General features: G+C 41.6%; 3 protein-coding genes across 12 annotated transcripts in view; 1 reads left to right on the forward strand and 2 right to left on the reverse strand.

The window, feature by feature from the left end:
* Positions 1-809: 809 nt before the first annotated feature.
* Positions 810-31862, reverse strand: LOC142469920 (solute carrier family 66 member 2-like). 4 transcript variants are annotated; one of them, XM_075576692.1, is made up of 7 exons: positions 31452-31862; positions 31070-31184; positions 29614-29695; positions 23370-23613; positions 22203-22336; positions 9677-9893; positions 810-3313 (listed from the first exon to the last, which is right to left on the reverse strand). In XM_075576692.1, the coding sequence occupies exons 3-7, from the start codon at positions 29639-29641 to the stop codon at positions 3139-3141; spliced, it is 798 nt and encodes a 265-aa protein (XP_075432807.1). In that variant the 5' UTR covers positions 29642-29695; positions 31070-31184; positions 31452-31862; the 3' UTR covers positions 810-3138. The 4 variants fall into 4 exon arrangements, with proteins under 4 accessions (XP_075432807.1, XP_075432808.1, XP_075432809.1 ...); XM_075576693.1 differs by lacking the exon at positions 31452-31862 and having other exon boundaries at positions 31070-31214; XM_075576694.1 differs by lacking the exons at positions 29614-29695; positions 31070-31184; positions 31452-31862 and adding an exon at positions 27028-27180.
* A 3131-nt stretch (positions 31863-34993) lies between these two features.
* Positions 34994-39996, forward strand: HSBP1 (heat shock factor binding protein 1). Of its 2 annotated transcripts, none has more exons than XM_075576698.1 (4): positions 34994-35178; positions 37220-37286; positions 37943-38037; positions 39745-39996. In XM_075576698.1, exons 1-4 carry the CDS (start codon positions 35134-35136, stop codon positions 39754-39756), a joined length of 219 nt encoding a protein of 72 aa, XP_075432813.1. In that variant the 5' UTR covers positions 34994-35133; the 3' UTR covers positions 39757-39996. The 2 variants fall into 2 exon arrangements, with proteins under 2 accessions (XP_075432813.1, XP_075432812.1); XM_075576697.1 differs by having other exon boundaries at positions 35003-35178; positions 39742-39996.
* Positions 39997-50163: 10167 nt separating this feature from the next.
* Positions 50164-72089, reverse strand: part of LOC142469922 (DNA topoisomerase I, mitochondrial-like) — a 118676-nt gene continuing 96750 nt past the window's right edge. For 5 of the 6 annotated variants that reach the window (XM_075576701.1, XM_075576700.1, XM_075576699.1 and 2 more), the window contains exons 10-19: positions 71244-71431; positions 65286-65430; positions 62892-63035; positions 60315-60500; positions 57013-57081; positions 55117-55231; positions 53740-53867; positions 52459-52553; positions 51336-51485; positions 50164-50523 (exon numbers count right to left, since the gene is read on the reverse strand). In XM_075576701.1, coding sequence (XP_075432816.1) covers positions 50421-50523; positions 51336-51485; positions 52459-52553; positions 53740-53867; positions 55117-55231; positions 57013-57081; positions 60315-60500; positions 62892-63035; positions 65286-65430; positions 71244-71431 — 1323 coding nt within the window. In that variant the 3' untranslated portion in view covers positions 50164-50420. The remainder of the gene's footprint in view (positions 50524-51335; positions 51486-52458; positions 52554-53739; positions 53868-55116; positions 55232-57012; positions 57082-60314; positions 60501-62891; positions 63036-65285; positions 65431-71243; positions 71432-72089) is intronic. The other variant, XM_075576704.1, reaches the window with a different exon arrangement.

The following is a 72089-nucleotide window of genomic DNA, read 5'->3' on the forward strand; positions in this document are numbered from 1 at the left end:
CTGGAACACCCCTTCTGGTGCTGGAACCCACCTTCTGGTGCTGGAACCCACCTTCTGGTGCTGGAACACACCTTCTGGTGCTGGAACCCACCTTCTGGTGCTGGAACACACCTTCTGGTGCTGGAACCCACCTTCTGGTGCTGAAACACCCCTTCTGGACCACACAGTTTATTTACAAGCACCAGTCCAGCATACTTGTCACTTTACAGTTACTTATAAGATTATGAGGTGGGTACTGTATATTTCTAAGGGGGGACTATACATCAAGCCACTTTTAAGCAAAATTGACACAAAGGGGCTTATTTAATAAACTCCCACTCAAATCAAAGGGAGATTTTGACCAAATGAACTGTGATCGCCCGCTATAAACCTTAAAGTCAGGCGTTTTTATCTTGTGGCTCTCAACATCAACATACTGTATAAAGGTAATTTGCTACAATTTTGCTCCGAGGAGTGTCGAAAGGAGAAGTTAGTGTAAAGTTATATGATATATGTATCATAAAGGGATGGATCAGATTTTGCGGCATCGTTATATTCCCTTTTAGCGGCAGGTTTTCGGCCCAGAACCACAAACGGGTGCTAAACTTTAGACCAGATCCAGAGACTCCTGATGAAACATTTCATGCGAAACGCGTTGAGTTATTGGCAGTCAGGGAGAAGAGAGAGATTAGACAGAGCCAGAGCTGTGCTGAGTGATCGCGAGATCGGAGCAAACAAAGATTTTGTGGATCTGGCTTTAAGGTGTATAAAGCAGGTGAAGGAACAAAACATTACCTAGCAGAAGGAATGATAGAAAGAGGCAAAAAACGAATGGTTTCATGATCTTTATTCATACGGAGAACACAATTTCACGGACCAAGAATCGTGTCCCTGACAAATCAGGGAATGTATTTGGTCATGTATCAAACTCATATACAAGTCACACTTTTAAAGTTTAAATGATACAATAAATGGTGCAAAAGTAGCCACACAGATTGCTTTCATGTCTACAAAAAAAGGGAATCATAACAAGATTGTAACATTGTGCTAAAAAGAAACCGGCAATGTTAATCTTACATGTCGCGACATACTTGCATAATGTTTCATGTATTTTACATTTTACAATGCATGTTCTTTATATATTAACTGTTATTTTATCGTTTCTTTCTGTAATATACACTTTTCGGAACCAGTGTTAGTTAACCTGAGCAAATGAGAGAGCTTCAGAGGCAGCTCTCATAACCTGAGCCTTGTCTGTGCCCTCGTGTAGCAGTCACAGGGTAAAAATTCTCTGCCTGAATTTATAAAACACCTTTAAACGGTCAGAACATCTTAATACAGAACAGCATTAGAAATCGTGGCACGAAATGTCACACAGGCCAAAGTTTGGCTATCACTGATCTGATCATATTTTAGAAAATAAAACTTGAGTGTATACACCGGTCATCCACTTTTTCGAGTTAGACTATTCCTATGTAATAAAGACATACATACATTCCTGAGCAAATTAGCAGAATATTGGTTGAAGAATGTCTTAATATTTTGGGAGCAGACTAACTCAATATATCATATGAATATCATTTCTATAGATTGAAATCACAATAATACCACAGTAATGAATCACGATATGTGTAATACTATTTTAACTGATCATTACTCATTTTGCCGTTTTCTACTCTGACATTTGTCTGTGAAAATGTTTTCTTTGGTTATTGGCACCAGATTCTCCTATCCCACAAGCTGCCATCTGGGACAGAAAGGGGGTGGGAGAGACTGAGTCAGACTGCAAGGCTAAAAACACTCCCAGGGAAGAAACACGAAAAGGAATTAGACGACTAATTATAATAATTGTACATTTGCCCTTTCAAAGTAAAGGAATAATGTTACTTGTTATCAGTAAAACCCACACCTGGCCCTTGTGCTGTCCTTGTTGCCTGACAGCTCCCAAGACTCAGATTGATCATATAACCCTGCAACCAACATGTCTACAGCACTGGAAGTGTTGGTAGTGAGAAGGTTAAAAAAGTATTACAGGTTAATACAATTAAAGTAAAACAATCCACTTACGGTATTTTATACATCTCCATTTGTTTGGCTTACATGCAACAAATATGCATCTCCATCATTAAAATTGGCATTGCTTTTAAAGCCGCATAAATATTTTCTTTGTAACTTTAAATAAAATAAGTATTGAGGATGCCACACTGAAATTAAGTACATTTTGCTGAAACCTGCAATATTCCCTTTCTGCATTATATGGCAGGTTCCATAACATTGTGTTGAAGATGTAAACTGAAGATGTGAAAATCATTTGCTGGTAAATTTATGCAGTTTGCAAATTAGCAATCAAATCACCGATTCATCACCTACAATAACAGGCCATCGCCTAAATATCTCCAGCTGTTGTGGGCAAAAGGTCTGGTGATTTCATTCTACATTTATATGTTTGATCTACTAAATTATCTTGAATTAAATTGCAGAGCAGTCTGGCGCAACTTTCAGATATTTCCACTGAATACACAAAGATCTCAGGTAAATCCATCTGTTATATACAGTATACGCTGTATCTCATTTTACTTGATACCTTTTGTTATTGGGTAAATGTCATCCCGAAATTGAAATATGTATGTATGTCTTTATTTATATAGCGCCATTAATGTACATAGCGCTTCACAGCAGTAATACACGCGACAGTCATATAAATAACAAATAATAGATCATGGGAATAAGTGCTTCAGACATAAAAGTAAAATTTCGGAAGCTTACAATCTAATTGGTAGGTAGGAAGAACGTGCAGAGACAGTAGGAGGGCGTTCTGGTAAGTGCGTCTGCAGGGGGCCAAGCTTTATGTATCATGTGTATAGTATTAGCCACGGTGCTACTCATATGCTTCTTTAAGCAAGTGGGTCTTAAAGGGGGATGTGTTACACAGAGATTGCAAGTTCTTTTGAATGGTGGTATAGAAATACAAAATATATATTCCTTTTGTTTTTATGAGCCCTAGCTGCTTACAGAAAGTCTCCATATTCATAATATTCATATTTTGGTAACATTTGTTTAAGAATTGACACTGTAAATAAATGTATAGTTTTCTTAAATAGTCTATTTGTAGTATTGACCATTAACAGTCGTGTCACGCTCCCATGTTGGTCATATTCATTAGCCGTATTTGGAATGCGGTTTCTGATTGTATTTCACAACCTGAAGAAGGATAGCTACGTCTATGCAGATTTGTAACACGCCACACAGCCAGAACTGGGCAGGAGTTTCTTTAATAATGAAATATCCAGTCTTGAAACAGTCTCCCGCTGTCCACAGCAAGACCATCTTCACACTAATCAAAAGAAAGAGAAGATTGTATAACAATTCAGTACAATATTCATATTCTGCATGCAGTCAACACAGGTAAATGTGCATGGCTTCTGGAAATTACTGATCTGCAATAAGACATCTTTGTAGTCAACTTCAGTCTCTAACAGCAGATCCATCTTTATCTGTCCATTTCTTTCCTCCATTTCGTAACCCACAACATCACCATCAAATGTTTTATGGAATTCTATCTATCCTTAGATAATTTAAAAAACACATTTCATCCAAATACTGTAGAGAATAGGCCTTCTTGTCTTGTGGGGTCAATGCTATAGGAAATTAAAGGCACCCTATGGCTTGAAATAAGGATTGAAAAGTATATTATGGATTAACTACAGTAGATAAAGCACTGAGTATACAGTATGTTCATTTTCTTGCCTAGAAATAAACTAGAATTTCTGTTTAATGAAATCAGAACAAACGTTTCACCACCTTTGATTTAATATGTATAACCCTTTCTCATGTATAATGCAAAAACACGAACATAAATAAGGACTTCTGGGAAAAAAAATACATATTGATCCTCTTGTTTTCCTAAAGCTTATAATGCTTAGAACATACGCTTCTTCACAGCACAAGTTAAAGCAAAGGGATTTCGAATGGATTCAGATTTATTCTTTATACTTTTACCTTAAATAAATCATTAAGGTTTACTATGTACTTTCCCCATGTACACTCAATAGGCTGTTAATCTATTTGGCCATATTGCTCTATTTATTTACTCTTAACCCACAAAGTTCAAGCGATACATGGCTATTGTTATGTTATAATATAGGTCGTTAGGCATTACTGGAAGAATCAATGCAATCCTGGGTATGGAACAAGCCTCACCATACACCCTGCGGTGCAGTCAAACAGTGGTGGCAGGTGAGTACTTTTATAGGCAGATGATACTATCAGGAACCCAATCATGTAGAAAATAAGCATACAAATCCAGGTAAGTTGCTTAAGATGAAACAAGCTTCCTAGGGAAATTAGTATAAGGCTACGTCCATGGAGGGGGGAGCTGTGCTGAGCCGCGCTGACGCTCCGCGAGGAGCCCCGTCATCCTCAATGAGGATGTCTTTAAAGGGGGCTCCCGTGAGCGTCCGCAGGCGTGCTGAGGCGCTGGGATTTTCAGCCGACAGCAGAGCCTGTTTCTCAGCGCGCTGTCGGCTGAAAGCACCCAATCAGCACGAAGCAGCGTCATGACGTTGACGTCGGCGCTTCGCGGGCTATTGGCCCGGCGATGTCACTGCCCCCGCCCCCCGATCGCGCACGCTGGCTCGCCTGCCAGTCCATGGAATCGCTCCTGACCGAGCAGGCGAGCCTCGGCGTCAGCGTTGCTCAGCACGGCTCCCCCCTCCACGGACGTAGCCTAAGAATAGGAAACTGCTGCTCCACTGGAGCCTCGAACACGACTTCCCCATGAAAATGATCAGAAAGCCCATAACATAGCGGCCACATCGTAGGGTCCCAGGAATGCCACATCCCATGACGTGGGAGCTACATCACGGGGCCTCCAAAAGGGTTCAAAGATTTGTGTTGTGACTTCATCTCTGACCTGTGTAAAAAAAATCATATTGTTTTATTCTCACAGACTGCCGGGTGTACTTTGGTTTCTCTGGTGTTGCTGAGACGTCTAGGTATCCAGAGAGATGTGATATCCACGCAAGTTTGTTTAGTGCTCTCACACACACTCATTGGTCAATTGTCAATAAGGCTGGTGAATTGTAAAGAAAGAGCAAGGTTTGTGTGCAATCAAAAATGAAGTGCTGCTCAGTGCAGGTGGTGCTCAACTGGTCATTTATATCTTGGTTGACATCGTTGTAGGTTACGATAGCTTGTACGGGACCAACATATATATTCTTCGTTGATGAAATGATAGAATTAGGAGCTTTCAAGACCTCACAGGTCACTTCCTCAATTGTATTGTTGGCTTCATGCTGCAAATAAGGTTCAACTTTACCACCAGCCAGAAGAAAAATTATCCTCCAAGACTTGAGTCCTCCCTGATCAAAACATTGGACATGAGTCGGGTATGGATCTTAGGCTGCGGGCAGGCAGGGAGCGAGCGCGCTGGCACTCATGCGCGGTGACGTCACGCTCCCTGCTTGGCCGGGAGATTTGTGGCCGGCTAGGTGCGCGCGCGCGGGGGCGGGGCAATTCGGGGGGCACGGCCATGACGTCACGGAGCTGGTTCGCCCTCGTTGGGGTGAACCGCTCACGTGACGCGCGTGCGGACGACAAATTCTAATTTGCTTGCTCTGCAAGCAAACAGATCATTTATAGAATTGCTGATCTCAGGGCAAGAAGCTCAAATTCACGACCCATTTTAAGCTCGCTACAAGACTGCAATTTTTATTTCCAACGGAGTACGTATTTTATTTCAGTCATTCTGAAAAAGTTCAGGTCTGATCTTACTACCTGTATGTGTCATAAACAAGTTTTCTATCTGTAACTGTGAAGGATTATTACATAATACATAATAAAGAAATATTCATACAGCTAGAAAATGTCAGGTAGAATCCAAGTCAGGCTCCTCTAACAGCAAATTACCAGACATCTGCATTTCATGTAATACATTAAATATGTTAGTGGATTCATAATGATTTCTATTATTACAGTATAATGTGAGTAGCCCTCATAAATTACTGATTTTATCATTGAATAATAAATGCTCTTTTGCATGAACATCTAGCCTGCAGGACAAATCAAACCACCATATACAGTATTCAGCAAGCTCCATCTATATTTAAAAAAAAGAGGTGGTAGGGAAGCGTGGGCGAAAGCAGGTGTGTATATGGCTCGGTCCAGGATTAACAGAGAGGTCCCAGCAGCAAGGAGGATGAGTAGAGAGAGGAGGTGAGAAGATTTGTGGGGGTTCTTTTTTTATTGAGGGGTGTATAAGTTGTTGGGAAAGAGGTGTGTAAATAGTGGGGCAGTGTCTGGGCACAAGCATAGGTGGATGTAAGGAGAGAGGAAGAGATGTGGTTAGAATGAGAATGGGGAAGTTGGAGAGATGCTATGAACAGGCTCTGTCACACCCCTTTTTGAGCCCTGCCCTCTCTCTAGCAGTGCACCAATTGTATCTAGTGCCTGCCTGGTCACATGATCTTCCCCACAGAACTTTGGATCTTTGGTCTTCTTCTGCCGCACTGACAGCCATTTAGTGAAACCCTGAGTCGAATCTTCACAGATCAATCACAGGAGAACATCTCGATCTGCAACTTAGCTAATTACTTATTATTGTGTAGATTGTATTGATGCACATAATAAAGGGAAAAAAATCAAATAAAAAAAGGCAGCTTGGACCGCTGCTTTAAGCTGTTAGTTCTATGAAGCATAAAACAACTTAATCTTAAAGCTTTATCTCAAGCAGCACACCTTGTATTATCGACGAGCTGTCATTGGAAACGTTTGCGTCATGCATTGTCCTCAGACTTTCATATTAGTGGCACCTCATATTATGTGTGTGATGCTGGTGCTAGACCATGCTTTATTTGGGGAAGAACCAGAATGAACACAGTGAGATGTACTTTATGTCTATTCTTTGTCGTGTTGATCTATGAGTCGGCGTAATGATAACATACCGACCAGCTTCCTAGGAACTGTTAAAGGTTCTTGTCCGCTGTTTCATTGCAGATTGATCTCAATATGATATATATACAGTAGCTGTTTACAGAAGACTGGCAGATCCATTTTTAATGCATACTGTACACACTTTAATCGTGTTGAGAAAGAGGGGAAGCCTTAGGATCAGCCACCAGGCATGACCTTGGACAAATTACTTTGGCCTTGATTTAAAAACAAATGGGCCTTAACTAGTGTATACAAGAGTATAGTTATATAGTGCTGCGTTTTCATTTTAGGTAGGAAGGAGCGTTAAAAAAACGTCTAAACAAAGCTCTTCTTGAGAGATGATAAATCAATTTGATTCATCATCTCTCTATCATAAGCTCCAACTGTACCGGTTTAGCAGGTACAATACCTGTTTTTTTTACATCCTGTACCTATTAAATTCAGCTGTACCTATAATACCTATAATTATAACTACTGCCTGTGGCTGAAGTTTCAGCTAATTAAACAGGCTGGGAGATTGATGGCTGAATGATTGCATCTGCTAATTAATATCAGTTGGGTAGGGGGGAATTTAACACTATTTCTATTGTGTGTGCATATAAGTAAATGTACTGTATATACAAATAAAACCAAAGTAAATTGCATGAGTCATTGTGTATCCTTCAGAGGGGCATAGTTACATAGTAGATGAGGCTGAAAGAAGACATGTTAATCGCGTTCAACTCATGTTAAATTTACTCCCCTATATTTGTATTTATAATACATTGATTCAGAGGAAGGCAACCCCCCAAAAAAACAAGTGACATATCATCCAATGATGTCTCATAAGTGTGGACATAAATTCCTCCCTGACTCCAGTAATAGCAATCAGATTTCTCCCTGGATCAACATCCTTCCCATATATACTTATTTGGTATATCCCTACATACCTTTCCTTTCTGAAAATATGTCTAACCTTTCCTTAATGGCATCTATTGTATCTGCCATCACAGTCTCCATGGGTAATGAATTCTACATTGAGGAACCCTTTCCCTTTGTTGCTGGTGAAATCTCGTTTCCGTCAATCTGAAGAGATTGTGTTATTTCTGTGGTCCTTGGGATGAATAGATCTTTTGAAAGCTCCTTATACAGTATTGACCCTGAATATATTTGTTTATACTGTAGTTATCATATCCCTTCTTAGACGCCTTTTTTCTAATGTAAACAAATCTAAATTAGCTAGCCTCTCCTCCATACAGTAAATCAGACCTTGCACATTCTTTATTAATTTGGTGCCTCTTTTCTCTACTTTTTTCTAGTTCCATGAAGTATTTTTATGGAGTGGTGCTCAAAACTGTACTCCATATTCAAGGTGTGGTCTTACTAATGATTTATACAGTGGCACAATTATGCTTACTTCCCTTCCATCAATACCACGTTTTGTGCAAGATAAAGATCTTATTTTCCTTTGTAGCTACTGCCTGACATTGAGCACTATTGCTAAGTCTACTGTCTAAATCCTTCCCCATCACCTATTTTTGCCCCATTTCATTTGTAAGTCGCCTGTTTATTCTTGTTTCCCAAATGCATAACCTTACATTTATCTGCATTAAACCTCATCTGCCATTTACCTTCCCAAGTTTCCAGTCTATCCAAGTCCTTCTGGAGAGAAATTATATCCTGCTCTGATTTAACTACCTTACACAATTTAGTGTCATCAGTAAAAATTGAGACTTTGCTCTCTATGGCAACCTCAAGGTCATTAATAAACAAGTCAAAAAGCAGGGGTCCCAGTACCGATTACTGAGGTACCCCACTCACAACTTTAGCCCAACCTGAAAAGGTTCCAACTCTCTGTTTTCTATCCTTTAACCAGTTTTCAATCCAGATGCAAATATTTTTACACAGACCAATTTCCTTTATTTTGTACACAAGCCCCTTGTGGGGCACCTCCACAAAGGGTCATGTACCAATATTTTAGGATTTTATAATATTTGTGATACCCAGGTACTCTCTGTTCTATGGGACTTCCTATAAAGTGAGAAACTCCACACTTAGGAAGTACAATCACTATTTGTGAGGCTGCCACAAAGCCTCATCATAAGCATCTTACAGAGGAACTGCCAGGACAGGATAGAAATCAATGTGAATTTAACCAACGTCTTGCCTAGACATGGTACATTTATTTGGATCTTGTATCTGATTAGGTATGCGGAATGTATTCTTAATTCATATTTATATTCTTACAATGACATCTATTAGACTAGTCTGTATGCCTTTACTTTGCTCATAAATGTGTCACCTGAAATATGCCTGGAGCAGGAGAGTAAAAATTAAGTATCTCACTTCTTGTATGTGTTTTCTCTATAAAATCATTTACCTTGCAGACCTCTCTGGTTTTGATGGGGGGTTAACTCCTTCACTGCCATAAAGAGGTCTGCATAGCATTGCAAAACAATTTCTTGTAGGCTCCTTTGGCACAGAAGGGGTTAAAAACAGCGCCCCCTGCAAAAAAGAAAAGCTGCTGTACCAACCCCAAATCAAATCCCTGTTAAAAATCTGCATGACCTGTTGTTGTTGTTTTTTTCAATTCTCTGTTGATATGATCATAGTAGTAATTACTGCACAGGGCATTGAAAGTGTCTTCAAAAAAGTTACATACAAAAAGGTGTATTTTCAAATCAGAGGGCTCTGCTGCTTTTCTGTGAATAGTAAAAGTTCATATTTGATATGTATCTAATTGCTATCTGTTTTGTACATAAGCACAACTGTAATATATCTCCCATACCTCATACCCCGTGTAGAGCTGTTCTGGAAATTCTGCAATAGCTGAGGTACGCCGAGCATGGCCTCAGCCGAGAGAGCCAGTAATCCAATCCCCTCCACAAAAGCGTACGACTCCAGGAAGACGTAGGTCGTGAGAGTGCATAAAATGGCCAGGGAGAGGCAGAAATGGAGGTAATCCTCAAACCGACTCCACTTCCAGAAGTACTGGAGCTCAAAATCTGTTAAAAGACATGGATACAAAACGGAATATTAAGGCAGCCGTTCATACTAATGGCTGTTTTTATTTAATTTTTGAACTCTTTCTGCCTTTCCTGAGGCTATTTTTATTTAGCATTTCAGCGTTGAGATAATAATCACATGATGCGAGCAGGCCCCCGATACCGGAACCGAAAGTAGGCGGAGCTCACATACCCATTAACTTACTCCGGATGTGAGAGGCTTGAAGAAGAAGAGCCTTTGGGCTCACAACGTTCCCTTACCCCCTCCTTCCCCCCCACCCCAATGATGGGATTCAAAACATTTAGCAGCCGGTTCTCTTTCACCTTACCGTGCTTTCATAGTGAAAAATCATCATAAGCTTTCCCCCTCATCATCATCAGATCTCTCCCAGTTCCCCTCATCATCATATCTCTCCCAGCCCCCCTCATCATCAGATCTCCCCCAGTTCCCCTCATCATCCTCATATCTCTTCCAATCCCCCTCAGCATCCTCAGTTCTCCCCCAGATCTCCCCCTCACATATCCCCCAGTGCCCATCACATCTCCCCCAGATCTCCCCCTCACATCTCCCCTTACCTGTCAGGACGACGGGCTAATGGCATCGTCGCCTGCAAATCTTTTCAATATGGCTGCCCGGCGTCACATGGCGCCGCTTTGTGACCACGTAACGTCATGACGTCACGTAACGTTCCATTGCCATAGCAACGGGTCATCATGTGATGTAGTTACGTCACGTTCACGTTGGCATGGCAACGCAGTGCCATTTGACGGCGTGCGGCCATATTGAGAAGGTATGCTGGGAAATTATGCCGGGAGATGCTGAAAGATGCCCCCTGCCACCCGGACAGGTGAAAGAATTAAGCACCGGTTCGGCGAACTTGTGAAATTTTAGTAACAGGGTTGTTACTTACTTGAACATATGTTACTCCTCCTATATACAGTACACATTCCTTACTCCAGCACACACCTTCTTTGAAAAGGACGCTTTTCCGTTAGCTCCTAAAGATGCATGACGTGTCTTTTCCTTGCCGTTTTGATGGTTACATTTTGGAAGGATAAAATCGAGCCCTTATTCTGAAATCCCCTCAGTATTTCCATTTCCCAGAGATTTATTTGTAAAGCGCCAACATATTCCGCAGTGCGGTACAATGGGGGCACAGAGTTATGTATATTACATTAACAGAATCGCATAACAATTAAGGACAAACAAGCGCAAAAAGCTACAGAGACGTAATGAGGGCCCTGATCCCAAGAGCTTACACTCTAGAGGGAATAAGGGCAATGTGGCTGCTCGCTGTGGGACGGAGTAGAACTTAGGATGGCGGCCATTCCTACGATGCCAAGATTAATATCTCAAGCGGGGATGTTTATGATAATATACAGGAAATTACATCAATATGTAATGTACTGTGCTATGTTCAATAGTGCCCAGTAAAAGATATTGAGTTATGTATTCCTCCTAATTCCCTGCAATATATTGATATGTGCAATTTAAGTCAAACATTTCTGACGGTGGTATGTATGTATGTATGTATGTATGTATGTATGTATGTAGGTATGTATGTATGTAGGTAGGTATGTAGGTAGGTATGTATGTATGTAGGTATGTATGTATGTGGGTATGTATGTAGGTATGTCTTTGAGGACAGTGCTGTACAGTCTGAGAGTTTACAATCTAGAGGACGCATTGATGCGATATTTGGAAGTAAAAGGGTTAAGCTCAAAGCAGAACAGCTTTTTGCCAATTAAAACTGATTCGTGAGAAGCGTTAGTAAAAAAAAAATGAAGAAAAGCATAAACAGTTTTATCAGAAAAACATTTCATGCAATTATATAACTCCAGCATATTTCACCGCACAGATGGAGATAGAATTTAAGGCTGTTTTTCACAGTTATCAAGTCAACAGGAAATCGGGGACTCGGGAAACTCAGGGACTTGGGGAACTCAGGGACTTGGGGAACTCAGGAACTCGGAGAACTCAGGGACTTGGGGAACTCAGGAACTCGGGGAACTGAGAAACTCGGGGAACTCAGGGATTCAGGGAACTCAGGGACTATGGGAACTCCGAGACTCGGGGAACTCAGGGACTCTGGGAACTTGGGGATTAGGGGAACTCAGGGACCTCAGGACTCGGGGACTCGGGGAACTCAGGGATTCAAGGAACTCAGGGACTCGGGGGAACTCAGGGGGGACTCTGGGGACTCGGGGAACTCAGGGACTCGGGACGTGGGAAATTCAGAGACTTGGGGAACTCTGGGACTCGGGACACGGGGATTTCAGGGACGCAGGGAACTAGGTCTTGGAGGGGTTTCGATTTTTTTGAAGCATCATTCTCATCCTTACTATCCCTGTTAAAACAATGGCGTGATATGTCTGCTGTGGGGGACATATACTCTTCCTGGTGTACTGTGACGGGAGAAGGAGCGGTCTACTGGTGATATCACTGCCTTTGAAGTGGGTCAATCTAATAGAAATCCAAGTCTCAACTCCTTGTGACCTCGGGCATAGCATTGTGTGCCATATTTACTTAGTAGTCTGATGTCATAAGCCGCCTTATGGAACTTGAAAACTCCATACAGCTCATTCATGTCAATAAGATGTCTTATAGTACCGGAAGGTGTCTTCTGTAGTAAGAATGCTTAGTACACATGGCCCTTATGTCCCTATACAGTAGCTCAATCGGCAATAAATAAGATTGTAAGATGTATGGCTCAGGAATAACAGTATGCCGAACACATGGTCCACATTGTATTCTAATGACTAAAGTGTAACAGGTTTGCAGTGTGTGGTGGCCGCTCATGCACTGAATGGTTTCATGCTTCTATGTTGATTCAATCATTTTACCTTACAGTACATTAAAAGAAAGAGTAATCTGGACATATTCGTTTATAATTCAAGCTTTCTAACAAACAGGGAATCAGGAGTTACATGGAACCACGCTGGGATAGGAGTGGCTCAGTGAGTAAAGACACTGACTGGCACCGAGATATATATATATATATATATATATATATATATATATATATATATACATTCATTTTTGGTGCCTGACCGTGAGATACTATTCAGCTACGTTCAAAAGGTCACTAGTAGCTGAAACTGGGCTCCAATATGGTTAGCTCACTTCAGGAGCATTACTTTCACAACAAAACTACCCTTTCGTGATATCAACCATTCTTCCGGCTGTGAGAAAGGCATGCTTTTGTGGGTGTCCAATTATGCACACGCCATAGGCTTGATGTTAATACTTTAATACTGTTTGTCATGAGAGAGAGGATTTGGCCTGGGATTAAAGGGGTTACACCCCATTTGGCCATCCTCTACTCTCACCTGGGAAGCAAGGGGTTAACTGGACTGGGGTCCAGTAATGTGTTTTTGCCTTGCTTCAGCCATCCAACTGTTTATTCCCCTGTATAAATGTATTGTTTCTGTGCCTGTGTCTGCACCACACACACACTGGGGCTTAAGGGGTTAATGAGCTGCAGTTTAGGAAAATACAAATGTGTGGTGTCTTTTCAGAAATATCTGGGCTTCAAAAGGCTTGATTGAAGTTGGGTGTGAAAAGTACAGAGGGGGTTTGCTGTATGTTAACACATATTGCTGGTAGAGACAGGTAAGGGCAATGTCTGGGGCATTGGGTGTAAAATATAGCACCTGTGACAAATGTTCGCTACACACGAGGCCCAGCTTCAAAGGATTGCTTGACAAGGGGTTATGGAGGCCATCGGTGCGGTACCCAAGGAGATATCAGAATGAGTGACCGTATTAAATATAAGAATATTATGAGATGTCCTCGGCTGAACGTGCTAAAAGCTACATATGTGTATTCGTGGGACTGATTCGCACATAAGGATTACAGACACATGATGTCTAGCAGGTCCTAAGAGACAGATATTAATATCTCTCTTAATTTTAGTATTACACGGTAATATTTAGTCTCATTGGGAGCGTCATGCGTGCCGGAATGTATTAATATGTCTCACGTGCCAGTAAGTACTACTGAACCGAAGTTATGAAGTTATTTAGATAGGGAAAGCAGTTTTTAACCGTCCTTGGGTGGAAGGAGTTTTACTCTGAGGAAAACTGTCAACCTCACCACTGATTTATGAGAGGGGCTGGGTTTAGGTTGTGTTCAATGAGAAATAATGGTATAAGAACCAGGCTCAGCCTATGGCTATTGTCTTTTCGTGTCTTGATGATTATGAAGATTGCTGTATGAACTGCTAGTCCAGATTTCTGACTATTTCATAATTTCCATCTTAAGTAAGTGCATATTTTGTCTGTTATTTGTATAATCTCGTGTGTTCACCTTTTTCAAGGAATAAATTATATTTTATCATATCTAAGCCTCGTTCATTTCAACCCAGGTATATTCTTGGTGTGTATTATTAATAGCCTGTCACAAAGTTACCGTCACACTGTTCATAAGTAATTCATTTCCTGCTCCTAAAATCTTGTGTGGACAATGTTCCCCGAAAACAGAGTTCGGTTTAGGGTGTTGAACTGTTTGAGACCAGGAGTCACCAAGCTTAAAGGTTTTCACTTGGCTTAAGGTGAGGTATTTTCCATCTTCTTGCAGAGAAAATGAATTGGATAAGAGCACAGATCAAACCTAACCTTGTAAAAGTGTTACTGGCAGACATGGTCAATCATGAGTGAATTGAAAGGATTTCCGGTCACGGGCTGCTGGCCAATAAAAATCTCCATTTGTCACTAAATAACTGGCATGATACTCCCAGGGAGGATTTGCATGAAAGCGCTGTGATTGTCAAACATCTTCAATAGGTTTTGGTGGAGTACGTGCCATGTAATCAGATGAATAAAATGATTAGATGAAGAGGTGACACAGTGATTACTAAACTACTTCAAATGTTACTGTGTGTGACGGTGTAATCTTCACGTACTGAGTACAACGCGCCAGAAATGTCAATAGCATCCTCAAACTAATCTGATCTGCAATATGTTGCAATACATAACAAACTCATCTTATACATTTATAGACCAGGAGCTCCGTCATTTTTATTTATATTGGAAAATATGATATATGAGAAAAAATGACATTATTGTAACATCTTTCAGTCCTTTACATTTTACATCATTGTTTTATATGTTACTGGCTATTATCATGTTTCAGCCTCACTGTACTGGGCTGATGAATATGTTGGTGTCTTATTATTAAATAATAATAATAAAATATTTTTATGATTTCTAAACTCTAATGGATTATCACCTTCACTGGATAACCTCAGTATTTTTAGAGGCTCAGCTAACAGTATGAAAACTTTGGCTCGCCTGGAGGCTTCCAGTGTCATCTGTTCAGCTAAATATCTGCTCAGCCTTGATATCTGTAGTGAAAATGTTTTTAGTATGTAATATACTGGTTGTTCTCATTGAATCAAACTTCCAATAATTTCAATTCTTCACCCTGTTGTTTTTAATAGATCATTTTTACTTGCTGCATCGTTACTGTCTGTAGGTTAATGTTGACTGCTAGATTTGCAAAGCTAAAATACTAAATGGTGCATTATGCCACAATGATTACGCTTGGTTGTATAAAACGCACCTGTGAGACCTCAGTAGGCTTTTATTGGAACAATATTTTATTGTGGTTTTCAACAGAAATGTGCGAAACATTTGCCCAAGGTAGCGAACCAGGCATATTTTGCCAATTTTCAGCCACAAAAAAATGCGGAGACCTAGTCAAAGTTCGCAAGCGATTCACCAAACATCAAGTCAATAAGAATTGCAATTTCGCTTAATATGCTAATTTGCTAAACAATTATCCCCACTTGTGAAACGGCCCGTGCTGTAGGAAATGCCCTGAGAAACAGCTGTGCTAACATTATACACACTTGTTTTCATTCTCTCGAGGTTAGCAAATGTAGGCCGATTACAATTGGAATAGTGTGAAAAACATTTATAAATAGCGGAGTGTTATTTTGCTAGAATGGTTTCTTGTGCATGTACAGGAAATTGAAAACAGAAAAGACATTTACTGTGATTCCTCCCCCAGTACTAACACCAGCAATACATTCTGATTGCTCTAAATGGTAGAGAAAGTCTCCTTGGTGTGACATTAGTGAGCGAAACCAGCAGCAGATGCTTACATTTGGGTTGTTTTCTTTAAGAAATCTGTTTTACACCAGGAAAACGTTGACAAACACACCACACTGCATCTATTTTGTAGTTGATCGTATAGTTTACGTTAGAATATTTCATTTATAACCGTGGTGAGGCATTACTCATTCTTGGAAGACTTGTAATGTAATAATATTAATGTCAACATTCCCTGAAATGTCAGATGAGGTTTCATTTAGAACATCACATATTTTCAGCACAGTGAACTTCTGACCTCATGAGAGATTTAGGAAACTGAATTGTCAGGGCTTCCCTCAATTCACAGAGATATATTTTTGGGGGCATTTTGAAAGTGATGGTCCTATTCTCCAGATCTCTATCTTTTGTATCTATTCTGCTGATACAGGGAAGAAATATTGACGATGGTTTATCATGGCTCTTAGCCTAGGCATTGCCATATCAGCCACACAACTGAAATAAAAAGTATAATACAGCTCAACCCCCTTATAACGCTGTTCTTTGGGTCCAAAGAATCACATCGCGCTATAAGCGGATCGCGTTAGAAATAATGTACATTTGTATGCGTTGTACAATAAAGTATTTAAGATACCAATAATCGTGTTGTAAAGTATTCATAAATACGAAAATTGGGAGCCACGCCTGCATCGCGTTATAAGCGGATTCGCGTTGTAACGGATCGCGTTATAACGGGGTTGAGCTGTATCAATAATGGCTTCATCTCCATAAATGTTCCATCAATAAAAGTAAGCTCATACTAGAGGAACAGAGAACCATTGTGATACAAACATGGCTCCAGTCATGTGCAGTGCTTGAACTCTCTTAAAAAAAACACACACTTCTCACATTGATTTTTTTGGTCAAGTCCAGCAAAGTAGCTATTTACATTAAATCACAGGCGTTCTGCGTCTACACAAATAACATTATTCACTCTCAGAGCTGGGACTGTTAAACGTGATACAATCAAAACTTTGAAAACATTTGTGACTATACACTGTGCTTGCACATCTGATTCATCCAGACAAGCTGTTCCACCGTATTAACAGAAGTATTCATTTACTATGCACGATCGCAACTGGACTAACATGGCTGTTTTTACTTAATACATATTGCAGACAGTAATATAACAATAATGTACTGCCATCTCCACCTCTGAAATATCGCCAGGATACATCCTGTGAGTCATCAAAGAGAGAAAAAAAGAAGAAAGGGGCGCAGGGTAGCAATAAATGACAATTCCTTTATAGTGAAAAATAGCATAGATAATACATAGATAGCAAACAGTGATGCAATGAAGTGTAAAAAATAAAAACAGAGACTTTACCTTGGTATTTGGGGCTGCTGAAGGGGTGCCTCATGTGAGTTTCTGTACACCTTCCTTTAGACACTCAGTCACTTTGGTCCGTCCATCAGGGGTTGGGGGGTTGGGGGGGGGCTTGCGGGTTAATTGTATCGTGGGAGTTCTCCTCAGGAGGCTGCTTTTCCTGGCTTAAGCTGCTGCTGCGGCTGGCTACCTCTTCCGCTTTCCTCCTTGGACCCGGAAGTGACGTAAGACTCCGGACGTGACGTCAGACACCGGATATGACGCTTGTCTGTGTGCCGTGGAAGGTTCATTCCTGAAGTGAGCTGGCATGGCTCGAGAGCAATACTGGGAGGTCTGCTCAGTGCTATGAGACCCTCTGTAGGCTCCTCCTTCATCCTGTGAGTCATGGTGCAACCAGTGGCGGATTTCCCTTTAGGCCCGATAGGCCCGGGCCTAGGGCAGCAACATTTGGTGGCGGCAAAAATGTCCACCCCAAAAAATAGAAGTGCCACGCTCTCAGGCCTATTGGACCTGATGGGAAAGCACTTACATGTGGCGCCCGCCTCCTTGCTGCCGCCCTCCTTGTCCTTCTGAGAATGCATTACCATGGCAACGCGACGCTGTGCGATATCATGTTGGGGAAATCCGCGGAGTCCACGCTGCGATTTCGGAAGAAGGATGGTGGCTGCAAGGAGGCGGCCACCCCATGTAAGTGCCATGGGGCGGCGGATTTCTGGGTGCAACTAAAATCCTAATTCACTCACTCATCATATCCCACCTTGACTACTGCAACCTTCTCTTAGTTGGGATTCACCTTGTCCACCGATCACAACTCCAATCCATCCAAAAAGCTGCTGCCAGACTCAACACTCACCGCTCTATTTCAGCTGCTCCACTATGCAAAACCCTACACTGGCTTCCCATATCCTCTACAATCACATCTGAAATCCTAGCTCTGACTTACAAAGCTCTAAACGATGCTGCCCCCCCTTACATCTCAGCCCTCATCCCCAAATATATCCCTAAACGCCCCCTACATTCTGCCCATGACATCTGCTTCTCCTGCCTTAGTACCTCCTCTCACTCTTAATGGGATCAGCTATCGGCTGGGTCATACTCCAACCTGAGGTCCAACCTCCATCCCACAATGAGAAGCCACTTTACCTTTCAATTTTAACATTGTCCCTCTAGATTGTAAGCTCTCAGGATCAGAGCCCTCGTTACCTTTTATATCTGTTTGTGCATGTTTGTCCTTATTTAGGAGAAGGAGCGGCTCAGCGAGTAAAGACACTGACTGGCACTGAGTTTGGAGCAGGGGAACCTGGTGTCGGCTCCTTGTGACCTTGGGCAAGTCACTTTATCACCAAAAACATAGATTGTAAGATCAACGGGGCAGGGACTGTGTCTGCAAAATGTCTCTGCAAAGTGCTACGTAAAACTAGCAGCGCTATACAAGAACATGCTATTATTATTATTTGTATGTAACTATCAAATCTCTGTACCCCCTATTGTACTGCTCTGTGGTATATGTTGGCGCTTTACAAATAAACGGTAGTAATAATAATAATAATAATAATAATAATAACAAGCCTGATCTAGTCACAGTGTCAAATGTAAGGAATGTTCAGCAAAACATTGCAAGTTAAAGGGATTAATACCAGACGTGGAGCTCTCACTAATTGCTCCAGTCAAAATGTAATCAGCCTCACCAAATTAGCATTGAATTAATAGTCATGTCTTTATGAGGAATGTTTTGGGTTTCTGTGAAACATTAATTAGATGTCATCTAGAATCGTTAGAGCAGATGTAATGTTTGGTTGTAATTTAAAGAGTGTATTGTGCACAAAGGCAAATGTACTGGAAATGGCATGCTTATGTGTATGCAGTGCAATATTTTTTGATAAATTCTATTCATGCAATACATACATACAGTGTATCAACAACAAGAGAAGTTTCCTTTAGCGAACAAAAAATGTTTAACAAGCTTTCTTCCTTAGTCAAATAAAAGAATATTGTTGTGTTGACTCAGATAAGGAAGGTTGGTGCCACCTGGCAGAGAACATCATATGAATCTCGCTTAACTCCTCCATAAATCTTCTTATTGATACTCCCCAAATTGCAAGCCAATGCAATTACAGTTCAAAGTACAATATATACAGTAGATACATTTAGGTTATAAGAAAAGGACCTTAAAATTGGGCTATATTGGTGCAAAATAACAGCATCTTTTTTTTTTTTTTTTTGCAATTTTTTTTTAAATATAAATCTGGTGCTGATTTTTGCCGGATAAATGGCTCCCACAGACACAAAAAAGGGTATTGAAGCGTCAAAACTGGTGCATGAAAAACATGGCCAAATTTATCAAGCCATTGCCATAATGCTTGTCTCCCTAATCAACTCTATTTTGTCTGCTGGCCATATCCCTATGGCCTGGAAAACTGCTAGAGTTGTCCCAATCTTCAAAACTGGGGACAAAAACACTGTCTTAAACTATAGGCCAATCTCTCTTCTCCCAATACTATCCAAAGTGTTTGGAAAATGTGTTCACTCCCAATTAAGCGATGACAATACCAACACAAATTTCCTTAGCCAACTCCAATCTGGCTTTCGCCCAAAACACTTCAAAGTAATTACCCACCTAAACGTTTGCAATGATATCCAGTGTAGAATGGAACTGTTTATGGTCCCAACGTTCAACAAAGAATCTGGTTGCTCCTCCTTCTCTTACCGTGCACCTCACAACTGGAACAATCTACATGAGGCTCTCAAAGTCGCCACCAGTCTAAGTTCTTTCAAAACTAAAGCTATCTCACATTTTAATCTTGTCTGGAAATGTTACATATGCCCATAACATATATTATCTTTAACTGTTCATGCAATGTCTTTAAATATAATGTATAACCGTGTTCATTTAATGCAACCATGTATTGTCATCATAACTCTGTGCCCAGGACATACTTGAAAACGAGAGGTAACTCTCAATGTACAGTATTAGGTACTGGTAAAACATTTTCTAAATAAATACATTTCATTGCTTATCATTTGATTGTCATTCCATTTCCCAGTATCTCCATCCTGGGAGTTAAAACTCATGCAAACCTCGATGAGCAACTTAGAAAACTCAGACTGACTTAGTCAGCTTGTGTGATTAGGGTCCAGGGAGAATGTCTAGATACAGGTCAAATATATATTTAAAAAAAGGCTTTAGTCTGTAATTGAAGCCAGGATTTACAGATGCAGCCACCAGTATTAAAACTCGTGCCTGGGTGATTCTGGGGCAGTCTCACAGTAAATGTCTCAACATTGCTCTGATATTGCCCTGCATAGGGACCCCCTGCTGTGTTAATCCGATGGGCCATTAAGAATCTCACAGAGATGTTGAGGCATTTACTGTGAGACTGCCCGAGAATCTCCCAGAATTTCCCAGGTAAGTGTTCTAATACTGGTGGCTGCATCTGTACAATATATGTAAAATAAATTAACAGCATAAAGCAGGCTGCAACCACAGAACACATCATGAAAAGCCTGGTGTACTAGGCCAGGGGAGCGCAAACTTTCCTCACTGCGCCCCCCCTGCCTGCCCCCCCCCCTCCACTCACTCCCCCCTCCTTACCTTGTCTTCGGTGTCAAATGACACCGGGGGGTCACATGATGTCACGTTGTCATAGCGACACGTCGCCGCAGCCAAGGTAAGGGACATTGCAGAGGCCTCACGCGATCCCCCGGCATTTAATTTAAATGCCTTTGGGAAGAGCGCGGGGCCTCTGCAACTGCCGCGCCCCCCCCTGAAAAATCTTGCACCCCCCCAGTTTACGCACCTCTGTACTAGGCTATACAAGCCATGGGAGGGTTATAAGACGATCCCAATAATCCAAAAACTTTCCTATAATGAACAACCATAAAACATGTTTTTTTGTTCTGACGTTATTGTACATTTATGATGTGCCAGGTGTATTCCCATCTCATGCTTGGGTGAGTGGAACCACACAAGTGAAGAAATTGAAATATTTTATGAACATACTAGTATGGCTATAAAGCTGCTGAAATCTTATGGATTTTTCATCTTTCATCTTGTGACACGAAGTCTCCCTTGGGTTTGAATATGACTCCACTGAAATACACCCCTTGTCAAGGAGCATAGTGAAGTTTCTTATTCTTAAATAAAAGTGCTGATTTTTTTTTGCACATTTACTGCCCCAATGTTACACCTTGAAGACAATGATAAATAATCTATGTAGGCCTTGCATGGGATAAGTAAGAAAATAGGGAATATTTAGAAAAACTGTAAAAGTCATCACGTTGATTTATCAAAAGAACAAATCCTACTGAATTATTGTTTTCTAAGGAAATCCGGTGCCATTTTTTGCATTAGTTTTGCAGCTGGGGGACAAAGAGCTATATAACTCTAAACCCTGGGTATATAGTCTGAAAGCATTTCATATAGACAGTGATAAGGTTGACTGTACACCTGGCACTGCCACCAGGCTCTGATTACCTAAGGGCACAGACTTGGCTGAATCTTTCCTTTTAATAAGGGCAGTGGCCCCATATGAATCTTCAGCAGTTCAGACTTTTACATCAACCCCCTTAATAGTAAAAGCTGACTGGGCATCACGTGGCACGCATATGTGCATATTTTAATGCTTATATTATAAAAGTCAGAAACAGATTAATTTTTTCCCATTATGTATTTTGTTAATAAACTACAGCTTGGTATTCTCTCACCCCCCCTTCTCTCCCCCTCCTCTCCCCCCACAAAGTAATCAAGTAAAATGCCATGGTATGCGCTCCTCTACTCGGCTATTAACTCGTTATCATATATGGGACAATTTGCATGGGGTTAAAGCCACTGGATATCATATCATAGACCCCTTAAAAGATAGTCTACAAAACGTTCTTTCTCACAGTACCTGTGAAGAAGTGCTGCTTCGTTGAGACATTGTTCACAGTCTGCATTGAGCAACACAGATGTTGTATTGTTAACATGGTGATGATCATCGCGATGCTTTGTAAGAGGAGGGGAAATTCAAAAAACTTCCCAAACCTATAGAAGGGAACATATTGGACATAAATGGGCAAACTTTATCACCAAAATAACAGGACAACAAGATGCTGTTTTTCACACGGAATTTCAAGTACTGAAGCTCTTCATAAATAGGAATATAATTTTTTCACACTTGATTGAAATATAATGTGCTTACTCTAAGTCCTGACCTTGCTATGACCTTGTCCATTTAGCATTTATCACAGTGGAATAAAGTATAGTGACAGCATCGCAGATTACTTTATCTTTTCTTTCACATGTCCTGATTCAATAGTTACTACATTAGCTCAGACTTATAACTGCTCACGAAGATCAGCAGTCACGCATTAATATGAGTTAATAATTCTAAGAACATTTCATATGCAAAATAATTTTGGGGAATGAGCTGTAAGCTCAAAGAAACATGACAGTTATAACAATTGGATTTAATGAAGTGCCCTGCGACAAGGAACATTATTTTAAGCTAATCATTAAAAATAACTTTATTAGGCAATGTTGAATACATGCCACCAAGTTTAATAATTACAATGTATATTGAGAGTGGCAACAAGACATAAATAGCCCGCGAGTCTATAAATTCAACTTCCTAATTAGTACAACGGCTGGATCTTCACATTGCTAAAAGTCACTTTGTTAAAGTTACAACTTTGGAATGTCAAACAGCATCTTCACTTTGAGAACATTACAAGTTATTGTTTTAAGCAACCAGTGATTTGAAAGTCTGACTCAAACACGGGGAGTTGAAACATACTGTAGCAACTCTGTACGAACTAGTTAGTAAGACAAGTTGAAATAACATGAAAAATACATTTTAAAAATGTGTGGAATAAAAAAAAAATGCTGGACCCCAGATAATGAAATAAACCTGGACATGAATGTTTCGACTTTTTCTTTTTGGAAGGAACGGCAACTTCTTCCAGTCGCAACTGAACTGAAAATGAAGTTCTGGACCACCATATGGCTCCCACCGATGGCGCACAGTGTAAGTGGACAAGAAGCGAAGAGCCAATTCTTGGCATTTCTTTCCACTTACCAAAAAAATATTCGGAGAATGTTAGCCACCAGCAGCACCAAGCACACCCAAGTAGAGAACCCATCAGCAGTAGAAGTCCTTTTAATTTCTTGATACTGCGGGATGTATGGTAGCACCCCACCGAGCACCATAACAAAAGAAGAAACCAAAGATAACACTGGCCAAGAATCTTCGGCAACATCTGGGTCTTCCATGCTAAATGAATCCATCATTTGAAACACTTCAAGCCCACTCCTTGGTGTTCCTGAAAAAAAGATAACAAACTATTATAATCAGTGTACAAGTCGTGCCCAGAATCCAACGTCTCCATTCTGCTTTATACTGTGCGATTTACATGAATTATTATTTATCGATGTAAAAGTTCATTATTGGAGCGGAAGTGGTCAACTTTTGCTTGAATTGCTAACTAATAGGATGCAAAATAGGACTTGTGAGTCAGTACAGCTCCCAGGTTTGACCTGAATCTTATTTTTCTCAGCTGAGCGCAATGTTTGGGTGGACGCAATCTATTCTAGACAGTCCCAGATACTCTGCTACTTTGTTAATCTCTTCGATTTGAGGTACCTGAAATAAATGGCAGAGTAATGCATTGCAGGAAATCTCAGACAGTGAAAGAGTTAAAATAAGTGGATTTGTGAAGGGGTTCTTCATGTAAGCAAATTGGGCTTTAAAAAAAAACATGCAAAAATAATTTTTCAATTCTATTTCCCTCACTAAAGTAGAATGGCGTGATCTAAAATGCAAAATAAAATAATTAAATTTCGCCTCTCTGGAAAGGATAAAAGAAAGTCCCGTTGAGAGGCTCTGTGAATGCTAGCTCTGATTATGTCTTCTTCAACGTGCTAACCAATCCATCAAATGTGTTGACACAGAGAGCTACTGAATTTGGGGCTCTTTTCCCATTACTGTTTGGTTTGAGAGCCTGGACAAATAAAACATTAAATCAGTCAAATATGAGGAAAAACGGATTGGAAGTGATAGGGACAAGAGAGTTGTTAGGCAAAAAAAAAGGCCACACAACTGTTTTTGTTAAAGGGACGATTCCTCCTAGGACCAAAGTGAACTAATTCCAGTGACATGTTTTAAGGGGTATTATCTGGGTAATTGCTACATTATTTTTTTTTACCCAAATCTTTCACCTGTAAGTATTATTCATTTTTTTTTTTTTTTTTTTTTTAAAGTTCGACTTGGGAGGGGTTTGATTTCCTCTGGCTGCTCCCTTTTGTATGATGTCACTGTGTGATGTCACTGTGTGATCACCAAGTCTCCCCTCTCACTGACGCCCCAGGAAATACATTCAGATATTCGAAAATACTCAAAAAAAACAAAAAAACAATTGAGATAATATTCAGATATTCAAAAAGCAATATTCGAAATATGCGAGAATGTTCACATTTTTCCGAACAGCCGCCCGTTCTCAGATATCTAAGAATATAAGCGAAGTAAAAATTGACGTTGCATCAAGTGTTCAGTTTCTGAAACCAAAACAAGTTCTGACACATTGCACAGAAAGGAAGGGCTGAGCTTGTAAATTTCCTGCACACGATTGCAAAAGTAAATGTTACAGCACTGCAGTACATCCTGTCTGATCTGTGCAGGGCTGCTATGGGAACATGTACTGCAATACGATGAAAGCACTCAGTAATGTAACACCTCCCCTGCTACTTTCAATGGCTACTTCATAATTTGGGTGCCCCAAGACAATCACTACGTCATGGGGTTTGGCACTCAAGGGGCTACGTCATGGGGTTTGGCACTCAAGGGGCTACGTCATGCCCAAAGAATGGTGGGGGGGGGGGGAGGGTCAGCTTTGATCGCGTCTTGCGTTCCCACGGAGTGCAGGACGTGATCTGAAGAATAGGGAAAAGGTGGGTGAAGACTCTTCCGTTTCCGTGTTAAGGGCACGGTAACGTGACCACGCTGTGCCTGCGGGGGCCGTGGCACTCTGGTGCAGCAGCCCCCCAGGCACTCAAATAGTTAATACAGCGTTTCATAACCAAGGTGCCATATCACCCAGGGGTGCCTCAGACTAGCCCCAAGGGTGCCCTGAGGAGAAAAAACAAAGACAAGGCTATTTTGCTGTATGAACCCGAATGCTGCCATCATGTTTTGCTGCCACAAAAGCAGCAAGGGAATTCATTTATTGCTGATCAAAGTGTTTGCATTTAATTTAACAAATAGTAGAAATCCTGAATTTGACAATGACATTTACAAATGTATAATTACATTTGCAAACAGTAATTATGATAGCACTGGTTTTTGGTGTCAAATTGTATTGTAATTAAATAATCTTTTCGGTTTCTTCCCATGAACTAAAATAAATGTGACAAAATGATGGGGAACTTCAGAAATTAGGGGTCCCCTGTACAAAAAAAAAGGTTGAGAAACACAATTTAATTCACGTTTGATAGCTTTGCAAATGTGAATGTGTAGCCCCTACTGCAGAAACATATCAGAGTAGGCAATATACACTGTTTTTTAGGGAATTGATAAGCACTTATCCTATCACAGAGAGGCAGCTTTGCATTGCAAGGACTCAAAACTTTTCACCCATGTGCTTTAATACAACCCTCTGCGACTCAGCCCTGCCGACAAGCCTTGGGGTTGCTTCTCAGTTGTATCATATGAGCCCATAAATAAAATCAGCATGGCTGTATTTTCTGTGACATTTGAAATGTATAAAAGTTATACATTTATTTTATTTATTTATAAAAATGTTTTACCAGGCAGTAATACATGGAGAGTTACCCCTCGTTTTAAAGTTTGTCCTGGACACAGAGTTAAGATGACAAATAATACATGGTTACAAATACATAAATGTACAGTATTAACGTTTTAATAAATGGATGACTCTCAGCATCTTATAACCCACGGTTGTTAGAGCGTGCTATATACCAGCCAAGTGTTCAGATTATTGTCTTATGCTTGTTACATATTTCTACAGGGATTAGAAATATTTACAAAATGTTTAGGGTCATTTTGAATTCTTGGATTTTTTCCGGTTTTATAGGATTTGCGACTAAGGTCTTTAGTGCCAGAGTGGGGGGGGGGGGGAGGGGTTACCTTTAGGGGGTGTTCCCTTTAGGGGGTGCACCCCTTCAATGTCTGATTGGCTTTGCTTTGAAATGTTCAATATATTCAGCGCTCCTCGTTGAAAGGGAAGATAAGAGAAAAAGAGAAAAAGTACAATAGTGAAATACGTTCACAACATGTAAATCCCGTGTAGAAATGGTGAGATATGCACTGACATTGTAGTGCGTGTACCAGGCGTGTAAAGGTATCTTTGAAGTTTTTCACCTCCGTACAGCCGTAACAGATTCAAGAGGGACTTCTTTTTAAAGCTCAGCTTTATAAAAACAAGTATAAATTTACACATAAACAGTGTAAAAAACACAGCGACAGACCAGTTCGTGTGCTTGTGTTGCTTGAAAGTCCAAGCCTATACATTTATAGTTCTGACACCCGCCCTGACTGACTCTGCCGGAATGAATAAGGTGCCTTACACCATTCACTGCTGCAGTTTGTAGATATGGAGAGAGCCCTCTCTGACATGGGATCTGGTTCTCCTCTTGCAGTGTGGCTGTGGAGCGCCCGACACCGCAGAGATGGGACATAGTAGAGGGGAGGGGGAGGGGATTGGATACCTGTACTCACTCACCTGTGTAGCTGGCTCACCCAGGGTGCTGGAGATGGAGCTTTCAACTCGGTCAGGCAGGTCCTGGGCTGTAGAGGAGGAGGAGGAGGCTGCACTACAAATGTAAACAGCAGAACTTCCTGCTCGGGATGGAATTACAGACAAGTAACTGAGACGAGTAACTGAGAGCTGGTGCAGAAAGGGGGAGAAGAGCTGCAGAGATACAGACAGGGAACCGATAGTCACCCTTAGGCTGCAGTTATAGTCCCGGCGACAGCAACGCGATGTCGCGTCAAAACAAATTCCTTTCCACCGTTGCGTGCACTTATTGTAAGCGCGGCACAACGGAGCTACGGCTTGGTCGCGATCGCTGGAAGTCATCTCAATTTGATTTTTCCAGCAACCGTAGCCTGCCGTTGCCGTTGTCGGCACAATAAGCACAGCCTTAGGTGTTGAATAGGGATAGATAGAGCAGGCACCTCTTTCCGTCCGTGGCTAAAACCCACTTCACAGCGTTGACCATTTAAGCGTGCCCTCTGGCAGTGAAAGGGTTGAGTGGATGGAGACACTTAGTGTAGGCACTTCTGTTAGAGGTGACTTTTGCCATTACACTGGTGAAAAACAGAACTGTATCTGTCACTAGAGTATAAGGCAGTCACATGGTTTTAAATGGGTTGATCCAGTCCTTTATTAAATTCTAAGGAATTCTATTTTATAAACTGCTAGAGAGGGGCAAATTGTTCGCCACAATTAAAATGTGCGGCAACAATGATCCTATATCTTAATGCTGCTGTATCTCTATCTGCTGCTCTATCTTCAGTTCCACGTTGGCTACAGCCTTTGGTTTTATTTGGGACATAGGTCTGCCACCTTGTGTCTAGAACTGATACACATTGACACTCAGTCGCACAAGGTGTCATGTACAGTACACCAGAAGATACTTTTGAGTTTTCAAAAGCTCTGTGCGCTGTCATTCAATCTCGCGTTGATCTACTGGAAGGTAGAGATAATAGAATGGCATTTCTTTGCAAGTTCGACATTTTTCGTGAATTCGTCCGAAATCATCAAACTGTAGGGGTCATATTATGTGTGACGTCGTACTATATTCGGGCCAATACGGTATTTTAATCCATTCACCAGCTAGATAAAACATGGCATGATGTTTTTGAGCATCTAAAGAAATACACACGTTTGTCAAATTCAGTATTGACCCATTCCTCAGACATTATAAATGTAATATGTATTTAAAGGCACGGCCCACAATGAGTGCCTGATGATTCATTTAGATTTTCTGTTAGTTTTGTAAAACATTGTGTTAGTTCAGTACACAAAAAAAAATTCTAATGTGTTTAAAAGTTAATCATTACTTGTGTTACCGGATTCACTGACCCAGAGAAGGGTATGCAAAACCATGGGCCGAACATGAATATCTGAAATGGAGAGGAAATTTTTCCATGCGCATACGGCAAGTCTTACAGAAAGTCACATGAAAGCTATTTGGTCTTCACATGCTAAACCCTCATACCCCAGCCTATCATCCCATCATCATATTCTTGTATTCTCTAAAAGGCCAACCGTTTCATGTTAAAAGCTTTCTTTTCTCATTTCAAGCTTCTCTGTTTCCTTTGAGGCTTTTATTTGCTCGTCTTTCGCAGGAAAATGGAAATGTGGCATTTTGTACATTAGAAGACGCTCAAAAGATTTTGAGATTAGCATTTGATATAAATTTAAATAATACGTGAACTGTGCAAGGGGATCAGAACTTTTACCCTTCTTCTGATGAGTTATTAATGATAAATGATTAGTGAGAAAGCTTCACTTTTGCAGGATTATGTGAACATGTTACAGACTTGGTGTATTTCTTTTTGCCTTTTTTTAATTTGAAAACAATACAGAAAATGGTTGTAGCAGAGGAGGTAACAAGTATGGACATGCTTGTCCCCAGGACATACTTGAAAACGAGAGGTAACCCTATGTATTACTTCCTGGTAAAACATTTTATAAATAATAAAATAAAACAATTACCTTCATTATTTAATAGGATGAATGAATATTAGTTCTCTTTGCATAATTTTTCTGTTTTTTTTTCCATGCCATCTAAAGCCTCTCACGGCACGGAAAAACATTTTCTTCCTGAATATGTATGATGTTCCAAACCAAATCCAACGGATGGACCACTAATGGACCACTAAAAGTGAAATATGTGTAATTTAGAACAGCGGTATGCAAACTGGGGGGGAGGGAGCACGGCTCACTTACCTGGCTTCCGTGTCCACTCGTATCCATGAGACAATGCGGTGTCAAAATATTCCGTCGGGCCATGTGATGCCATTTGATGCCACAGGGGGGCGCAGTGCAGGAAGCAACAGGGGGGAAAGCAGGCAGGGGAGGGGCGCAGTGCAGGAAGTTTGCGCAACCCTGATTTAGAAGGCTGGGGACAATAGCCTAATCCTGGGCTGTCAGCCTCAAAAAAACCTGTCACATTCTTGAATTATCACTTGTGCATACCAGAGAGAGGTGACAAACACGTCACCACTTAGTTGGAGGACTTTATTACAAGATGAGGTTATCGTGTGATGACAGCTATTCTGAATAATAACAGGTACATACCTGGCATTGTTGCAACAAGACAAATCATATCATATCCCACACTTCATGATTAAGGGGTGCAAAAGACAGATAACTGTTTCTCCTGCGAAAAATAGACGATAGGCTGTGAAATTTGCAGATGTGTATGTCAAGTATACAGACATAACGGTGAAGGTGGCGTCTGTCTAAGTATTAGAGAAATTAAGATATGGGATTTTTCATATATTTAGGCAAGTGAAGGAGAATAGGTTCCGGCGGTTGACAGCTTGCCGTAGGGGTACAATCAAAGGTATGCAAACGCAATCACAAAAAAGGTTGTTTATTCAGTGCATAACAAAATCCTTCTGCCACAAAGTAACTCTGACGCGTTTCGTCCACCAATAGAACTTTGTCAAAGAGTGTCATATATTTAGGCAGACTTTAAACGTCATGAAAGGTTGTTTTTTTCTTCTTAGTCATGAAATTGTCAACCCAGTAACTGATTTACGACAGGGGAGGGATTATGTTGTTGTCACTCTTTGACAAAGTCCCGAGCGGGACGAAACGCCTCAGAGTGGATCTGACTGTGTGAATGTTTGCTCGTTTTTTCATTAAATAAGCCGTTTTTTCAAGCAGCTGCGTTTGGCTATATATTTTGTTGCAGTGCGCCACATTTTGCCTTTTGCATTTCTTCCGGTATCTTTAACAGACAATGACACCTTGCTATGTTGGTGTTTTAAAACTTTCAGCATTTTTGGTAACATGTTATATTCGAATATTTCAATCAAGTAAATACAAAGTGCTCTGTACATTAAGTCTTACATCCATTGCTGATATCTATATGTTTTAAGGTACAAAATCCTGGCTTTTTTAAATCGTGTATTCATTGTCTAACATTTTTCCCCACATACATAACTGTGGTTTCATGAATTATACTCTTTTTTTTTCATGACACTCAACTCCAGTTTTGCAATTAAGGTGCCTGTCGTTATGAATGTTACACGTTCCTTATCTTTTGAAGAATAGTGATTAAACGTGACTCATGGTTGACTGGGGAATATTGCTAGATTTGACAATACCAATAGCCGGAAGAAAACAGATTATCACAGTGCAGTCAGATTTAATTAGACGATCTTCTCTACTTCGAAGTATCAGTTATTTCATTTACATTTTAAGTAAATGTCAAGTGGGCAATGTTAATCGCGTAAACAGATGAGAAGAACGTGGTGTGGGACAAGAAATCTATCCCCATAGGTGATTAATGCATTTTGTTCTGTATCACCAGTAATAGAATTTAGCACATACAAACTATTCCCCTGTCAATTATTCACAGGCTTCTCAGTACGTATACCTACATTTATACCAAACCTATATCTATTTTATCCCCGTAGCTTTAGATAATCGATCCCGCAGAGAGGCGCAGAGGAAAAACTTTGCGTACGCCTGATCTAAATGACACACAGTAAAAGAAGTCAATTCAAACTAACCCACAACTCACCCTTTTTCATTGGAGCATCACCACTGCCCAAACATACCAGACACAAAACCCATCCTGGGGACACTGATTTGCCGGAGTTTCAAACAATCTTAAAACTTTCTTACTGTATCAGACTCTACAAATACAAAAAAAAAGCAGAAAGGTTTCTTAATAAGAGCTGAACTCATGGCCTGCAAGAAAATAAGAGAGAAAAACACATCCGTCTTCTTCTGCAATGAAGCCTCAAATTGTTTTGTATCTATGTTTTGGATAACACAATAAGTTGCATAAATTGAGTTGTTTAATAACTGGAGAGCTTAAGTTCTACGTTGATTTGTTTATGCTTGTGATGTGCTGCAAAGTAATAAAATCAACACAATAACTTGTGAAAATGAACTCTTACCAAAGTGTCCATAGAAGCAAAATTGTCTAATTGCCCATGTCTGGTGACGGACACTTGCTCTGCTTTATTTGTATATCCAGTATAAGACAGGGATCTGAGTTCAAACAGATCAGTTGGAATGACTTGAATTACATGGACTATATTTAGTCTTAAAGACACTTTGAAAGATCTTGACAGATGACGAGTGAAAGATCAAGGTCACATGGACCATTTGAGGGTTTTCTACCAAAATACATCATTTCAAAGCTGCAGGAATCACCATCTAGGAAGGGAGGTTCACTTCTAACTTCCTTGTGTAGTGACAATTTTTTATTTTTACCTCAACGTACTGTTACTATCCAACATTGAATGAATATATTTTCACTGATAGCATTGTGTTATTGGGAGTTAAAGCAGCAGTTCAAACAATATCTTACATGTGTGTGTGTTTTTTTTTTTTTTTAAATAAATCAGTTCTGTTCTATGAGAAAATACTTGTAGCATTTAAAAAAAAAAATGTTTTAAAGACATTTTTAATCTTTCTAATGTAGGAAGCATTTCCAAAGTGACAGCCCCCTTCCCCTTCTGATATGCTCTGGCTCTTGAGCCCCGCCCTCTCTCTAGCAGTGAACCAATTGTATCTAGTAACTGCCCTGTCACATAATATTTTGGACTACATTGCCCACAATGCTGTGCAAGAACTGAATTAAATAACCCTGAGAAAGTGACCGATAACAGGAGAACGGATCGATCTGCAGCCTAGCTAATCACTTGTCAGTGTGCAGATTGTATTGATACACATATTGAATGGAGAGAAAAAAAATATATATATATTTTTTTTTTTTTAAACGGCAGCTTTTTCTGTGTATTTGGTACCTGACCACTGAGTAGCAGATTGAATGATGTGTGTACTGTACTTCTTGTTCATTCATTCACAGCCAGGACTTGCAGGTCTCACTCAACTAAAATGAGTTTATTAAATAGACAAGCTCACGGTTTTCAGTCCCATAGTTTTTAACCCTTTGGCTTCACGGGCCCATAAACTCTTTAATGGGGCAGGTCAGCTTAGTGAGTGAAAGAAATGTATTAACTTCTCAGGGCCATTGACTTCCTTAGAAAGATTCAATCACCGTAAAGTAACTGTTTAACTCATTTCTATCTTGCGAAAAATGTTTATCGCTTCTTATTTAGACCATTGGATTCAAACATATCAGCTACGTATGTTTATCAATTGCACTCATGATCGCACCATAATTAGTAAACAAGTTTGATAAATCATGTCTTTTAGGGATAACCAAAGTGTCAGCTACATTTAACCTACTTAACTTGTCAATGTCCTTAGTTCACTTTTCTCCTAGGTTAGACAGTCCTTTTACCCCTTTAAGTGTTAGAGGAGGCGTGGGGCCAGAGCGTGACGGCCGCTCCAGCACTCACTATCATGTTATCTCTTCTCCGAACTGGTCAATGTGATCACTCCGTCACTGATAATGGAACGGAATGGGAAGAGTCATCCTCCTTCTATCCGCCATCAGTGCAAATCGCGTCCTGAGCTCCATAGAAACTCGAAACGCCATCTCCCCTAAGAAAAATTAGTATTTTGGGGGGGACGTAGCTACTACATCATGGGGAACTCAAATGGTTAAAGCAGCAATAGCCCCCTTTATTCTGAGTTTACCTCATATAGGGGCACATTTATCAAGTGACGGTATGGGTTATTGCACCTGTTCTGGCATTGACTCGCTTTGAAGTCAATGAGTTAACGCCGAAACAGGTGCGACAGCGCCTCCATAGGCACTTGAAAAATGTGCCCTATAATGTTAGAATCTTGCCACCTGATTATTTCCTGCTCTTTTTAAAAAAATCCGTTTTTAGAGTTAAAATCCTGATTTCCTTAATCTCTTTAGTTTCTGAGATTACCATGGTGACCTTAAGGCCTCAGCCAGGGTGCCGCTGAGCAGACAGGCGCGCTCATGCTGGCCGCGATGAAGCACATTGATGCAATGTGTGTGGCCAGCGTGAACAAGCGCCGTACCTGCTTGGCGAGACAACCGAATTTAATTTGGCTGCTCGCTGATGCGTCACGTGAGCGGTTCACCCATTGAGGGCGAACAAGCTCCATGACGTGCAGGCTTTGCCCCTTGACACGCCCCCTAGAGCGCACAACTGGCTGGCCATGAAACTCCCAGCGCCTGACGTCACGGCGCTCAAGCCAGCAAACGCTCTCCCACCCTTGCCGCAGCCTTAGTCCATAGACACTTCGCCCGTGCGGAGGCGCGCTGAGGGAAAGCGGTGCTTTCCCTGGCCTTAGAGCGTGCGCCGTCCGTGGGCGTGTCTGGGGGCGGGCCAGTGACGTCACAGAGCTGGGCGAACCGCTCACGTGACCGGCCCTGCGCTCCCGTGAGCGCCGAAACCAAAGATTTCTTAAGAGACACGCTTCCGCAAGTCGCCGCTCTCATTGCGGCTGCAGGAGCTCACTGTCAAGCAGCAGCACGCCTCAGCGCCGACCATGCCCGAGGCCTTAGACTGCACTGTGCTCTGGATCCATTTTAACCTCCCACTAGATGATTATATCTCCTGAATTGAGCATCAGATTTTAAAAATAAAAACAGCGTTGTTAAGGGCAAGAAGAGATCTCTCAGAAATAATTATTTACTTAGAAAATATATTACTCCCATAACTTTCTCATGTGTCTTTTGTGTATCCTAATTATAACATCACTGGCCCCTGTCATGCTGGAAGGGTCGCAACCTCCCCTCCCCTCCTCTCCCCTCCTCTCCCCTCCTCCTCCTCCTCCTCCTCTCCCCTCCTCCTCCTCCTCCTCCTCCTCTCCCCTCCTCCTCCTCCTCCTCCTCCTCTCCCCTCCTCCTCCTCTCCTCTCCCCTCCCCTCCTCCTCTCCCCTCCCCTCCTCCTCTCCCCTCCCCTCCTCCTCCTCTCCCCTCCCCTCCTCCTCCTCTCCCCTCCCCTCCTCCTCCTCTCCCCTCCTCCTCCTCCTCTCCCCTCCTCCTCCTCCCCCCTCCCCTCCTCCTCTCCCCTCCCCTCCTCCTCCTCCTCTCCCCTCCCCTCCTCCTCCTCCTCCTCCTCTCCCCTCCTCCTCCTCCTCCTCTCCCCTCCTCCTCCTCTCCCCTCCTCCTCCTCCTCTCCCCTCCTCCTCCTCCTCTCCCCTCCCCTCCTCCTCCTCTCCCCTCCCCTCCTCCTCCTCTCCCCTCCCCTCCTCCTCTCCCCTCCCCCTCTCCCCTCCCCTCCCCTCCTCCTCTCCCCTCCCCTCCTCCTCTCCCCTCCCCTCCCCTCCTCCTCTCCCCTCCCCTCCCCTCCTCCTCCTCCTCCCCTCCCCTCCCCTCCCCTCCTCCTCCTCCTCCCCTCCTCCTCCTCCAGCAAATAACTCAAGGGAAGGTGCTGGAGACATCTGCAGCCAGACCTGACGTCATAAACTTCCCTCTCCCTGGCAACAACAACCTTGGCAACAGACGCGGAAGCAGCCGTGCGTTCCACGCCTCATTCAAAATACGTAACCCCGGCTCTTTCTTTACTCTAATTGGTTACAGTGGGGGAGGCGGGGCCCAACGGCCGAGAAACCTGGCTCTCGCGAGAGTTGGAAGCGGTTGTTGTCAGAGGACGTACGGAGGCGCCGGTGGCCGGACGAGCAGAGCAGTGTCTGCATCCTGCTGGTGCCTTCGGAGAAGGAGCTGTAGAAAGAGAACCGGGATGTCGGAGTCGGACCCAAAGAACGTGCAGGATCTGACCGTGGTGGTGAGCGCGGCCTGCTCCGGTTGCTATGGGTTACCCCTTCATCCCCACAGGGGGCCGGCTCAGGGGGTCTCAGGTTTAAGTCACACAGCTGTGCCCTATCATTGGTCCTTTGATGGGGTTTGCAGCTCTTTACCCCATTGAGGATAGGCTTTTAGGCTAGGCACTACTTTTAGTGAATGACTCCCCTCCATTGCCCATTCGCCCTCCTCCCCTCCATTGCCCATTCGCCCTCCTCCCCTCCATTGCCCATTCGCCCTCCTCCCCTCCATTGCCCATTCGCCCTCCTCCCCTCCATTGCCCATTCGCCCTCCTCCCCTCCATTGCCCATTCGCCCTCCTCCCCTCCATTGCCCATTCGCCCTCCTCCCCTCCATTGCCCATTCGCCCTCCTCCCCTCCATTGCCCATTCGCCCTCCTCCCCTCCATTGCCCATTCGCCCTCCTCCCCTCCATTGCCCATTCGCCCTCCTCCCCTCCATTGCCCATTCGCCCTCCTCCCCTCCATTGCCCATTCGCCCTCCTCCCCTCCATTGCCCATTCGCCCTCCTCCCCTCCATTGCCCATTTGCCCTCCCCTCCATTGCTCATTTTCCCTCCTCCCCTCCATTGCCCATTTTCCCTCCTCCCCTCCATTACCATTTGCCCAATCGCCCTCCTCCCCTCCATTGCCCATTTGCCCATTCGCCCTCCTCCCCTCCATTGCCCATTTGCCCATTCGCCCTCCTCCCCTCCATTGCGTATCCCCCCTGGCACCGGAGAGGTTAATAAAAAAGCACAACATGTTTATTTCACATTAGGATGGGGAAGGGATCTCAGGGCCCCTCTCTTGGCTTCCCACAAGATCTGGAACCGGGGGGGGGGGGGATGAGGGGAACAGGAGTGTTATACTTTAAATTGAGAGATTTAAATCTCATAATTCAGTAGTTTGCAGTATTTATTCCACCTGTACCATATATATTTATATTACCTGTGGCAAATTGCACCTTACTGCCTGAGCAACTATATTATTGAAGCAGCCAGATCCAGTGTATGGGGAGGCTGGGTCACATTCTGTATGGTATTAACGCAGCCTTTTATTCTATATGCTCCGTTTTTAATGAATCAATCAGTTTTGTAATATTAGCTTGGGTGTGCTGTTAACAAACGCCCCGATAAGCCCGTTGTGAAGTGAGTGCAAAATACCACCTGTACTGTATTTCTCTAGTACTGTACAGTGTTTTTCAACCAAGGTTTCTAGGAGCCCCTGGGTTCCCTGCAATTTTCAGGTAATTTGAAAATTGTACCAAATACAGAATTTGCAATGCATCTGATCTCAGACGCGTTATTAAAGAGGGTCGGGGATCCTCAGGGGTTAGGGTTCCGTGTGTGTGTGTGTCGCGCTCTTCTGCTCTATTTTTTCTGAGGCTGTTTGGAGCACTTTCATATTCAATGTGTGAGTATAATTAGTCACCCATCCTCTGATCTTTTGCATCACAGAGCTGTACTGTGTTGTGGTTTATTCTCTTTATTTTATTAACTTGAGAGTCGTTCTGTGCCTCAACATCCTTCAAAGAATTGTAGTTTTAGATAACTTGCTGCATTTATGTCCACTCCATGCCGTTTTAATGCGTTGAGATTCCTTGGGTTGCTATAGCAACTATTTAGGAAGCTAACCTCCCTTCCTCTTGAAATAGGCAGCCATATTGTGTGCCCTCAGAGGCAGGGTCTTCGCCGATCATTCGGCATCTTACATAATTACTTTGCCTAAAAGGGAAGGAACAGGTTCATCTATTAAAACAAACTGTGTTAATTGACTTGTAAAAATAACAACCAGTGTAACCTGGGAACTCCATGATTGGCATCTGGATAGGTTAAAAGAAACATTCAGGATTTATTTATTTTTAACCACTTTGCTGCCAGAAAGCCTGTATTGCTTGGCAAATAAGGGGTTAAGTGATTGTCACACACAAACACAGGTTGAATGTTTCTAAGTTGCTATTAAAAATGAAAGTACCGCCAGTAGCAGTGTTATTAAAAATCTGATTTCTATGCTGTCTGTTCACAGGTTCAGAATTTGCTTCAACAAATGCAGGACAAGTTTCAGACTATGTCGGATCAGATTATTGGAAGAAATATCCTTATGCTAAAGTGTGTGTGTGTGTGTGTGTGTGTGCAAGTAGAAAAAGGTCAGCACACCCAGATTTTCAAAAATCTTACACATTTATTTTGCGAGTAGTGAAATCGATGTTGTGGGCCCCGAATTGCGCTGTGGGAGTTAATTTTCAAGAATGTGCACTTTGCTACCTGAATGCTATTCATATAGACACAATCTGTTTCATGGTTTAATTCCACTGGATATGGTCAGTCTCGGGTTATAAAGTGGTCCTCCTTTTTAGATGCATCTTAATCTGGAAGTTGCAGGCTAATTTATGGTTAAGGAAAATTGCGATTTTGCAGTACTTTTGCCACTAGACCATTCGTTGTCCTTATCTTCTATACTTCCTGAATTATTTGCTCACTGCAGTCTCTCACAAAGGGATCCATTTATAACTGAACATTTAAATTAACTGATGTTGCTGACCTAAAAGCTACTCAGATTTTCATGAATGAGGCCAAAGACCTGTATTTGGAATTACAAAATGTATAGAATATGAATGCCTTTCAACTGTTGCATGCTGTGTGTGTATACTGTGCACGAACGCACGAACAGACACACACTTGAGCTGCTGTTGCTAAAATATTTAACATTAATAAATCCATAGAGCTCTTGTTCTTTAACTGAATCTACTTGATGACATGAGCACTCGTATCGATGACTTGGAGAAGAATATTGCAGATCTTATGACGCAGGCGGGAGTGGAAGAGGAAGAAGGAACAAACAAGGTTTGTGCAGCAGAGCAGATTCAGCTTAACCCTTTGAGTGCCCTTCCGGCACAGTGTGGTCACATGACCGCGCTGGCCCTTAACCCGGAAACAGCAGAAGATTCCTCCTCAATGCCGTTAGCGCCCCATTGGAGCACAATCTAATCTGTTATAAAAAAATAAAAAGCACTCTGCGGACATGACACAACCCCTGGAGTGCCACATCCCATGATTTAGTGACTATATCATTTTGTATACACCCTGCAGTACTGGGGGTGCACGTGATGCATTTTGCTTAGAAGGGATCTCCATATATGACATTTTAGCTTCATGGAAATTCCTAACCAGACTGTCTGGACATAAGCGCCTGTACCCCTGAAATATATTATAGCGCAAGGCGAAATTTAGGATTCTCAAAAAGCAGTATTCGTATTTACAGTAAAAGAAAGTTATGGTGAGTTAAAAAAAAAATGCTCTCCTCCGTTCAGCATATATGTACAGTACAAATATATGCAAGTGTAACAACCCCCCTTACAGAATTACTAGCTGTTAGTATAGGCTAGGCCCGTTTGCTATAGGGATCCAGACGTCACGCAGCGGTATTTGAGGAGAGATGGTTCTGGAAAGTTAGGTTCCAGGAGCACATGAGGAGAGGTGCCTCGGGGAGATTAAGAACATGGGTGCCCAAGGTAATAGAATAGACCAGATCCCCTACTTTATGTTCTAGACAGGTACTGTAACCTTGTCAGTTAGGATCCCTTGAGGAGACCTAAGGGAATCCAAGATGAGTGTTAAGTATGAAATGGCATGCGCCATAGGGGCCTCAATTACAAGGAATGCCGGCGTATCGGCTCTGACCACGGATCTGCATATACATTCATCTTAGGCTGAAGTGGCAGTAACCATAACGGCCCAAGGTTTTGGGAATATCGAGTGGAAGAGTGTTCAGTAGGTAGGGAGAAAAGTGAAAAGGGTTTAAGGCGAGAGGACTGTAGCGGTAAAAGGTGCAAAGATAGGACCTCTGGACTGATTGCTAAGGGCGCGTAGGGGTGCAACGAGAGATCAGAGTTGAGGTAGACAGACGTGCAAAGCCTTAAAGGAAACGACTATCACTTTTGTATTTTTATACAAAGATTAATAGGAAGACAGACACCTGCTCAACCCCAGTATAGATTGGGTAGGGGTGGGGATTAACAACATGTCGGTCCTGGCCAACAGATGCTCCATAAAGGGGAGAACCACTGTAGGTAGGAAGACCCCTGTATTGCGCACTCCAATACCCAATTTAACGGTGTTTGTATAGTCTCATGTTGGGATATGAGAATGGAATGCTAAAATACACTTTGCACAGATATACCAGAGAAGATACTGTATGAAATGTAACCATGGGTATTATAAATTCAAAGAATAAATGGTCCCTTTAATTAGAGCTAGTGAGCATAGTTGTTGAAAATTAAAAATATTAACTAACCCTTTGAAAAGCGAAACGTACGTCAGGGTTTCTGGAGAATCTTTGTCAGGGCTCTTGTATTAATAGGAAGCCAGCAGAGAGCTTTCTGGCGATTAGCAGTAGGTTATGGGAGTTGAGAAAATTACGTACTGGATGTCTAAAGAAACAAGGCGTTCTATGTCAAACAACCGGAACTGTGCAATTCTGGTGGGGAGTGGGGTGCGGCTGCTTTAGATACGTTTTGGCTATTTTGTAACTAACGTTTTCTTTATTAGCAGGCTGCCAAATGAGTGGAGATGAATTGAAGGATTATTTTATACCAACCCAGAGGAGCACCGGATCATTAATTTCCAACAAAAATGACTACATGCAAAACCTTTTTGTAATAACGATTGTGATAGTTGTATTTCTTAAGTGTATTGTATATTTAGATCCAGTTGGTTTGATTTGCATCATTTCTTGTGACTTCACATTTTCTGTTTTTCACATCGGCAGGTTAAAAAAATAAAATAAAAACAATGTAATAGGTTGCTGTGGTGTATGTACTTCTCTTATTAACTCTCTTGTAAAGGCATGTTAGCATAAAATAGATCTAACACAAGCTATGTACTGAATGTAGGGGAGATCCATACGTCTCTAGCAGCTATATATTTGGTGTATAGTGCTCTGACATTTCCAAGATTGCTTCATCTTTCACAAACAAGTTCTTTAAAGGAGCAATAAAACCCTCTGTAACCTTCATTTACTAGGAGGTTCCCCCCAGAGATACTGATGAAGTCACCAGTATTACTTCCTGGTTTTTAAAGGGTATTTATGTTGCCATCCAGTAGGAAGTCACAACCACCAATGTAGCAGCTGGCAATTGGACAGATATTTGACTCCCATTCTATTTCCCCTGGTGGAGTTTTTTTTAAAACCTAAGTTAACCTGTTAGTATCTCCGGAATCAGGGAGGTCAAAGGTGCTGAAAATAGGAATGTTTGGCTCAGGAGCAGTACCAGTTCCTACCCTGTAAACAAACCTCCTTTAAAAAACGTACTCTTCAACCCCCTCCCCTGCTGAAAGGGCCAGCAGTATCAGCCAAGAGAGGAGGGTCTCTTAACTTTGCCATGTCTGTTATTTCTTTCACACAGAGCAGATGGCAACCAAGGCAGTGCAAGGTTATTATTGGACCAGCCACGCTGGGAAACATGGAGATCCGTTATAGGTTGTGTTACATTTTAGGGACCAACATTAGTGTTCCTAATAGAGGAAATTATAGTGTACAGAGTAAGTTTTCATTTTTCAAGTGAATGAAAACTTATTCAAAATGAAAGTTTTCCCTGAATAGGTTTTTGTCTCTGCACTATATTGGCCACGGGTTGTTGGGAATAAATCTCCAACAAAATCCCAGCTGCAAACCCTCCCCCCCCATCCCAAGATAAAAGGAATACAATAGAAAGCAATGGGTTGTGGTTTCATTTGATGGGATTATTTTGCATTGGGTTTGCACCAGTTCTGAAGGCAGGAGGATTTGGCAAAAAATCCATTAACTGCAGCAGGCTAACGCTCAAATTGTATCCCTGAGTGTGAAATGTTATATATTTGTGTCCACTTCTAAGATCTTATTACCTGCGCTTGTGTTTGATGGCTGAGAAACGTGAACAGGCGTAAAGCAGCACTCCAGGTTGCAGTTTGTTTCATTTATTTATTTTAGTTCTAGGATTGAAGCAGGGGGTCTCGGGAATGGACCTGCGTAAATTTCAGCTCCGGGACCCCCTGCTTTCTGAGATACAGATCTCCGTAGGGTGTGCCGGTATCTCCGTGTTTAAATGTCCCTCGTCATACGGGCCAACAGGAAGCCGCAAGGGATGAAGTCACGGTTTCCTATTGACAAGGCGCGAGACATTTAAAGTCGCCATTATGTTAGCCCCAACAAGCCCTATCCGAGCTGCTAACTGCAGAGATATTGGCACCCCCTTCCAGAGGTAAGGATCTCATAACGTTGGTTCCCCGCAGCTACAATTAACACCATTCCGCTCTGGAGACCCCCTGCTTCAATCCAACCACTTAACTAATAAGTAGAAGAAACTAACTGCAATCGGTAGTGCTGATTTAAGGCATTTGTGAGAAACAAGGTGGCAAGTAATTTTTTGTTAGGGTGCAATTTATATTACTCCATTTTAATTTTCCTGTTTTGCTTGGCAATGTTTCTAAAATAACTTTTCTTGAGGTGTTACACCTGTAACTACTGATGAAATCAATTGTTTAACGCAAATACAGGGTGATTCAAAAAGAATTGACCACTCTCAAAAATGTATTACTGGGTAACTAGGTTATATATGAACATGTAGTCCAAACCAATTTGTAAAGGAACTATCACAGTTATTTCTATAATCTTACAAATGCTCAATAATCGCCCCTCGTGTCGCACGGCACACATCAAGCCTGTAGTCTAATTCATCCCAGACCCTTTGGAGCATATCACCTTCGATGGTTGAAATGGCAACCACAATGCGTTCCTTCATTGCCTCCAGGCGGCGAGGAAGAGGTGGTACAAACACGAGGCTCTTGTCGTATCCCCACAAGATGAAGTCGCATGGTGTGATATCTGGGGATCGGGGCACTGTTACAGAGGCAGGTCAATGTTGTGAACAAAACCCCCAATCCAGCGCCTTGGAAGATTTAGAAGAACCTCCGGAACGCACGATGGACGTGAGGCGGAGCCCCATGCTGCTGGGAAATGAAGTTGTAGCCGGGGGAATAACCAATGGACTGAAGACCTGTGCGTGATATGGCACAAAAGACATGAGCTTTCTGCGAGTTCCTTACATGTTCAATCGCGACATGTTGGCTTTCAGTGCCCCATATGCGGACATTACGGCGGTTCACTTTTCGGCTTAAATGAAACGTAGACTCGTCACTGAACGTGAGGCGACCTGCAAAGTCATCTTCATCCTCCATGTGACTGAAAACGGCAGCAGAAGTTGTGTCGTTTCGCCTCATCTGCTCTTCAGCCGCTAATGGAGAATACGCCAGACCGGAGGGATGCCTAGCTCATGGCTAGATCACCATTTTTGATTTCCTGGGACTTCACTGAATGGTGACACCGACGCGATTCGCGGCTTTCTCAGACACGTGGTCGCCTTGTGCTCTGTCCCTTACAGATGCACCCTTTCTGCTCCATCTGTTTGTACCAGCAGTACATGTTGTTACGACCTGGTGGAGGTTTGTTGTGTCGTATACGGAATGATCTTTGCAGTGCAGTCGCAGAACCAAGTTTAGCAAACTCCAGCACACAAAATGCTTTCTCCTGTTGTGTCAACATGATGAACACTAGGGTGCCCCCTGGTGGCTGAAATACGTACAAGAAAATTGAGAGCTGTAAAATGTAAGGGTAACCCTACAATTTGGTGCATACTACATGTTCATATATAACCTAGTTGCGGAGTAATACATTTTTTAAAGTGTTCAATTCTTTTTAAATCACCCTGTATAAATGAACAAAACTATTTCTTGGGGTTATTAAAAAATAAAATTGGGTATTTTACGGTTCAAATTGGACAATGTCTAAAGCAGTGTTTCCCAACTCCAGTCCTCTGGGAACCCCAACTGGTCAGGTCTTAGGCTGTGTCCATAGAACGTGGAGCAGCGCTGAGCCGCGCAGACGCTGATGCTCACCTGATCAAGCATGAGCGATTTCATGCCCATGCAGGCGAGCCAGCGTCTGCAATCGGGAGGCGGGGGGAAGCAGAGGGAGGCGGGGCAGTGACGTCGCTAGGCCAATCGCCCGTAACGCACCGACGTCAACGTCACGGCGCCGTGATGTTGACGCTGCTTCGCGCTGATTGGATGTTTTCAGCCGACAGCGCGCTGAAAAACAGCTTGGCTGTCGGCTGAAAAATCCAACTCATCAGCACGCCTGCGGACGCTCGCGTGAGCCCCCTCTAAAGACATCCTCATTGAGGATGCCGGGGCTCAGCGCGGAGCGTCCGCACGGCTCAGCGCTGCTTGTCCTTCTATGGACGTGGCCATAAGGATATCCCTGCTCCAGCACAGGTGGGTCAATCAGCGGCTCAGTCATTTTGAATGAGCCACCTGTGCTGGAGCAGGGATATCCTTAAGACCTGACCTGTTGGGGTTCCCTGAGGACTGGATTTGGGAAACACTGATCTAAAGTCATCAATCTTATCTAATTGAGCTGTAGTAACAAAATATCAATACTTGGTATTAAGGAAGTGTACATGGTATTATGGAATCAGCTTTAGCTTTCTCAGCTGGAATAATCTTCCAGCCCGAATGAATTTTTATTGACTGGCTTTAATCCATCAACACCTTTATCCGGGCTCTAATGCAACAGGAAATATCAGTGCCTCCTGGCAGTTTTTTGTACAGATAACTAGTCCTGTGAGCTGGAGCTCTTTCAATCCAAGTCATTGTGTCCTAAGGCTTTATCAGCCCTACGCCACCTCCTTGTGTATTGCAATCAGAGATGGGCACATTTTTTAGTGTGAATTTGGATCTACCTCGGATCGGGCGGTTCCTTTAATCTGCAGATCACTCTCCAAAAGAGAAATCCAAAATTGCAACAAAAAAAAATCTTTCGGAGGAGAAGGAGAGAATTATTCGAAGTCTATATATATATATATACCCTCAAATGTCCCTCTAAATAAATTAGAAAGACATGCCTGTGGTGAAAAAGGAGTACACCTGAGAGATATGCTAATTGCTATGCAAAGTATATTTAAATGAGTCCCATCCCACACTTTCTAAAAGGCTTTTTACACCAACTATATAGAGTTCACAGTAAGCCTAAGGCACCTAATGACAGGTCTGGTATCAGACCAAACATGACTAGAACCCACAGCCACTGCTTTTCTAAACCACAGCTCTAGCAGTGTGAGCTAAACCAGCTGATGGGTAGTATCACTGTCACATCCAACTTTTGCACTGCTCACACACGTAGCTAATCTAGTTATTAGCATATATGTCACACATATCTCAGGTGTGCTCATCAAGGAACATTGAACTTCCACCCAGGAAGTGGAAGTAGTCTGCTTTTAAAGGAAGCCAGGAGGAGGGACCTACAGCAGGTATATGCACTCATTTTTAGTGCTACATACAGATGTGCACAAAAATGGCTACAGTATAACAGAACAGAGATAAAAATATTCACTGTGCCATCTGCCAGAGCGCCAGACACATACTGACTTGAAATACTTTATTTTAGAATAAATAAAACTCTACAAACTGCAGGATATGATTCCACTTGCTTCCCACAGCACAGAAAGTGTTGTTAGGTTGTCAAGTCTGAGGCACCTGAGGATATGGTGTCAGACCCAACAGGATCAGAGGTTGAACCCACACAATCTCTGTTCTGCAAAACAGCTCTAGTAGTGTGAGCTAAATCAGCTGTGCACCCTGTCTACTAACAGCATAGCTCCAAGGGATATCTATTGTGTTGATTGCATTTGTAACTTGGAAAGCACTTCAAGCACAAAGTAATATGTACTGAGGGCTATGAGTTACTGAGGCCAGGTGACATTAAATAAAAGAGGAACAGAACACGGGCAACCTTGCTCTACTGGGTTAGAAGAAAATGGGTGCCACCTCTGCTGCTCTCGGGATTACACAGTTATAACTGCGGTTTGACAAGCAGGCACTATTATTATTTGTAGATGAATATTCTTGGTACTATCTGGATCTTAGATTGTAAGCTCCTCGGGGCAGGGACTCCTCTTCCTTAATGTTATGTTTGTCTAAAGCACTTATTCCCATGATCTGTTATTTATATGATCTGTTGTTATTTATTCGATTACCACATGTATTACTACTGTGAAGCGCTATGTACATTAATGGCGCTATATAAATAAAGACATACAATACAATACAATGTTATACATTTTTTTTCTTATTAGACTAGATCTGTGCAATCTCGTTTATATAGTTTGTACAGTAGGCATGAAATCCCTTCTATGTACCTATCTATTTAAGCAGGTAGGGTCTCTTTCAGGGAGACTTCACCCCTGAAGAAGCCAACGTGTGATTAAATGCATTTACATTTTTCAATCCTCATTATCAAATCAGGAGTTTTTTGTCCTGAAAATGTAAATATACCGGCTTCGTTCATCGCTTCTCATTTTGCTTAAATTAACACTAAGTAATAGGTCTCACTACTGGGGCCAGTACACACTGTAGTTTGATCATCTTCAGAATCAGATCTTGTGCTTTTTATAATTATGTTTTCTTTTATTAATCACTTCATTCTGTCGCTTAATAAATGTATAACTTTTTAACTCCGTTAGGTTAATACATCACGGATACATTGAATTCCGTTAATGTGTCCTCTATTTTTCAGCTCTTTGTCCTTTCTCATTGTTTTTAATTGTATATGTATTCAAAATTACTTTGTCCAGATCATGATATATCTCTGAAGCTGCGGCCATGCTGAGCGCTGAGCGCTGAGCGCGCACCCCTGGCGACATTGGAGGAGAGTGGATCTGCGGATCCTTTGTGAAGTTTCATCGGTCCGGGAGCTGGCGCCCCCGGCAGGTATAGTCAAAAAGTGCGCCAACAAACCGGTACAAACACAGGCGCTGATCACGCCTATAAGGGTGGGTTCTTTGGGGACACTGTGGGTTAAGTGACCAAGGGACTACGCAGTATTGTGGACACGGTGTTGGGGACCACTTTTGGGAGAAAGGCCCTGCGAGGCGTGGGGCAGTTGTGCACATATTACTTTAGATGAAGGGAGAGTTATCCTATTCAAATACTAATATACTGTCACAGTAAAGGTTCTGTTATTTTTATACTGTGTGGGTGTTATTATTGTGTCCTGTGAGGGGCTGCTTCCGCTCTGCTGGGATCCGTCACAGGTGGAGGCGCTGCACCAGAGTAAATACACACCCCAGGCTCTCTGTGGCAGAGGCTCAGGCTCCTGGAGCCGACAGGTATATAGCAGCACTGGTAGCTTCCTGTGTTCTGGAGGAAACAGGGCTACACACTAAAGACATCTACTGTAGTGCTTTAAAACACATTGGTCTCAACTTGAATTACATTTTTTGGGTGGTTAGAGGCGCATTCTGCCACCTGGCGCTCACATCTCTGCTCACATCTCACCTATCTCAGAGCCTTTTTCTATACATTGTATTCTAAGAATGTGCATTATGACTTGGCTGTCTTTTCAATCCCTTTGCACATACTGCCCTCTAGTGGAGATTGACCGTACCTGCTCTGTTACATTGCACCAAAGCTTGTGCTTTGAACATGGAGCGTTAAGACGTGAGTTTCATGTTTAATCTATTGAAAAAAATGTAGGTTCTGCAAAGTATTTGCAGTATCATGCTCTATCATGTCGATTCAGCGCTCCATTTCATTACAGTGGATAGCGCAGTCGTGTTATCACTGGACAGACCATCATTCTGCATCCAGGAGTTCGGCCATGAAGGGCTAGAGATCTGACCTGCCTTTTTTTCAAATTATTACTATTATTTAGGATTTCTAGTTAAATCCGATAAAAACGGTTCTGCATGCCAGGCTGCATTATATGGTGGTTCCTATGTTGGTCAAACTGAAATAACTGGTAAAACATGGCTTTTCCAGTGCAAGTTCTGGATTGTTGCAGATTAGGAGAAGAAATGGTCAATCTCAGAGGTCCAGCACATCTTCCCGACCTCTTGAAGGACCCTCAAATGAACCAGTCTGGCATGAATAAAATCAGGAGTGAATAAGACGGCTATGATCTCCAGCAGCTTCTGGTGACAGGTGGCCACGGTAAAGCATCGCGGTGGGGGTCACATGACGTGCAACGTCACGTAGGGTTGCCAGATGGCTTCTCCAAAAATACTGGACTCAATGGTGAAAGGTGCGCCAGGTCACTATGTCCAGGGAGGAAAATACTGGACACATACATGTCCAGTATTACAGTACCGCTCATTTTTTACTGGACAGAGTATCCAAATACAGGACAGTCCAGTTCAACACCTGGCAACCCAAACTTCACGTCATGTGACATCGTTGTGTCAGAATGCCGGAGACAATATAAGGAGGGGGGGGGGGGCATGAGCAGGGGAGGAGAACAGGCAGTGGGAAAAGTTTGCGCACCCCTGTTCTATGTGACTTTGGAGTGCTCCTCTTTTGTTCCCGTGTCTCCAGCACGCCAGACACAAAATGTAATCAGTTTCTAATAAGTAGGTTACAAATGGATGTGTCACTTACATTGAATAATTGGGCCATCCATGCAGGTACCTAGTGCTAATTACCAATAAAGATAGCATTTCTCCTTTGGAAAGCACCTTGCCTTTGTGATTTTATTTAAATGTGTCATGCTAATTTAATTTCAATCAGCATGGACCCCATCCCTGAGGTCCAGACCAACATCTTTCTTCCCCCACCTCTCAAATATAAAATGGTCCTTTGAAAAATAAAAAAAGGTTGACGCCACAAAGATTTCAGGGGTTGCTACATCCTGCTGTTGCTGCATCCTGTCTCCAGTCTTGGGGTTTAACATTGGAACAAGCACACCGTACCCCCAAGATTGGAGAGGGTCCACCTGCAGGTTCCTGTAACTCACAGACTCTGTATTCCAGCAGCGTCTGCGTTTACGTCAGGTAGACAGTTCATAACCCAGGGAATTTCCCAGAGATGTCAACCGGATACTATCGGAAGTGACGTCACATTCCGGGTTCCAACGGAGAGAGAGCGAGAGAGGAGCACACCAGCAGGTTATCCCAGCAATGAGCGCGGCCCCTTGGCGTCCGGCACACAGAGGATTAGCGCTTCAGCGGGGAGACATCACAGCAGTGAACATCGGCCACAACTTCTCAGAATCCCAAGAACCCACGGAGGACGTCCAGGCAATTTATCCTGTTTTATTATTTTATTGAGTAATGTGATCGTCTGTTTTTATTATTTTTCACAATATAAAGTATTTGCTTGCATCACTTGCGCCCCTCTTTTTTTTTTTTGTTCTCTTTGAGGTTCCTTTGGAGGATCGGTTATCCCTTTATTGGGGCTGCAACCACTGCAAGTGACTTTATACGGGACTGGGCTTTTTTGGCTCACTGTGCCATGCATTAGCATCATCACTTTCCACTGACTACCTGCGATAATCAAATTGGATAAAAAATAATCAAGCGCAAATAACACCACTTTAAACCAAAATAACAATAAACAGTATACTGTCCTTAGAGAATGCAGCTCCCGACACAGGATTCAGACCACATCCAACCAGCAATCGAAGAAGAAAACGGGTGCGCAAATCTCATCAGGACATGGAAAATAGAAGTAGAGACTTCTAACAACCACAACGCCCTATTATCACGTTGTACACGTGAGTGCAAACTTTATAGAGCTATCAACACTGATTACATTTGTTGTAGTTGACAATATTGCACTATTTGGTGTCTCTACTTCTATTTTCCATGTCCTGATGAGATTTGCGCACCCGTTTTCTTCTTCGATAATCAAAAATTGGAATAATAATTTTTCATTTATGCTCAGTTAGGAACTGTAACAAGGTTTGATGATTGTTCATCAGGTACCTAGATCACCTGCCTTGACAAAGGGTTTATTGAGTGGTTCACGTCATGCACTGTGGTAGAATATAATCTCATTGTAATTACCCTTTATCGAGCACGCAGATCAGGTATACCTACAAGTTAAAACTTTTTGGCAACTGCCTGTCCGCAGCATATCTCCATAACACCCCCCTCTAATTCCTCGCTTCCCACCAAATCCCCCCCCCCCAACCCCATTTTTGCTCGTCACTCATTCCTTCCAATTTGGGTTAAATACTGAAATACTGTAAGGTTCCAGGTACCAACACCTTCACCTCTTAAGGGTCTAGTTTCTGAGTGCATAACCACAAACTCCCTTGTTTGTGTTTTTGTTCAACTGCACAATGACATCAATCTCCCAACACGGAAACAGACTTCCCACCAACGGAACCTCAACTCATCCCCGCCATTATTGTGACTTTTGGATAAACTTGAAAACTTATTGTTTCTGTCAAACCACCTTTAAAAGGGGATTTTCCTGCATCTTCTACCCTCCTTTCTGGCATTTCAGGTAAATGCTTAATTAGGAGAAATAGAAACATCTGTTAGTGTTAAATGTTGAAGAGTATAAAAAAAAAACTACATGGTATCCAATTCGAGGTTGGACAGAAGAAATTGACAGCTCGGAAGAAAGAGACTAAGTGTGCTGGTATAAACTAGAAATAAAAGATTATGGCCTAATTTACACAGTGAAGCTATCCCATAAGTCCTTTTCCTGCACCATATAGCCCAATCAAGTGAAGTATCTAATGGCATAGTCCCCCTTAGCAGATATGGACCAATGTTTTTACATGTCAGGAGAAAAAATACATATTAGAGATGAGAAATGGTGTTTGAATTGAAGAAGAGGTACTAGCTAAATTGGACTTAGGAAAAACCGTATTATTTTTATACCTTTTCTATTGAGCAGTTGGAATTCGTCAATGGCCAATTAGATCTGACAATTAACTTCAAATGTTAAATGTTCTATAAGCTACATCTGACCTTACAACCAAAATATTTTCAGATGAGAATATGGTCTAAACGGATATATACACTTTTCTTTTTTTGTTGTGCATGTATTTCCTAAAAATATAACCCCTTAAGCTTACCCATGAAATGGTCACTCCTAAAGAACCTCAGGCAACCCATGTAAACATTCAAATATGTTTATTTAGGGTTCGTAACAAATATATAACACACAAGTGTTCTTGACATTGTTAAAGAACAGTACATTCGTTTTATTAATACATCTGTAAGGCTGCTTTATTAACATTCAGATATTTCAGTTAAAAACAAGAAATTAATTTGTCGTATAAAAACAAATTTGATTAAAAAAAAAAAAACACTACTGTCCACTACCAGTGAACAGCAATATAAAATAACCAATGTGTCGGCGCTTATAAAATAAAACAATAAATTGGGTCCAAACGTCCAAGATCAAAATGTAAAACCAGTCTCTGTCATGTCAATTGCCCAAGCAAACTTGTCCCTTTGTGTCTTGTTATAGATTTTCTCCAGTTGAACATCCCACCTCTTGCACCTTGAAAAAGATCAAAGTTAAAAACAAATCAGACTTAGACAATGGGCATTCCTCCTCTCTGGGTTGAAGTTCCAAACGGTTTGGAAATCTCGGATGTTTTCCACACTGGGTAAGATCATCGTCCTTCCCATCTCATGTTCTTTAAACATTTTCAGAGGTGGTGATAAACTCCACACTAAGCTTCCCCGAGCTAGTCTTTGTATATTATATTAGGTACATTTTTGGCGTACTCACATACCCTACTACTAACATACTCGTAGTATAGCACAGACGGAAGGGGTTGTAGAAGGGGCATGTGAGGGGGGGGGAAGGGGTATAGAAGGGGCATGTGAGGAGGGGAGAGGGTAGAAGGGGCATGTGAGGAGGGGGAGGGTAGAAGGGGCATGTGAGGGGGAGGGTAGAAGGGGCATGTGAGGGGAGTGGAAGGGGCATGTGAGGGGAGTGGAAGGGGTAAATGAGGGGGGGGTAGAAGGGGCATGTGAGGGGGGCACAGGCTGTTTGCGTATTTTTCTCCTGAAAGTTTTTAAAGTGACAAAACAAACGCTCTGCAAAATAATGCCCCAAATATCCCTCCCTCCCCCTCTAAACTAGTCACGGGTAGGGCGCAAGGGCAAACTTAAGGGTATACAAGAGTGCACAAAAATTGCTAAAAATGGGACACATTCAAAACAGTATTGCAAAAATGTTACAATTGTTACATTTCTCCTTCAGAGATGTACATTGTATGATCAATTTCAATTGGCATTTGAACACACACAATGTTCAGCAAACCCCGTACATGGCAAGACTGTGTGTAACACTGTATCACTTACCAGGCCACAGAGATTCTGGGGTCTAGATAGTTTAGTTTGGAGGTGCCCAAGGCAATCTGTTTATTCTCTTCTCTGTCTGTTGCCTGCACCTCCAATTTCATGAGCTGTTCTTCAGCCCTCTGCACTGCCCTCTTCTTGCTTTCCATCACCCTGCAGGAAGACATTACAGTCATGCTAGGCAATGCTAATATTTAGCTGGGTTTTTTTAAAACAAAATTTGCCCTTTAATATGTGCATCAATGCAATTCACACAATGATAAATAATTAGATAAGTTGCCGATCGATCATTCTCCTGTGATAGATCGGCGTAGATTCGGCTCAGGGGTTCACTAAATGGCTGTCAGTGCAGCAGAAGAAGACCAAAAGATGCAAAGATCTGTGGGATAGATCATGAGACCAGGCAGTCACTAGATACAATTGGTGCACTGCTAGAGAGGGCAGGGCTCAATAAGGGGTGTGCCAGAGAATGTTTCAGAAGAAGAAGGGGATTTAGCTTGTAAATGGTTGCTACAGAAACAAAAAATGCTTGTTACATTATAATACATTAAAAATGCCATTCAGAATTGTTTTAAAAAAAAATGCTACAAGTATTTTCTCATAGTACAGAACTGATTTATTTAAAAAAACACATGTAGTATATTACTTGGTCTGCAGCTTTAAACCTCTATAATGGAGTCTAGTCCCAAAGTGCAGCCCACAGGCAAAATAATAGCTTGAGCGCCCTAACTGCCTTCACGCAGCAATCCCCCAACTTGTAGAATACATTTTTGCAAAAACCCAAACCACGGGGTTTCCTAGAGCTAACCTATGTTCTGCATAGCTCCGGGAACTCAAAAGATGGGTGAGGGGGTCGTCCAATAGAAAGCAGCAATGCCATGCTTCCCATGGCCCATGGTAGTGAGTCATGGATGGCAGCAATATTGATTTCCCAGAAAGGAACAGAAACCCTGGCACATAACAAGGAAAAATCCTGGGAACTGGTGGTTCAGTTCTGCAGGACGCTTCAGGTCAATAAGCAAGGTGGGGGTGGGGGGAGGATTAGAGTAGGTAGTACTTTCGCTTTAAAATTATGCTGCAAACCTCTACCCAAAATGTTAGCACTCTAATCCGTCACACAACTCACTTTTTCAGCTTCTCGCCATCTTTCTCTTTGGCCTCTTTCTTGACTTCTTTTAGCTCTTTCTTTGCCAGAGAAATCTGTTCTTTCCTGGTACCAATCTGAAAGGAGAAGGAGAGTTGACACTTACATGTCGCTCACAAGCCATTAGGAAGACGTTTAGTGATCTAGCAGCACAGAAAACATGGCAAACTTTTACAGTCAGGAAATGTATATTATACGAATACAGGATTACAAGCTTTGTGTAGACAATTAAATTCAATTAAAAAAAAGAGAAGAATAGTGAAGCCTAATAAATGCCTAATACATGTATCCCAAGGAGCGTCCCCAAATAAAGGGAGCATGTTTATACATTATAATATAATTATAACTTATAATGTATAAGTAACATATATAATTCTATGCTATCACATATAAAACAAATGTTTTTAACACACAAATGTCCTTAATTTTTTCATACTGATGGCACATCAGAATATTTCACAATCCTATATTGTATATCATTCTATTGTATTCTTATTATAATACAGTATCTAAAGCCCTCTCCCACCTAAAACCGCTCTCCCTCACTGCCCCACACCTCTGGAACGCCCTTCCCCTCAATATCCGACAAGCACCCTCCGTCTCCGCCCATCTCAAAACATGCCTCTTTACATGACTGTAGTTCACTTGGGTAGTCCTATACATCTCATATATAATTGCATATGCACCAACAGAACACCCTCCTTCTGTCTCTGTCTGTTCTCTCTACTTACCTCTCAGACTGTTAGCTCTTCGGGGCAGGGATCCCTTTTCCTAATGTTACTTTTAGTCCTGAAGTGCTTATTCCTATTATGTCACGTGTATTATTGCTATAAAGCGCTATGTACATACATAGCGCTATAGATATACAGATATACATCCATTCTCCGGCGTTTGCAGTGTTGAGCGAAGATTAGACCTAAATCTGAGAAGTATTTTCATTTTGTTTGCGAATTAAGTAAAAATATCCATTTGGTCCAGGTTCTACATTGCTGAAGTACTCACTTTGTTTGTAAACTCCAATATAGGCCAAGTGGGAAAGCACATGTAAAGCAGAGGCTAGCCCTTTATAGTACTCTTTATGCATGGATTGCTGTAACTTGTTTAACGCATGTTGTAAAGATTGCAGTAAAAATAAAGAACCGTTCAGGCACGCACCCCTAGTCCCTAGGGGTGTATTGTACGTAGAGCTGCTCCATTGGCCACATCACCAGTTACTCCCTAATCAGGTGGACAGATAAACACTTGTAAGATTACAGTTCGTACCTTGGCCTGAAGGTTTGCCATGGATTGCTCAAAGGTTTTCGGTGGTGCCCGCTGATGGTTGCACAGAACGGCGACCGCTCTGTTGGCTCGGTTATAAGACAGGATCTTCGCTGGGACAATTTCATCAGCTTGGGGGGGGAAAGTATATGGCGTGGTTAGTGCAGAAATAGGGAAACCTGACAAGTGTTGCTTCTCTGTACATTTGAGCGAGCTCAGCGGCGTGTCCAGCCTGCACAGCTTGTCCAGCCGGCACAGCTTGTCCAGCCTGCACAGCTTGTCCAGTGTACGTACTGGAATGTCAAAGTATCTCATTTAACAGCTATGCTGCATGGGGTTTGCAGGGTAGAGCAGAGAAATGCATGGCATGCCTGTCTTGTAACAAAGGTGGTAAAACATAGGTTCAGCATAGAAAGTCATACTGTATGCAGATGTGAAGTGCGGTGCCAATTGGTACCAAAGTGAACCAAACATGATGTCATCTACCATTCTATTTATATGGTACGCTGAAACTTGGGATGGTTTTAGTTCTTTTAGCCACTCGTGTGTGTGTGTCCTGTTTGCTGGTATAAATGAGGCATTATGAAGTAGGAACAAGCAATATCACAGTGATTAGAAAATGTTGCTCAATTTAAGGAAAAGGTGAATCACTGTAAAGTTTTACTACATATGTTTAATGGTAAATTGTTTACAGAGTGTGAATTGTATGAGACGAATGGAACTGCCCATTTAAAAAAAGGCTTGTTTTATGGATTTAACCATTCCAATATAGCGGTCGCGACTGGGATTTCAAACCGAAAAGAGGACCAGGAAGCCCGGGTGTATATCCCAGACAGGGTAAGCCCCCCCGAAGTGGGCGCCCTGCACCTATTTTAGCCCAGATTTCACCCCCAGCAAATGTGTATATTTCCTGTGCCTTTGTATTTCACGGTGTGTATGCAGGTTTACCCGAATAAACCTCATTTTATTCCACAACTGTGTTTTGCCTAGTGAATGATCCCAGTATAAATTTGTTATAGGTCCTGGTCTCCCGTGACATGCCCTAAATTGTGATGTGTGTTTCTTTTAAGAAGATGAACACATGGAACATGTGTGTTTTGTTTTTGGATTTGCTGGAACTCTGATTTTAAGTTTATGGGGAGAAAAAAAAAAACTCTCAAAATAAAAAACAGGAAAATGTTTTCAAACTTTCTAAAAGTTTCAGGGTTTTTTTCTATTCACCAACTCAAAAGTTTGCTTCAAAAAAACAAAAATCAAAAACAAACCAGAGGACAAGCGTCTCTCTAGTTTTGGTTAGAATTTTGCTGAGAAGTTCAAGTCAAAAGACAGCAGCAATGTGTACAGAACATGCTGTAAAGGAAGGGATTTAGATTCTCTCACGGTCTGTAAGCTCCTTGAGCTGCTGCTGCAGCGTGATTGAGGCATTGTACGTCCTGAAAACCTTCGCTGTCAGCCCTTCCATCAGCGACTGAAGGTGCTTGTTCAGCATCGGCGTCTGTAATGAAAGCCAAAAAAAAACTGCCCGAGTAACAATCCGTCTGAAAACTTGGGACGAAACCGCTTCTTCCCATCGGATCAGGGGTAAAGCCCTGGAATTCCACAGAATTCAAAATGACAGATTTCATCATTGAAAGAAATACATAACATTTGCAAATCATTCATCTAGTTCCAGCCCTGTACAGGCATACCCCGGTTTAAGGACACTCACTTTAAGTACACTCGCGAGTAAGGACATAGCGCCCAATAGGCAAACGGCAGCTCATGCATGCGCCTGTCCTCACGTCCTGAACAGCAATACCGGCTCCCTACCTGTACCGAAGCTGTGCGCAAGCGGGAGACTATAGAGCCTGTTACAAATGCGTTATTTACATCAGTTATGCACGTATGTGACGATTGCAGTACAGTACATGCATAGATAAGTGGGGAAAAGGTAGTGCTTCACTTTAAGTACATTTTCGCTTTACAGACATGCTCTGGTCCCATTGCGTACGTTAATGCGGGGTATGCCTGTATAATCTTTACAATGGCGTTACCTGGCATACCGTGACCATACTATGGATTAACCTACAAACTGGGAGGTAAGCCTGTTGTCTCCAATCTGATTTTTCATCGCAGACTTCAAAATAAATGTTGGATACTTCGAAGTAAAAATAATTAGAATGATGAATAGAAAGATTTTTTTTTTTTTCTTGAACACAAATTCTCTGCTGAAGCAAGTGTGTTAGTTAGTTGGGATTTGACGCTGGATCCCAAAGAAACAATTTATTCGTGATATATTGGCAAAGGCCCATACTGTAACTCAAAAAAACAAAAAAGAGAACTGAAACGTGTGGCAGTTCCTTATAATTTATCAATCCTATCTCATTTTATCTTACTTGCATATTTACACTTCGTATTACAAGGTTCCCAAACCGTGAACACTGGATCACTAGTGGTCCTCTTAATCTCTTAGAATAATTTCAACAATCCCGCTCTCCTGCAGTCTAATCTTTTCCATCACAGCGAGAGGATCACAGTTTGTGACATCTTGCTTTCCAGACTCTCATTTATTAATGTTCAAATCTATAAGATTTGAGTTTTAATAATGTATAGATCTAGATTTGCACCACTAAAAAGGAGTATTTACACCTGGGCTGCTAAATATGCGTTTCTCTGGACTTTTCTACAGGAACAATTATCCTGGTGACATTGGGGGGGGGGGAAACAAGCACCAACAGGGAAGCAACGCAGTGATTAAAGCGGGATGTAAGGAAAAGGAGAGCAGGTCTGTTAACAAATCTCTCGTTGGGGTTTCCTTAAAGAGAATTTCCATCTTTCTGTCCTAATTATACATGCTCACTAAGCATAGAGCTACATTAATTAGAAGAACAAAGGCACTGTAATTTGCTTGTGTTTGGGTACAGGCCACAAGTGCTTCTGTCTTTTGAAGGGAATTGTTTTGTTCTCTCAACTGATCTTCTGCTATGTTGTTGCTTGTTTTATGGCATAATAGGAAAATGATGAAGCAGTTGCTATTTTGTCATCGGTCTTTATAAGAAGTATTATTGTGGGTATTCACAGGAGTCTGCTTCTAATGACACTGTTCTACAGCTCACCCTAAATCTACCCTCTAGCTTTGCCATGATAGGAGTGTGCAGCAACAGGTGTTGAGGGCTCCTCTCTCCATGGGACCCTTCCACCAGCTGCTGACAAATTGTGTAGCCAAGAGCTGCCAGGTTCAATATATCTGCGTTAATCAAGACCACAGAGATGGGGCAGTGAAGGGACCATACTCACATTCAGTCTGTCAAATAGATCATCTCCCTCCTGCTTGTTCTCCATAAACAGCTGGAGATTTTTAAATACCTTCATAAAACAAGAAAGCATATAAATCAAATCAAGAGACCTGCTCCATATGTCCCACTAGAGTGGTAGGATACCTGATGGTTTCTTGTTAGAGCCGAGAATTTAGTTATTTATTTATAAAATGTTTTACCAGGAAGTAATACATTGAGAGTTACCTCTCATTTTCAAGTATGTCCAGGGCATAGAGTTAAGACAAATAATACATGGTTACAAATACATAGTTACATAAGTGAGCAGGTTATACATTATATACAAGACATTGCATGCACAGTTAGAGATAATATATATTATAGGCTTATATAACAGTTACAGACCAGATTAAAATGTGAGACAGCTTTAGTTTTGAAAGAACTTAGACTGGTGGTGGCTGTGAGAGTCTCCGGTAGAATGTTCCAGTTTTGGGGTGCACGATAAGAGAAGGAGAAGTGTCCGGATACTTTGCTGAACCTTGGGACCATGAACAGTCTTTTGGAGTCAGATCTCAGGTGATAAGTGCTGCGTGTGATAGGGGTGAGGAGCTTGTTCAGATACAGTAGGTGGGTAGCTTGCCCAGAAAGTAATTGAAGGCAAGACAGGAAAGATTAACATGCGCCAAGACTCAAGTGATGACCAATCTAGTTCTTTGAGCATTTCGCAGTGATGTGTGTTGTAGTTGCACTGGAGAATGATGCTTTATGCATCATGTAGGGTAATTACTGAAATAACTAGAGCATGCAATGAAAATGACAAGTGCCCTTTTAACTCTACTGTCCACTGACCAGAGTTGAATAGCACAGGGTGTTGTGGGAAGGAGAGAAGGCAAAGCTACGTTTAGCAACAAATATCTGTCACACATCTCCAACAACCTTTTTGCTGCCCAGTCATGTTCCACATTGATGGAAAGCTCTTTGTGGGCACCTTCCAGGAAAACTCAGATTTTTCCATTTCCCAACTATTGACCTCATAATTTCACCAAAACGGTGTTGGTCTTCACTCTGCCATTACCAGGCTGTGTTTATTCCATTGCGCCCACTTGAAAGTCTTAATTACTCCAATGCTTACAATTTAAAAAAAAACAACAATTGCTAAATCACTATTCAATTCTAAAAAACTAAAGGTGGTTTTCTAAAATGAATTTCCATTGAGGCCCACTTGTGTTACAACGCATGTCCACGGGGAAGCATACGCTTGCCCAGTCGCAGTTTGGGTATAAAAGTGGGGCCGATTTTTACCTTCTAGAAATTCCCAACATTCCTGCTGACTCTCTTCAATCCTTTCTACATTGTTTGGCTACTTTCAATCCAAGGCTATGATCAAGCCCCACCCTATAGATAAATATGGTTTATTGTATATAACAGCCAAGACTTACTTAATGCAGAGTTTTACTACATACTGTACTCCCAATAGTTCTGGCTACTTATTCTCTTCTGCCCCTTAAACTCTCTCCAAACAACAATACAGAAATACTGAAAGCAAACTGTTAATTATTACAGATATGCAAAAGCTTTCACCAGAGTTTGTGAACCATGCAAAATTGGCTCTTTTTTCACAAGTCGCAAATCAGTTAAAGTTCAGTCACAGCAAAGTCAGAATTTGCCAAGCATTTCAATGAAGGACGCCAACTCCCAACCAGACCCTAAAAGATGGGTTCTGCTAGCGAAAATAAAATACTTGGTGTAACAGGGGAGTTATCCATGTTCAGGTAATGTGCCTCTAATCCAGCAGTGTGGTGGTTAACTGCTGGTAGTCAATTAACAAACACCACCTGCCTGATTAGATTTCTTAGAAAAGCCTGTCTTTTGAGACAGGAAGTGAGACTCCTTAGCTCACACCTAAGCTGAACTTGGAGACAGAGCAGAGATTGTCCTTGACTCTCACAACTTGTCTTGAGCCCTGCCAGAAGAAACAGCAGATCAGCTTTCAAGACAGGGGAAACTTCTAAACCTGAATGCTGACAAAACCTGAGGAAAGGTAGGAACGCAGGAACAGAGAAGATTTTCCCTCCAAACCACAAGGAGCAGATAAGACTTTCATTTATGAGACTTTATATATCTGCTTATTTCATGCTATATGTTTGGGGCTGGGAGACATGCTTATCTAAAGGGAGTGTGGACTGCATACAGTAGTATTTCACTAGAAATACTCCCAAGTGAATAGAAGCTTTGTTTACCCCTTGTTTGGATGGTGTCCTGATGTTAAGGAAACAGGCGCAATAAAAGCCTTATTTAATTTCACTATAACCAGACTCCCTTGCATACCTCTGTGAGCGTCCGCCTACACTTGGTAAATCACAAGCGAATTGTGAGTGAACTGCGATTCATTTGTGAAACAGCGAATTGATGGTGGAAATGTTCGATTTCTGAAAAACTAAATCTTTGAAAAAAAAAAAAGTTCTGCCGATTGGTTCGCCAGGAATCTATTTTGGTAAAAAAAACAAAAACAAGTGTGTGTACATGTAAATGCATTTTGGAAAGTTTTGCATATTTCTATTAATTATTGGGTTAGGAATCCGGAAAACTTCTTAAAGTGATCAATATATTGGTATTTTAGATATATCTCCAAGGAGTAGGGTTGATTATACTATGCAATTATGATCCCTTTAAGGGTGATAGAACTACAATATAATTTAAAATTCCTCTTGCAAGGTAGATGGTATTAAAGGCCCATCTTGCAGTAAGAAAAGTGAAAATATATCCGGAGCCACTTCGATGCACCAGCAATCAGAGAAAGCAAACCCAGGTAGAAAAACTGGCTTTATTCGACTAGACGAAGCGCCCATGACAGCTTTAAACGTGTAGAGGGAGGCCATGGTATAACCTGTTTCTGTGTGCTGTGTGTTTTTCGACCTGGTTTCGCTTTTGCCGGTTGCCGGTGCATCGCAGTGGCTCCGGATATCTTTTCTACTGTTAACCCCCAGATCCAGGACGCCCGCCAGGAGAGAAGGTTACCGGGGAGTCTTGACAACGGTTGCATCGCCCGCCCACCATTAGGTGGACCGAGGAACGGATACAAGCACAGAGGATCTTCTTGCCCAGATCAGAAGATTGGCTACAGAGTTAAGGATTACACAACATACCTCTGAGCCACGATCAAGGAACTTGAGTAATTTCCCCCCGCACCTCCCCTCTCCATACAGCCTCACTGATTAACACTTGACTGTGTGTTAGCAAAGCACCGGAGCGCAATACAGCATTAAGACAACCATCTGGCAGTAAACAAGGTTCTCAACTGAATAAACCACGGCCTCTCTTTACCTGCTTCTCCACAGGCACTTTGTTGTAGTATCGGATGGAGTCTTTACCGAGGAAATCAAACTCAACCACATGTTTCTCTCCGTCAAGCTCTGGATAAAGTTTAATGTGCTCCACTCGTAAGGAGCAGCAACCCACAGTGTCTGCTGATTCGCCCTCTTCCTTTTCATTACCAGCTCTCAGAGCCAGCTAAAAAAAAAAAAAAAGCCGAGCATTAACTTAAATAAACAAAAAGGACCCCAGAAATGCAGGGAGGCAGCTAAACAACTCATTGGTGCAAAAACTGGGGGGGACTTTTTATAGTCGAGATGAGATATTCTGGGTAGAACCGGTCCATATACCCTTTAATTTAGATACCCCAAGTCTCCCATAAACAAGCAGTGTCTAAACACCCAAGTGAGCACAGCTACACCATTACCTAAAGATGGAGGCAAACAATGAGTGTCAGTGGGAGACTACAAGAATTTCCTTTCAGTACTATGTCTATAATTAAACGTTTTTTTTTCTTCTAAATTAACATTTAGTATAAGAGTGATAGCTTCTCCAAGCAATTGTTTTGGCTTGTTAAAAATAGTTAATGAAAAGTAGCTGTAATAAAAATGGTGGGGAATAGTATGTATTTTAATCAATCTGGTGCTTCAGGGGTTAATGTAGCTAGTGTTTGATTGTAAAAATACAATATATTGGGTTTATGATAGGTCAAGACTCTTCCTGGGTCTGTGCAGACCTACAAAGAGGACTTAATTGGGGGGGGGGGGGGAGTCTATCACTAAAAGTGACATATGGGTCTTTTGGAAGGCAATAAACGATAGCCAGACCCCATGGCTGTCAGCCTCAAAGGAAACAAACATTCCCGAGACATCTCTTGTGCATCACAGAGAGGGAGCGACACAGGTCACCGCTTAGTTGGAGGAATTTATTAAAAATGAGAATATCATGTGACGTCATCTACTGTGCATAATAAGAGTTACCTATCTGTGATCGTTGCAAGATGACGCATGCAACAAGACCACGCACTATATGGGTAAGAGGTGCCAAGGGCAGATATCCATTTGTCACTCAAATTTAGGAGCAAGACGGTCAAAATTAATCTTGTTACATCGTCAAAAATCGCCTGAATCTATTGATATGTCTAAGTATTAGAGAAAGGAAGTTATAAGTGTGTTTATATATTGAGTCAAAACTTTTTAAATGTGAAGAGATTTTTTTTTTCTTTTCCCCCTCTGTCGTAAAACGTCAACCTGATTTACGAGATATAGATATATTTATCCGCTGCCACCACCAAAGGTAATATTAAAAGATGTATGTACAGAGCCTGTTTATTAAGAAAACGAAGCACTTAACACACACATCTGTTGTAGCAAAATGTGCCCAAATTTTTTTATTTACTCTCTACATAGAGTGCAATAGTTCAATCAGAGCCCAAAAGTATTACTTATTAAATGTTAGCTATAATATACAAAAATACAGTGCATATTTTACAGGGGAAAAAATATACATTTATTAACAGAGCAAGGGGTTAATATTAACTCACGTGAAGTACCTTGCGCAGGAGAAAGGTGAGTTGGCTAGAATAGCTGTGTGCATTAACCCTGGTTGCATATCTAAGTCACTTGCTCACTTGTGTGCTGTTCATGACAGATGGTATATGGGGACAGATTGAGGGGAGATAATATTAATTTGAGGCTCCATGCGTGAAGACAAGTGAATCAGCTGGATAGCCATCTGTATTAACCCTTGTCCCATATACAAGCTCACGTGCTCACAGGTGTGCCGTACGTGCCAATCAGTAAGATCAAGTAATTACAAGGGGCTTCTTGATGCATGTTTGACAAAAAAAAATTGAAAAGTAGACTGTTTACTTGGGGTTAAATGCGTTCATTTTTTGTTTTGGGGTATTTTGTTAATTTTAATGATCTTGGCACTTATAGGACAAGAGGACATCTTCCACAGCAGATGCCTATAAAAGTGGACCTTCTAGGAAGGCCATGCGAGGTGGCACTTTCTTATCACATGGAAGGTAAATTCCACTATTAATGTTTATCCAAAAGCATGGTCACTTTATAAAAACAAGACTTTAACATACTCGGAGTTGGAAATGTAAATGCATATATGACTTCCTTATGAGATCTGGTGTAGCGGATATGCGGAGGCAGTGTTCTTATCAGATTATCCCATGTCTGAATTTAGTACATGCGGCACCGGTTAAAGCCACGTAAGGATGGAGAGTTCTTGACCATTAACGTCCCAGTCTTTAGTAGTGAGTAGTATGTTAACCGATGGACGCATCCCTGAATCAATTCCCAGAAGTACAGGGAAACAGCCTCAGGCAAGGCGAATCCTGCTTGTGCAGCAAACACAACACAGACCAACAATGTCTTCAAAGTGCAGGTCTCCTCAAAGACAGAGATACAAAGTATAGCTCTACTCACAAGTTCATAATGAAGTTCTCCTTTAATGTGATATCCAAGAACAGTGGAAAGACAACGTTTCAGGTCCCATATGGACCTCTCCTCAGCTGAGCTTCTATCTTTGAGGAGACCTGCACTTTGAAGACATTGTTTATCCCTGAATCCATACCTTGTCAATGAAGTAAAGAGCCACGGCTCGCTGGCGCACTTTCATTTCTTTGGACTTGAAATTCTCACGATACGTCCTCCTTATTTTATCAACACAACTCTTCAGTTTCCTGGCAATTTCATACTTTTCCCAGTCTTTTTCTCCCTTTAAATCAAGGTACATTGTTAACTCCAACATCAAACCATACCTGCAGGGAATCCGTTACATCCTAAACCCACAGAGACGTCACGTCTATTGTAATGTCTTTGGGAGAGGAACACCTTTCTCCCCAATATTACATTTTTGTCTTGATGCACATATCCAATCTCTATTATATTCCCTGTACAGCAATGTTTGGAAGAACAGTAAAGCGCTGCAAAACTGTAGCATGTGTTAGCACAGCATCAATGCCTTATGCCAACATGCAATTCACATATGTCGCTTCCCATTGCATACATGCTTACTCACATGATATAAGCATTGCGTGTAAAGCACATGCATGATGTGGTACTTAATTCCTATTTATAATTTTGAGGCTAGATTTAAAAAAAATAAAAATATATAACTTTTTCAACGTGATTGGAGGACATTTCATGTTTTGTGGGGGAACATGTGAAATCTGTTACTTCTTAAATACCATACAGTATGTTGTTCGAACAATGATGGCAATCTAGGTGTGCAACTATTTTATTTTGCGAAGTGTGTCATGTATTCCAGCACTAGTCAGAACTTGCCGTCCTGGAACGCATTTGGCAACACGGATCTGTTGGAAAGTCTACTTTTCTACCACACTTTATTTGATGATCTCGATTATTGGAATCGTCTCCCCTGACTTAATATGACGACCCCATCACTCCTTTCTCTTACAGAGCCGATTGGACTTTACCATGTTCTTTTCCTACTTGTTAGCAGCTGCCTCGTTCACTTGGAATTCTTATCAACAGCTGTTTACGGTTTATTGTTATTTGAAAGTAAATGTTGGACGCTGTTGACAATGCATGAAATAAAACTTGTATTTTATCTACGGCAACAACACCAACCAATACACCCTCTGAAGGGTGCCAGACACCGTAGCTACAGTAGTTGAGCACATTTGCAAACCTAAATAACTGTTCTCTGCCTGCAGAGATTTACTCAAATAATGAGCATTAAGCATTCATGAGTGGTAATAAAAGCAACACATTGCACCTCTCTGGCTCTTACGTCAGATATTTCTCATCTGCTGCAGCGGTGGAACAGTTTATATTGCTGCTACATTAGCAGATGCATTAAACCTGCACCCACATCCAGAGGTTACAGCCCTAGCTGTTTATCAAACACGCAGCAGAGGTCCGGGAGACGGTGCCTTTATCAGAGTACCTACAGAGACGGTTAAGGAGCTCTTGACAAAGGCTCCAGAAAGTAGCCGAACTGTTAGGCCAATAAAATCATTTTTGCAAACTTTTGGTGTGCCTATTCCTTGTGGGTGTGTGTACACACACACACACACACACACACACACACACACACACACACACACACACACACACACACACACACACACACACACACACACACACACACACGAGAGAGACAGAGAGAGACCATATATACCTGTACACACATTCACTCATGCTAGAAGCCAATAGAATGCATGGGATATGAAGTAATTATGTTATTACCTAGTGTGTTCGTACATAGAACATCCTATTGGCATAGCTAAAAAAAAACAAGGGGTTAAACAAGGAGACTACTTCCCACACACTGTATTCCGATTACACAACCATTTTACAGTTTGCAGTTGGCAAAAATATCCCTCAGTTTGAAGGTTTCTGTTCTCTAAGGGAGACTTTATTAGGAAATCACACTGCTCTTTTGGCAAGGGAATATTTGAACCCTGCTTGGTAAATGTTAGTGTTTGGCTGCAGCTTGAATATACGGCTTCATTTGCAAGATATAGATCCCTACGGGCACAGTAATGAAGAAAATCTTTACTGGTAAGTCAGGAGAGATCAGTGTTCTGTGGCTTTGTGAGGAATTGCATAGAGAAGTGCTGAACTTTGAAAGCCCAGTGAGAAGTATATAATAACTAGTATGTACAGTAAGCAGACTACAATCAGCTGGTTCAACAGAACATGTATTCAGCTCCATCTCAAGTTAAAGAGATGTTACATATTGTGATTAGTTCTAATGAACAGACTATTTTGTAAGACTCTCCCCATAAGTGAACATGATAAATAAGTGTGAATTACACTGTAATATTTGATACATTTCATTTGCATCTGTTACTACCCGTATTTTAATCTACTTTCTTAGCACGCGTTCCCTTCAAGTCACGGGGTGGTTATATAGTAATAAATTCACTTTTCCCCTTTTACTTATACTGGATATTGAGTTATGCAGCAGAAAACAGGGGAGACCTAGACTGGTTCTTACCTTCAGCTTAGAGTTTGCGTTGAGCATAATATACTTCACCGACCCCTGTACATTTTCAGTCCACGATGCCAACCAGGTCACAGTGTTGTCGTGACGAACTTCTTTCCACCTGTGCCCATTTGGAGGCTCAGGAATTTTGGAATCTCTGAAATAAATTAGGAAAATATTGGGTTTTCGTTGGGAAGTCTATTTTTTAGGTGTTGCCAGCTACAAAATACAGCTCAACCCCCTTATAACGCTGTGCTTGGGGTCCAGAGAATCACATCGCGATATAAGCGGATCGCATTAGAAATAATGTACAATTGTATGTATTGCACATTAAAGTATTTAAGATCCCAATAATCGTGTTGTAAAGTATTCATAAATACGCAAATTGGGAGCCACGCTTGCATCACGCTATAAGCAGATTCGCGCTGTAACGGATCGCGTTATAACGGGGTTGAGCTGTATATATTATATTTTCAATCTGAACGGCTGGCTAACTTTTGGCACTTGGATACCAAAACGATTCAACAGTCCTCAGGTCCGTCTCGTTGATAAATGTTCAACTTCACTAATTCAGGTTAAAAAAAATGCATTTATTTTTATAAAGAGGGCAAATGATTTGCAATCCAAATCAGTTCTTCCCCTCGTATCACAGGTTTTAAGACTCCTTGGAGTACAACACACCAGTGACCTCAAATTAATTAGACCTTGAAACCTAGACCACTAAATCAGAAGAACTTCAACCCAAGGTAGAACCGAGTCATGTATTACTGAGCAAGTTTAGACGTTCATACAGTAATCTGGCTGGGAGGGAAAGAAAAAATGAATTACAGGGGCAAGATTTTTACGCAGTGTTTGTTTGGTCTATTGTGTAAAACCAGAGCATATGAAGTGCAAAAATTCCCCTGCAGGTGGAGCTGTTGCATATACAATAAGCCTCAATAGCCTGTTGTCTTGTGTACCGAAGTGGAAAATCTTGTATACAGGTATAAATAATCAAAGAATATAAACCAAAACCTGCCATTCAGCAAGCGGTAATCACAGAGGAAGAATATAATTTTTTTTTTAGATTACACAAGTTAAAAATGAGGTTGATGCTGCATATAAAAAGATAGGTTTATAAAGCTAAAGGAAGATGGAAAAATGCAATATTTCATTAGCTTGATATATACCAGGCTAAAAATGTTTTAAGGATCAGTATACCAACGTTTTATCAGGGCACTGTTTGAGATTACAAAATCATAAATGTGGATAATCATAACGGACACAGTTATGAACTCCAGTTTCTACAAACGAAGGCCCCTAATTCAATATGCTGTGAGGCCGCCTGAATGGAGCTGACATTTCAGCATATTTAACAGAGGCCTAGGAAATGGGTGAAGGGAATGGAAAACAAAGCACTACCTTGCTGATGCACGGTGAATAAAAGGTTAACTCAAGTGCGTGCCCATAAAAAATGATTTATTGGTTCCAAAATATAAAACAACTACATGGAGGTGGTCCAAAGGGCCCCTCACCAACGCGTTTCGACCGTTGGTCTTTCTCAAGGTGTTTTTATTATTTTTTGTTTGATGGGGCTTTCTATCTCCAAACACGTGGAACTGCTATGGGCACAAGTTTTGTCCCCTCCTATGCGAACCCTTTTTTTAGGTTGGTGGGAGTCAGTTCACGTGTTTGGATATGGAAACCCTTATCGACAAGTTATCACTTTTTATAAGAGGCATATCGACAATTTGATTTTTATCTGGGAGGGCGATGTTGACACTTTAATTTCCTTTAGACACCTTGAGAAAGACCAACGGTCGAAACACGTTGGTGAGGGGCCCTTTGGACCCCCTCCATGTAGTTTTATATTTTGGAACCAATAAATCATTTTTTATGGGCACGCACTTGAGTTAACCTTTTATTCACCGTACATCAGCAAAGTAGTGCTTTGTTTTCCATTCCCTTCATCTGTAAGCTGTTGAAAACGGAGGCACACGGATATCCTGAAGGACTTACATCGAATTATACCCCACCAAAACGTGAGTTACTATACTCTGGTTTACTTATTGTTTGCATATCCACTCCGATGCCATTGTGACTGGACACCAGGGGTGGGGATTCTCACCGCAGTGCAAGTGGAATCCTGGCCAGCTATTCGGAAACACTGTGGAGTTATATATATGCTATCTCAGTGATAAGGTGGGGTATATCATCTTGTTTATGGAGGATATCAAAGCTATGCATTAATGTTATAAATGCTTAAAGACTGCGCGTTGATTTGTCTCGAGTTTGGAGCATCACACAGCTATCTGTAGCCTAGGAAATGGGAACTGGATCGGCCTCATGTACATGGTTACAAAAAAACTGATGACAAAGTCTCTGTGCAGCTAAAGGATTACATACCATGAGAAGATTTAAACTACTGAACGATCTCTTTTGCTAGCAGATTTAGTTTGAGGTTGTGAAGGCAACTGATGTCAGTCCCAAAACCAGCACCGCCACCATCAGTTTATACACTGTAATCATAAACAATGCAGCGTATTCCTATTATTTCTCAATTGAAGATCAGGGCGAGTTTAGCCACTCGAGCATTTAGCAGATTAAGTACAGCCCTCTCAGAATGGACCCCCCCCCCCCCCAAAAAAAAAGCTTTGCAGGTATCTGGAGGCTATCATTTTGTACTTACAAACACCAAGATTTTATGAAGATTTGCAGCTCAGTTCTCTACAACACCACTTAATCCCTCAGCTCTGAACTTCGAGAAAAGGAGCTCCCCCCCCCCCCTCTTCAGATGTACGTAACCCATTTAGTGCTGGAACGGTCCATTCTAGAACAGTAAAATGGTTCTGTTATTCCATTAATGTGTTAAAATGAATCAAATGAGATATCCCTCTCTCTGAATGGAGGTGTACCAACTGTTCTGCCTTTATGTAATCCCCATGTCTGCATTTTCACATTGAACAACCTGCAGCTCTCTGAAAGCCAACAATAGTTTCCTAATTTGCCTAACTCTGCCCAACTTTAAGGCCTTTTGAGAGAGAAGGTGTTTTGACATCACGGGTCAAGAAAGCAAGCAGAGCGGTAATCCCAGCTAAAACAATCCTCAACAGGCAGAGCACACTGGGCAAAAAAAGCTTGAAGGACATACTCTGATATAAACAAGGGCTGTCCTTGTGAGTTACTGAAGGCAGGTTAGTCTTGCGGTCTGGTATATTGATATTCTGCTCATTTTATTTGTTTACAAGTGTTGCAATCTACCAGTGCTGGCAAAACATCAGATGTGTTATATTGGATTGGATTACCAGTGCTGCCATAACATTAGATGTGTTATATGAGTGCTGCTGCCATAACATAAAATGTGATATATGGGATTGGATTACCAGTGCTGCCAAAACATCAGATGTGTTATATGGGATTGGATTACCAGTGCTGCCATAACATAAAATGTGGTATATGGGATTGCCGGTGCAAAATGCATAACAGAATACTATAAACAGTTCATGCACAGAGATGTCCCTGGTTAGTATGCAGTTGTTCTCCCCCCTGGTACCCGTAATTACTGTAGGCACTATGGCAGAAGATGCCATGGCAAATCAGAACACATTTGAAACATGGACGGTATTTCAGTTCTTTCTGGCGCTGTCTGGGTTAAGACCAATTTCCTACCTAGCAGCGGAAGGCAATAGTCGCTTTTATTGACAACAATTACTAAACCACTTAAAGTGGATTTCAGGGTTTCAAAAGAGTCACGCTGTAATTTAAAAAGGATGAGAAAAACATTGCTTTTTTTAATGCATTCCTATTACTGCCAGGTATCTCCTGTGTTAATACAAGATCAACTCTATTCTGGAAGACATTTAATTTTTACTGTGCTTGCCTCTCCTCACATACTCCTGCTCTCCCTCTCTAGATGACACCAAAACTGCAAGACATTGCCAGAGATATAGATATATTCTTTTATTAGTTTTTTTAAAGTGGTGATTAGGTTTGATCGGTCTAGCCAGAGAAAACAGGACATCTTTAATGGAGAATGAGACATGTTTGTTTTTGCAATTGATACAAATGTCATCAAATTTGCGTTGAGTTGCCTACATTGGCAGTCATTCATTCCAAGTAATTGACTAGTTTCATCAAGTTAAGGAAAATCACAAATTCACTGATTATTGTTACAATTTGAATCCAAGTCAAAATCGATTTGGCAATTTGTATTTAAATGGACTGGCAGCATTTGCTATATCTTCAATGGAAATGCTTAGGACTTTCATTTTGATATCTGTAATCTGGGGAAATCATAAAAACAAAAAACTACTAAAAAAACAAAACAAAAAAAACCACTATGCAAGTGGCCAAAAACTTGTTCCAAATTATTTTTCCAACAACCCACTGGCAACAATAATTAACATGTTGTGCTTTATTCCCTATAAATCTGCAGATTGTTTTTTTCAATGAAATGAGTGTAAAACATATGTAACTAAAGGCTGCCATTGTAGTTCGAGGAAGAAAGTGTCGAGAAACAAGACAGCTCAAGACAAGGCCAACATTGCAAGAATGTGCAAAGAAGTGTGGATGTCCACTCAAGGAAGTCACTGATCATGTAGCCCAAAATGACCATAAGTAGAAAAGGAAGATGCCTCTTAAACCTGTGCTCACACAGGCCATTTAGGCTGCTGTAAAAAAAGACTTGAGGATGGAGTGTGTAATGCGTGCATCCCTTCCCTGCCATACGTGGCTTTAGGGAAATGCTTTGCAGGAACCTCTAGAAGCAGATGAGTTAAACAAAAAATAAAAAATAAATCTAGACTAGGAGAAACTCCGGTACAAAGAGCATTTTAAGAAATGCTATGTTATTCTATAAATTACTAGTTTTCCTTTCTTTCATGACAGCGCAGGTTAAACCAATAACCTCTAAAATACTGTATAGCTTGAGCCTGTAATTCCTACTGTTCAGTTACTGCTTCATCATGAAAAGAAATCCATCAAGAAAGATCGGAGCCAAAACTCCTATTTCCTTTTTGTAACTTCAGTTCATTTATTTGTTACTGACTTTGTTCCTGGAGGTCAGAATCCCACTCTGGAGTAATCACTTACAATGCTCAAAAAAGCTTTTCTACAGCAATATAACAGCCAAGAGAATGCAGACAAATGCAAACCACAAAGGGCGCTAGTTATCAAGCACTGATGGACCTTGATTACTCTCCATAATAGATGTCCATTTAAATCGGATGGTAAAATACTCAGACTTGGGATAAAAACACCAAAGATTCTACTAATGCCAAACAATCCAAGACGAGCTCCTGAAAATAGTGACACAGAGGAGATTCTCCATAAGGTCAGGCCCCAGTGGCCGCTGCGGCGCGTCTTTCGACGTGCGCGCCACACACCAACCACAGAACAGCCCCTTTAAGTTATGCAATCGCTTCATACTCTGCCAATTCATTTTTTTGGCATAATCCCTACCTTAAAGTATAGACAGGACTTTTCAACTAGTTCTATAAAGGGGCTTGACCAGAACACATATTGAAGTAGAAGGACCACAACTTTATTGCAATGTAATTTTAGATACAATCCTAGACTTGAATACTAATTTTCCAAATTTTGCAAGTATTTATAATATCTGTACCATATATATTCACATTACCATAACTTACATGCACGTGTCAGTGTGAAAAGCTGCACTTTGCTGCCTAAGCAACTAGTATGAAATTCGCAGAAGCAGAGAGTCCAAGGACCACAACAAAGGCAGGATTTGGCCTGCAGGCCACCAGTTGAGCAGCCCTGGTATAGAGCCCAATTTTTGCTATTTACATTATTGTGGTAAGCACAAACAATTTCTGGTCTGAATGAAAGTGTGTTATTGATGTTACTGATTGTATTTATGCCCCAATAGCGTTAATGATACAAAATGTCAGTCTATGATGCATCACGATTTAAGCTATGTGCATTGGCATGGGGTATTATTTCATGCTCAGTACGTCAGGAATTTCCTACTTGCTACAGTTGATGATGACATCTTCTGGCAGGATTCTCTTCTTCAGCATCCCCTGCTTGGGGTGGTCTCCTCGTCCACGGAACAGACCTGGGGGCTCAATCTTGAAGTTGCCAATCCTTTCCCGGTGGTGATCCATGAGACAATAACCAAATTCCTGCAGAAGCTTTTCATTCTCTTCCTTGATTTTCTGGGGAAAAGTATGGGGGGGAAAAAGAAACAGCCATTAATTTCTTTCAGTGCCCTAGTGCCATTTTAATAACAAAACTAAAGGCAGTACACACGTGGATGTCTCTGGTATAGCACACAATGATCTGCTATATTAGATGCTTGTCACTTTTGCTCACGTTTTGAGATGTGCAACTTTTTTTAAAATGCATTTGTAAACTTTTTTATGGTTTTTCTTTCTTACTACAATCTATTCCTGGCGAACCAGCTCCCAGAACTTTTAAGGGTTAAAAGTTTCTCAGGAATCGCACATTTCCACCATTTCACCAATAAATCGAAGCTCAGTCACAATTCGCAAGTGATTCGCCCAGAACTTTCTCCTCTGAAGCAAAACCCATATTTTCAGATCTGGATGGGAGTTTGCATCATTCATTGAAAAGCTTGGTGAATTTTGACCTTGCTGCAACTGAACTCTGACTGATAAGCGGCTTTGTGCGGGGGGAAAAAGGACAATTGTGCATAGTTCGTAAACGCTGTTGAAAGCTTTGCACATTTCTACTTAGTCAGTGCACTTGGAAGAGAGGTGCCTTAAGACAAAATCCTTGTAAGACCAGACGCATGAAAGGTCTAGTGGTACTTTGTAAGAGAGTTTACCTACACTAGGAGCTAAGAAAAGTGCA

This window comes from Ascaphus truei, chromosome 19 (genome assembly GCF_040206685.1).
Source record: "Ascaphus truei isolate aAscTru1 chromosome 19, aAscTru1.hap1, whole genome shotgun sequence".
NCBI classification, from domain to species: Eukaryota; Metazoa; Chordata; class Amphibia; order Anura; family Ascaphidae; genus Ascaphus; species Ascaphus truei.

What these genes read in the sequence shown, in the direction of transcription:
- LOC142469920 (XM_075576692.1), bottom strand. Translation starts at nt 29,641, where the DNA reads ATGATTTGTCTTGTTGCAACAATGCCAG. An exon ending in GAAGCAGCACTTCTTCACAG is followed by an intron (nt 9,894 to 22,202) that starts GTACTGTGAGAA and finishes GTCTTTTAACAG; the next exon opens with ATTTTGAGCTCCAGTACTTC. An exon ending in AGCTCTACACGGGGTATGAG is followed by an intron (nt 3,314 to 9,676) that starts GTATGGGAGATA and finishes TCTTTTGATTAG; the next exon opens with TGTGAAGATGGTCTTGCTGT.
- HSBP1 (XM_075576697.1), top strand. Translation starts at nt 35,134, where the DNA reads ATGTCGGAGTCGGACCCAAAGAACGTGCAGGATCTGACCGTGGTG. An exon ending in TGCAGGATCTGACCGTGGTG is followed by an intron (nt 35,179 to 37,219) that starts GTGAGCGCGGCC and finishes GTCTGTTCACAG; the next exon opens with GTTCAGAATTTGCTTCAACA. An exon ending in GGATCAGATTATTGGAAGAA is followed by an intron (nt 37,287 to 37,942) that starts ATATCCTTATGC and finishes AACTGAATCTAC; the next exon opens with TTGATGACATGAGCACTCGT.